We start from the raw sequence: 71736 nt of genomic DNA on the forward strand, positions 1-71736 counted from the left end.
CGGGAAGGGAGTCAACAGGCTTAGTGCATCCGAAGGACGAGATGCTGCGAAAGAGTACACCGGCGGACGAGAAGGACGTGCGCGACATTCGAGGGATGAGAAGTCAGGAAGGAACCCTGCTCAAGGAAAAAGTCAGAGTTGGGTTCGAGTGAGCTTAACTCTGGTTGGACGAAGAATCACCTATGCGAAGAACTACGCGAAGAGATCAACTTTTCAACTGAGTTGTCCTGTGGAAGGCGTCTTCTATGGCTGGAAAGCATTTTCGATGAACAGTGTGAAGGTGTCGTCCAGCTTATTGAAGGTGCCTTCCCTAACTGTTAGCTGAAGATAAAATTTTATCTTCAGTGATAAGATTTGTCGTACTAGAGGCGCCTTCCAGCTTCGAATAGAATTTTTCAGGAGTTATAAAAAGACTCCTAGAGCTAGGAATAATAGAACAACTTGAACTACAACTTTTATACTATTTCTTAAGTTGTCAATGTCTGTAAGAGGTTTCTCCGTTTGCAACGAAAGAGATTTTTTAATATCTTTCACTGTCTTGGATTAATAATCATCTAAATTGTAATCAAATTAATTTTTAGCATTCTTACGTCTTTTTAAATTGTTTATTTTAGTTTTTTTTATTATTGTATTTATTGTGCTACTAATCAAAAGAATGAGGTGTTATTTTTTTTAGGTAATTAATTCACCCCTATCTTATCTAGAAATTGATCCATCTTATAACTGCTTTCATTATCCGAAGAATTAGACTGTATTATAATAAATTTGATTTTTCACAGTACATAATTATTTTATTCATAATGTACTGCAAATTATTAAAAATCATGAGACATAGATAGCACTTACTGTATACTACAATTAAGGACATTCATAGTATATACTATATACTACGATTAAAAGTATTTACAATACACGATACACTACAGTTAAGGAGAGGATTTTTTTCTTAAGAATATACACCTATCGAAAATCTGGCCAACTTGACCTACGGAGAAGCATGGTACACTGTCATGCATCGAGAATTAGAGGGCCAAAACTTAAAGACGTTATAAAAGAATGCTTCCGGCTTCTAGAAAGTAAAAACAAAATAAACAAAAAGATAATATTTTTTATATTAAAAATATTTTTATTTCAATACTATTTTAATCACGAAATAACTATTACAATATATAGAAATAAATCAATTTAATTAAATTTAAATTTTTATATTTAAAAACTCTTTATAAACTTAGTTAAAATTATTTAAAAATAATTAAAATTATCATAAAATTATTATTACAGTCAATAATTAATTGACTACTATAACTATTGTAATATTTAGTTACTAATTGACATCTACTGAATGACTGCTATAACTATTATGATAACCATTTAAAAGGACATATATTTTTAAAGTGATTTTAATATTATTTAAAATAATTTTAATTAAAAATATGTAATATTGATCAAATTGATTTAAAGTTTTTTTGATATTATCAAACTAAACTAAAAAATAATTTAATTTTATATATTGTAATAGTTATTTTGTGGTTAGTGTAACGCTGGAATAAGAGTATTTTTTTAATATTATTTAAAATAATTTTAATTAAAAATATGTAATATTGATCAAATTGATTTAAAGTTTTTTTGATATTATCAAACTAAACTAAAAAATAATTTAATTTTATATATTGTAATAGTTATTTTGTCGTTAGTGTAACGCTGGAATAAGAGTATTTTCAAAATAAAGATTTTTTTAATGATTTTAATAAGTAAGGCACTTGGTTGAAGAGATAACCTAATTGTGTTTAGTGGAAACGAACTAGTGCTAGTTAGAAACTTAGCAGGGGTGATTATCATTAATAAAAAAGTGGAAAATTACGAAAAAGTAATTAATTAGTTGGCACATATCACTGCCACTGCCTTATATTGAATCAGCTTCATTTCATTAATTAAAAAGGAACAAGTTTTTCTGTCTTCTAATTCTGCTTAAGCTTGTTATAAACTTAAGAGTGGGGATTATCATTAATGAAAAAATGTAGGGAAAATTCTTCCTTGGAATAAAAAGTAATTAGTTGGTCATATGTCATTATCACAGTAGTCTTGTATTGAATTATAAGCTTCATTCAGAAGAGAGCTTTTTCTTTCTATGAACTTAAATCTTAAAAATTCTGAATTCAAACCGCTTTAATTAGTTACTCGTTCTAATTCTTACATATGAAATAGAATACATTCGAATTTTCAAATTTGAGCCATCCTTACATGAAACAGTGAGCATCCATTAACGACCTTCAAACAATGTATGTGAAACAGTATTCTTGGAGATGTTCCATCTGTTTGTTGATGATGATTCAGAGTCGAATTGACCTCTTAAATTCACAAATCCAGGCTGAGTAGGCTCCGGCAAAAGAGAAATATCACTGTCCAGCATTTTCAACACTGTATTCATCATCGGTCTGTCCTTTGGTCGCTCTTGAACACATAAAAGGCCAATTTTTATGCAACTCAATACTTCTGTTGCCGGAAACGAATCTCCGATTGATTCATCGACTAGGTTCAATGCTTTACCTTCTTTCCACAAGCTCCAAATCTATGACAATACAATTACAATGAATTAATTAGAACAATAAATGTGAAAGAAAATCTCATAGAATAATTCTCATTCTACTTACATGATCAAGAAGATTCACCGGGAACGAAGAGTGATGAACACGTCTATTCTTTTTACCACTTATAATTTCAAGTATTAATACACCAAAACTAAATATGTCAGATTTAACAGAGAATATTCCGTCCATGAGATATTCGGGTGACATATATCCGCTGTATTAATATGAAATCAACATCATCAATTCAAGTCTAAATTTAGACGTGAATCATTTGTACATGAAACTAATGATTAAGTGAAATTAAAACTTACTAGGTTCCAACAACTCTCATCGTATTAACTTCTGTATCATCGCCTCCAAATATCCTCGCGATTCCAAAGTCTGATATTTTAGGATTCATATCCTTGTCAAGAAGAACATTACTAGCTTTGAGATCTCGATGGATGATTCTTAACCTAGAATCATGGTGCAAATACAAAAGTCCTCGTGCAATCCCAACTATGATATTGTATCGTGTTTTCCAATCCAACGACCTACTCTTTGCTGGGTCTGCTTGAGAAACCAAAGCAAAAACACTCCATTAGCATCATGCAAGCAAAAGAGTATCTTGATTGCAGTTGAAATTCTAACTGACAGTTGAAGTATGGGGAACGATCGACTGAAGTGTATTCAGCTGAACACATACGAAAGAACTAACCGAATAGAATGGCATCCAAGCTTCCGTTAGGCATGAACTCGTAGATCAACATCCTTTCCCTCCCTTGAATGCAACATCCCAGAAGTCGAACCAGGTTTCGATGTTGTAGCTTAGCAATCACCATTACCTCGTTCTTGAACTCATTGGCACCCTGACTCGACGTCTCGGAGAGCCTCTTCACGGCTATCTCTTGCCCGTCATCCTTGAACTTGCCCTGCCAATTGCCATCGTCATATCGGATCTCCAAATTAATGTAGCTGAGCTTGGATTATTTAGGCAGGTAATTTTGATTGGGATATATAGTCAAAAGAATACCTTGTACACTGGCCCGTAGCCTCCCTGTCCGAGTTTGTTGCTGGGCGAGAAGTTTTGGGTGGCTTCTGTAATGGTGTCTAGATCAAAGAGTGGTAGATCCAAATCCGTTTCTTCTGTGCCATCATCCAAGTAATTTCCGTCTGCAAATAGCGACTGTTTCATTAATTATGCTAAATTCAACGCGAAATAGTTAGATGTCGCCATAGATCATTATCACGTACGTTTCTTCTTCCTCTTGCAAAGGCAATAAACAACGAATACCACAAGGAAAATAGCCAGAGCTGAGGCCACAATGATGGCCACTGCAGGACTCCTATGGCCGTGATTTCTCCCCGTGGCTGAGCAAGAAACGACGAGATCATTGGAGGAAATTAAAATTGTGATCGAACAAACTGTACATCGAACTCACTGATCATGAGGTCGGCTGCTGCTACTCTGACGTAGAGATCCTGCCCTCCTCCGCCTTCGTAGAATTTGATATCCGTCAGATCGGTCGACCAGAGCACGCACCCGCTGCCGCTGCCGCTGAGGTTGGCCTGCGCGTAGCCGGTGCAGGAGCAGTTCCCCAGGCACCGGAGTCTGCACTCCTCCAGGCTGATCACCGCGCTCCAGTCCACCGACGCCGTCGCGGTGTCCGGCAGCTTCACGCTGCTCTGCCTCGCGAACCCGTCCGTGCCGTTGACGCAGTCCAACGCCGTGATCCTGACGCAGCCGTCCAGTCCCTCGCTGTTGTTCCGAGGGGCGAACCCCTGCAGGCACTTGCACAGCGTCGACCCTTCGGGGTGGCACACGCCGTTGGGGCCGCACCGGGCCACGCTGTCGCACTCGTCATGGGGCTGGAACCCCACGAACGTCCACAGCTGCCTGGCTTGGATCCAGATGAAGTGCTGCAGTGTGCCGGAGGTGTTGATCACGAGCCGGTCGATGACCGAGGGGTCAATCAAGTACTCGGAGAAGAAGGCATGGTCGGGTCCGGTCACGTAGTCGAAGCCGATGCCGAGGGAGTTGTCGCGTTGCATCACGTCGGCGCCGCTGAACCAAAAGCCGTTCCATGGGCCGCCCCGCCAGTGCAGTAGCTGGCCATCCATTATAACCGCCTGGCCGTGGTAGTCGATGGCGATCGCATAATTGCTCGGTGACGGATCGCTCTCGCTCGTCCACGCCGTAAGGTTGTAGTTGCGCCCGCTCGTCAGATTCCACCCCAGCTTCATGCCCGGGATGCACGTGTCGGTGGGAAACTCAAAGCTCTGCCACGCGCCGTCAGAATCTGCAGCTCTGGCCTCTCGGACGATGAAGTTTCCTGTGTTAAGGAGTTTCGCCACGGGGTTCTCGAGAGCTGTCTGCGAGTCGGAGGACCAAACGACGGTTGAGTTTCCGTCGGTGATCGTGAGTGCTCCGTCGGTGGTTAGAGAGAGACGGCCGGAGCGATCGGTGACCGGATTCTTTCTGTTGGCCACCCATATCACGGTTTGGTTGTCGGAGATGCTGTGGTACCATAGGCCTATGTAACGGTTGTTGGAGCCGACGGGGCTGAAGAATCCAAGCTCGAATCTGCCGCCGTCGGAGATCAAGGTTGTTCTGTTGGCGTCGAGGAGAGGAGTGGAGACGGTCAGGGTGTCGCTAGCAATGGAGGGAGAGAAGAAAATTGTTCCGAGGAAGAAGAGGAAGGAGCAGAGCCAGACAATCCTTGGCTTCATTGCCAAGGATATTGGAAGAACATTAAAAATAACTAATTTAATGAGACATGAAAATCTTACATCGACCATGTTTGTATAACTATGTATGATATACTGTGGGAGGTTTGCCGATGCTACAGTCTGGATAGATCTCCGCGTGTGTTATTGGAAATTTTCGTAAGATTAAATCGGTACCTCAAGATTATTCTAGCGGAATATTTGAATACGTCAAATAAAAAAAAAGAATAAAACAGTATTTAAAATAAAAATAAAAAAATCTCCGAACATAGAACAATTTTTTTTATCAATAATAGTTTTTTTTTTTTTTTACTTCGGAGCCTTAATATATTTTTTAAATAATGTTTTTGTTTTTGACTTTGACTTTGGAGTTTTCTCTTTGATTTGTCTATAGGACAAATTTGAAATGGAATTTATGCTATCATTCACTATCTTGAGGGGATATGCACGATGCATCATTGACTCAGGGCTCAGACATATTCTGAAAAATCTATGAACTATATGTTTTACTCAGTGACAAAATTAAATTCTCCGTGGAGCACTGACCATGGAAATATTCGACATGCTTTGAATTTTTAAAATTACAAATTGACTGTCCATATATACGGATGTTCAAGTATTTTAATGTTTTAAGAAGCCGTTAATGTTTAATAGTGTTAGTGATCTCGTCCGGAGGCTGAGTCGGACGGAGACTGGTCGAGGTGTCCCGATGGTTGATGGAAGGTCGCCGAAGATGACTCGGCTCCCAAGGGTGGCTGACGCTGCTGCAGGACCCTGCGCACACTCAGACGATCTCCCTCTTCACGTTAGAGACCGAAACCCAGGGAAAAAGTCTCCGGATCAGGCCCTCCGACGCTTAAGTTAGGTCCTTTTTCCCCAGAAAAAAGCAGAGAGAAGAAGAAGAAAGAAACAGTTGTGGAAAAAAGTGACGAGGGAGTGTGCGCGCGTACCTGCATACGAGGGATTTCTCGCCTTTTATGCCTCCTCCTTTTGGAACCTGTCATCCTGTCAGAAAAAACGTTAGACACTGGGGTTTTCGCCTCCTTCCCGACACCTGTCGTACTGCCATTTGTTGTGCAAGCATCTTTCCGTTTTGGAAACCTCCTCCTTCGTACATGGATTTTGTCTTGTAGTGGGGGACAGCTGGCAGGCTACTACTGATTATGAGGGCATCTTTTCGTTTTAGGAATCTCCGCTTTCGCCCGCAGTGTTGATATGTAATGACTCTCTTCGGCGGACCGTTGAGATTCTCCGCACCCGTGCTACTTAGCTCTTCCGATCCATTGTGTCCTGCATCGGCCTGCACCCGTGGTTCGCATTTCCGGGCCTCCAACTCGCAGACCTGCAGCCCTAGCTGTCTAGACACAGCTACGCTGATCTTCAACCTGCATCCTGCGCTCTGTATTTCCTGGCCCTCAACCGCAGGTCTGTAGCTCGGGCTGCTTCTGATCAGCTCTGCCGCTTCCGACCCATTGGCCTATACTCCCAGTTCTTTGAGTCGCAGGCCTATAGATCGGACTTCCCCTAAACAGCCCTGCCGATGCCGACTTGTATCCTGCGCTTTGTACTTCACGGCCCTCAACCGCAGGTCTGTAGCTTGGGCTGCTTCTGATCAGCTCTGCCGCTTCCGACCCATTGGCCTATACTTTCTGTTCTTTGAATCACAGGACGGTAGCTCAGCCTCCCTCTGGGCATCCCTGCCGATGCCGACCCGTGACTTGTACCTCCAGTCCTTTTGAATCAAGGGCTTGTAGCTCGGACTCCCTCGGAACAGTCCTGCCGATGTCGACCCGTGAGTTGTGTTCCGCTTGACGTCTTTCCTCGTCTTCCGGCTGCTTTGCCCCCTTGATCGACCAGCCTGCCTGACCTCTGACTATCACACATGCTTGCCTTTAACCGCCCCGTCAGCCTGACCATTGACTGCCACATCACCTTGACTATTGACCATCCCGTCCTCTTGACTTTTGACCGCCACATAATCTTGACTTTTTTAACCCTTTCCTCATGGGCCCCTCCATTACCAACCGTATCAGTTAGTATATTTGAAAATTTCTAATTAATTTGGATAGTTTTCTGTCAATATTGAACTTGATAATTACCTTTCTTTTGAGGTTTTATTACCGTGATCAATTCATGAATAACAAATTATTTTCTTAATCGTTCTTTGGCAAACAATCAGAATTCAGTATACAATGTGGGTAAATAACTACACTTTCCTTATCATTTTCAACCCTCCTTGACTTGGTCAGTAAAAATAAAGTAGTTTTCTTAAAATTAAATATTTGCAGAGTACTCCCATCGATACAGACATTACAAGTAAATTCAGCCGCTATGGGTTTGTTGGTATCTTTGTATTTATTTTAATTAGGCTTGGATTAATTTTAAGTGGGTATAAAATATTTAATTACCTACTTGACCTTTTTCATATAAAGTGTCACTATAATAAGAATAAATTCATTTATATTTTATCACAGGACTAATAATATTGAATTATTTAAGATAATAATATTATTGATGTTGTCTGACAGTTGAAGAGATGGTGCGCTGATTTAAGTAGAAGGTTGGTTGATGAATAGTTGACTTCTCAATCTATGATGAAGCTCTTTAATGATTCTGTACATAATCAGATGATCCAATAAAATATTAGTGACCTAGAACTGGGGTGGAGATCCTTGGCTAGGCCCTCCAACGCTCAAGTCAGTTCGATCTCCAGAAGGTGGATGAAGAACAGTAAGAACAATACTTGTGAGAAGATAGGGTTCAGATGCAAATGCTTACGTGCCTTGTCAACGAAGATGACTCCCCTTTTTATACCATCTCACATAACCTCCGCGATCGTGATGTGGTCCCCGGTACATCAGAGTTTGTTAGAAGATGAAAGAAAGTACAACTTGGGTGTTTTATATAATCCGAGAATTTTTTTTTCCTACGCACATACAGATGTACTTTTTTTGTCGTTTATGTATTGCGTCCTTATTGAGGCATTTAAGAGAATATGCTGCTATAATTAATATGAAAAGTATAATAGCCTTCGAAGAAAGCCCTAAAGGAATATTTCCCAACAAGTTCCGACAGGTTTTCATAATGTTGTCTACTGGTCTACTGAATATATCTCGATCGGCTCACAAGGCTGGTCGTATTACTTGCCATGATATCAATATGTTCTGTCATATATTTAATACTGTAGAGATCTATTCAGAGATTAATATAATGCTCATAGTTTGCCAAAGCTTTATTCGAGAAATCATATGATAGATCATGTATGCTATAACTTTATCCCAAGGACAATGTGACATTAGGTAGCTTAAACCCAATCGACTTGTGTCCGACCGAGCGGACGTGTAGAATTTCTTAAGGATAAGTGTCTTTAATCCTGCCCGGTCTTTACCCGATCTTATACTAAGAGTTTTAAAAGGTCACATGTCTTTAAGTCCGTCCAAGCTTTACCTGACCGGACGTACATGGAGAGTCTTATGTTTGACCGATCTTCATCCGACCGATCTTATACTAAGAGTTTTATAAGGTCACGTGTTTCTAAGTCCGTCCGGGCGTTACCCGGCCAGATGTACATGGAGAGCCTTATGTTCGACCGACCTTTGTTCGACCAATCTTATACTAAGAGTTTTATGAGGCCACGTGTCTCTAAGTCCGTCCAGGCTTATCAGGCCGGACATACATGAAGAGTCTTATGTCCGACCGACCTTCATCTGACCGATCTTATACTAAGAGTTTTATAAGGCCACGTGTCTCTAAGTCTGTCCAGGCTTTACCCGACCGAGCATATAGATAAAGTCTTATGTTCGACCGACTTTCGTCCAACCGATTTTATACTAAGAGTTTTATAAGGCCATGTGTCTCTAAGTTCGTTGGGGTTTTATCCGGCAGGGCGTTCATGAAAAGCCTTATGTTCGACCGACCTTCATCTGGCTGATCTTATACTAAGAGTTTTATAAGGCAACGTGTCCCTAAGTCCGTCTGGGCTTTACCCGGCCAGGCATATAGATAAACCATTATGTTCGACTGACTTTTGTCTGATCGATCTTATACTAAAAGTTTTATAAGGCAATGCGTCTCTAAGTCTGTCCGGGCTTTACCTGCCGGGCATACATGAAGAGGCTTATGTTCGACCGACCTTCGTCCGACCGATCTTATACTAAGAGTTTTATAAGGCCACGTATCTCTAAATCCGTCCAAGCTTTACCCGACTGGGCATACAGATATAGCCTTATGTTCAACCGACTTTCATCCAATCGATCTTATGTTAAGAGTTTTATAAGGCCACGTGTCTCTAAGTCCGTCCGGACTTTACTCGGCCGGGCATACAGATAGAGTCTTATATTCGACCAACCTTCGTCTGATCGATCTTATACTAAGAGTTTTATAAGGTCACGTGCCTCTAAGTTCTTTCGGATTTTACCCGGTCGTGCATACAGATAGAGTCTTATGTTCGACCGACCTTCGTCCGGTCGATCTTATACAGGGGGTTTTAGAAAGTTTAAGTGCCTACAGTACGGTCAGATTTTCACCTGGTCAAACTCCCTTACATTCACTCGGCTACTTGACTAATCAGGTATATTATTTCCTGATTTTCAATGTAAAATACTAGAGTTCTTATATCCGACCGACTTTATAGTCGGTCGACTTTATAGTCGGTCGGCTTTATTCGAACGTCATACTTTATAACCACTCACTCAGTTAGGATCTTAAAATTTTATCATGGAACAATCGACATAATCATATGAGAAACGCTCCCTCATTCTCACTTCAATTCTCACCGTATCCTAACTTTGATCACCACATCGATCTTCGAGGTCCGTTCACTATAAACCGTATTTATCATCTCTACGCCCATACAAATAAATTCAACCATAAAAAAAAAAATACACCGTGGCACCGGAATGGAATTTATGTTTATCTCATGCTTTATTAAATTTTAAGATTTATTCTATTTGAAGCTTGTTCCATTATTTTATTATTGAAACCTTAGAATATAAATAATATATAGTTTTATTTTTGTCAAAGCTGTTGTATACATTTATACTGTAAATCTCACTTTTAAAAACACAGTTAGAGACGAATATTTAAGACAAATAATTTTTATCCTAAATTTATAATAAATTTTATAACAAAAAGAAATATTATTACAAATTAGTAATTAATTTAGGAACGAATTAATTTCTCATAAATCTACAACAAAAAATATTTCGTCACTAAATTTGGTTCCTGACAAAAAATAGATTTGTTGTAAAATCGACGATGAAAAACAAATCATTCGTTGCAGCTTTTGGGACAAAAAAGTATCCGTTGCAAATTTAGCAACGAAAACTATATTCACTGCTAATTTTGCAACGAAAACCATATTCGTTGCAAATTTTACAACGAATCTCGAATTCGTTGCAGAATTTGCAACGAATTTGGGATTCGTTGCAGAATTTGCAACGAATTTGGGATTCGTTGCAGATATTGTTTAAATAAATTTTAACTTGAAATTTGTGAAAAATAGGAGATTCGTTGCAAATTTCGAATGAATTTTTGGATTCGTTGTAAATTTCCAATGATTTCATGAATTTGTTGCAAATATACTTACTAGGTCCAAAAAAATCACACAAAAAAAATCAGCCAGTAACGAACATTTATATACTAACTAGGTCCAACGAATTCCAAAACATCACACAAAAAAATATATTAACTAAAAAAAATATTTAAGGACATTTATATAATCAGGATAAATATACAAACGCACAAGAACTAATGTTATCAAATATATTGTGATGTGGTCCCCAGTACATCAGAATTTGTTAAAAGATGAAAGAAAGTACAATTTGGGTGTTTTATATAATCCGAGAAATCTTTTTCCTATCTAAAGATGTACCTTTCTTTTGTCGTTTATGTATTGTGCCCTTATTGAGACGGTTAAGAGAATATGCTGCTATAATTAATATGAGAAACATAATAGCTTTCAAAGAAAACCCTAAAGGAATATTCCCCGACAAGTTCTGACAGGTTGTCATAATGTTGTCTGTTGGTCTACTGAATATATCTCGATCGGTTCACAAGGTCAGCCGTATTACTTGCCATGATATCAATCTGCTCTGTTATATAGTAAATACTGTAGAGATCTGTTCAGAGATTAATATAATGCTCATAATTTGCCAAAGTTTTATTCAAGAAATCAAATGATTGATCATGTATGTTATAACTTTATCCTAGGGATAATGTGACATTAGGTAGCTTAAATCCAGTCGACCTGTGTCCGACCGAGTGATCGTGTAGAGTTTCTTAAGGATAAGTGTCTTTAAGCCCGCCCGGTCTTTACTCGGCCGGGCATACAAGGGAACTCTTATGTTCGATCAGTTTTTGTCCAACCGATCTTATACTAAGAGTTTTATAAGGTCAAGTGTCTTTAAGTCCGTCCGGACTTTACTTGACCGGGTGTACATGGAGAGTCTTATGTTTGACCGATTTTCATCCGACCGATCTTATACTAAGAGTTTTATAAGGCCACATGTTTCTAAGTCCGTCTGGACTTTACCCGGTAGGATGTACATCGAGAGTCTTATGTTCGACCGACCTTTGCCCGACCAATCTTATACTAAGAGTTTTATAAGTCCATGTGTCTATAAGTCTGTCCAGACTTTACCAGGCCAAGCGTACATAAATAATCTTATGTTCGATCGACCTTCATCTGACCGATCTTTTATATATATATATATATATATATTCATCCCTTGAGAGCCTTAGACATATTATGCAAAAAGAGGTAATCTAGGTATTTGCCTTTTTTAAATCGATTAATTGTAGAGGTGATTTTCCATTGACTACTAAAGTAAATTTCAAAAGTGCTCACGTTGTTGGAGATTAGTAGACAACCTTCAAAGGTAGCTACTCACTAATGAGAGTTATGCTCCATCGGAGTACTCAATCATGAATCGTAACTCGACCACTCGACTAGCGGACTTAGGCTTATGGATAATCGTACTTCGCGCTGCATTCACAACATGATAACACAGGGAGTATGCTGCTAGGCCGAGCGGGTTGGCCGCTCGGTCAGAACATCGCTGCTCCTGTGTCTCGCCTGCTCGGCCGTAACTCCGTTGTTCTTGTGTCCTGTCTGCTTGGCCGTAGCTCCACTGTTCTTGTGTCCCATCCACTCTACCGTAACTCCGCTGTGCTTGTGTCACGTCCGCTTGGCCGAAGTTCCGCTCTGCCAATGTCCAGTCCTATTGCCTGTTCGAGCGGGGTAGCTGCTCGGCCCGGCTTCTGCATATCATTTCCTCCTCCGTCCGGCGTCCAGTACTCCATTGAGCGTCGGTCATTTGACACCTTCCAGTGTCAAAGGCAGGCTCAGACCGGAACCTTTTACTCCCGATCGGGGCATCATCGCCCGACCTACCAATGATACTTGATCGTTGACCGCCTTGACTTTGACCTCCACCGTGACAATTATCCTCTGCGGGGTGGGGCCCCTCCTTATCACCGCATCATATGTCTTCCCCTCAAGTCTAGTCGAAGGAGACAATAAGTTCGACTGATTAGACAAAATGTCTGAAGCTTTTCACCTGCTCAACTTATGACACTCCTTATCTTCTGGTCGGCCAGACATAATCTATCAATCGACTATGGGACTGCTCTTTTGTAACCATCGGTCGACAACTTTTACTGTCGATCGGCACGTTGAAGACTGTCGTTTGGTGACACGTCCACTTCCTAACATCGATCAGCACAATGAACATTCATACTTGAAAAATCTTTTCTTGTGCTGTCTTGGGTGAGCGCGATCCGAGCTTACATCAGCCATATTTCTGGGACACCATGTAAATCCCGACTCATGATGGCTGAGCACAATCCCATGCCTCCTTAATTGCCTTCATTAAATGTTGGTCCGTGGTGAGGCGCCATGTGTCCTGTCCGCTGCTGTCGCACGCTTGAAGTGACAGGCGGATATCCGCTGACGATGTGACGTTTGGCACTTCGAACTCAACAGTCCGATTTATGCCTGGGTTTCCGCGACTTAGATCGGACGGGGTCGGCCGACCCTAAGGCTTATAAGCCTGTGTGCGTCGCCTTCTCCTCCTTCGCATCTCCATCTTCAAGCTCTTCAGCGATAACTCCGTCTCTGTTCTCTGATGATATTCTTCCTTTCCTGCTTCTCCGACGACCTTCCAGTAAGCTTCCGTCCAATCACATATCACCTTCTTCCTCTGCACTTCCCTGTCTTCGAGTTTTTCGGTGTTTCTTCGTATGTCTTCCGATGATATTCTTCCAGTACGCTTCCTTCCCCTCGTATCTTTTCACTCTCCTTTATTTTTGCGATGGTGAGTTCCTCACAGCCTCTCGCCGGCGTCCCTGGGCCTTGGTACACCTCTACCGAGTTCAGGTTTGACGCGGGGGATGATGAGAGCCTGACAGCTGCTTTTGAGTTTATTTCCGAATACAAAGTTGTTCTTCTTTCTCCTTCTGATTGGCCAAATTCTTCGTCGCCCGACTGTCTTTGTTTCTTTAGGGATCAGTTTACCGCTGGTCTGCATTTTCCCATTCACCCCTTCTTTCTTGCCATTTGTAAATACTTTCGCATCCCCCTTCATCAATTAGTGCCAAATTCCTTTTCGCTGCTGTGCGGGGGTAGTGGTTTTGTTCCACCTGCACGACATTCCTCTCACTCCCCGAGTTTTTCATTACTTTTATTATCCTAAATTATCCAAACCGAGGGCTTTCCTTTTCCAAGCCTGAGTGGGCTTAGTTTTCTTTGAGAAAATACTGATCTCCAAAAAGCATTGGAGAGAATACTTTTTTTTTATACGTCTTCCCAAGCAGCCAGACTTTCCGACCCACTGGTAGCTCGAAGTGGCGAGTCAACCTCCCTTGAAACAGTACAAGAGCCGATCAGACTACCTCAACGCAGCTTCAATGTTGGCCGGTCAAAAATATGACATCCACAAGTTACTGCTGGAGGGTGTCCTCTACAATTTTTACCTGAGTCCGATCCGTAATCGGCTTCCATCCAGCCTAGGTATGCAACTTCTTCTTCACTCCTTTCTTTGATTCTAACTGATTTTTCTTCCTCTTTTGCAGCTGAAGTCATGCTACGTGCACACTCGACCGACAAGGCTAAGATTGCGGATGCCGCAATCAATGCGGTGGCTGTGGAGGAGTTGGAGAGCCACGGTCTGTAGCTAGACGACTCTCAAGAAGATCCACAAGATGAGTGCGAAGCGGCTCCAGTCTTGGTGAGCGGAGGGGCAACCAGCCGGACGCTAAGCGGTGGAGCTGCTGGTGGATCACACCCTCCCTCCGAACGGCTTCCTATCATTTAGGTTGAGGGGGCGTCGGGCTCGGCCTCCTCCGGAGAGCCGCTGATCAAACGCAAGAGGCGTCGGGCGGAGCCTTTATCGTGCTCCGCTTCCTTGGTGGTGCGGACCGCCGAGCGGGTTGAAACTTCAACCCCCACCCCCGTTCAAGAGATTGTTGTCCTCATGTCGTCTAATCGGACGCCATCGTTATCCAGTCTGCCACAAGGGACTCTCTGTGCACCGCCAATGGCCTTCATGCCACCACCATTGTAAGTCAAAAAATCTGGCATCCGTCCAACGTCCTCGTCTCGGCCGTCCGACCGAGCGACCTCTGCCCAATCAGCCCCGAGCGGCCAGCGCCATATAACGGTGGTCCTTCATCTGCCGACTGAGGAATGACGCGAGTTGGCTAGCGCTGAATCCTGAGCCCTCGAGCATCAAATAATTATTCAGGGGCTGCTCACCCAGATATGGGCTTACGCCTGAGCCCATGCAGCGATGATGACTTCGGGGGTGCTTGCAGACAGTCACACCTAAATGTCCACTAGGATAAGCATTGTACTCTTCTTAATCTATCTCCGCTCGGCGCTTATATTTTCCTGGTTACTCACAGTATTAGGTAGAGAGTCTGGTCATATGCCAAAGACTCACATTTTTGGAGCAAGAGGTCAAGCAGCTGAATGCGTCGAGCGGCCAATCCTCCGCCTCTCAAGAGCAGATGAATGCTGAGGTGGCTAAGCTGAAGGCCGATCTAGCAAAGAGCACCGAGCTGCTAGAGGCCGAGCGGGGAAAGAGCGCAGAGCAGGCCTCCTTGCTGGCTCGGCTTAACAAGCAAGTCAGCACTTTTGATGCCAAGATCGAATCGGCTAATGCGAGGAAACTTCGGGCCATCGAAGACCTTGACTTGAAGAATAAAGAGGCCCGGACTCTCACTAAGAAACTCAAGGAAGCCGAAGATTTTCTGGTTGCCGAACGGAAAAGCTAGTCGACTGAAGAAACTGCCCTTCGAGGCCAACTATCCGTAAAAAATGACGAGCTGGACACCGTGAAGGACGAGCTAGAGGCCTCCCGAGCGGCTTTGACAACCTATCAAGATGTCGAGCCCAACCATTTTGAGGCTATGAAAAAGAACTACATCCGCTCGGACATTTTCAATGACAAGGTCACCAACTAGACATTTCGTCTGTTCGACCTAGCAATTGAAGGGATGTTTGGCCAACTCCAAACAAGCGACTACATCTCTACTGCTTTATCGAGTAAGGTCATCAGTCGGGACAAGCTGATTGAATCACTTCCCGATGATGCCTTGGATTACCTAGAGTGAGTTTCTCTTGAGTGATGTTGTATCACCCTTTTGCTTGTAACCCTCCTGCCAGATGTTAATAATCATTCTAAGTATTAACAAATGATCTCCCGTTCGACGATCTTTTATTATGCATTCGTACCCTTGCCATACTTCGACCGCTTTGGATTTGACTCGTATTTTAGTTCATACCGCCGCGTAAACCCCCGATCGAGATTACGAGTTGCTTATCGCTACTTTGTGACCTTTCGATCGGTAGGAGAGTAATCCTAAACGGTCACCGTATTTTGAATACTTGGAGCTTTTGAGTAGCTCGTATTCAGGGTCGGTCGTTCATCATTCTTGAATTATAAGATCAACGCTTGTCCGCTCACTGAGCCAAGGGTTTAAGGTCCCTACTTGACTGTTAATGAAGACTAGGGTTTAAGGTCGCCGCTTGACCGTTGATGAAGACGAGGGTTTCAAGTTACCACTCGACCGTTGATGAAGACGAGAGTTTAAGGTCACCACTCGACCGTTGATGTAGACTAGGGTTTAAGGTCGCCACTTGACCGTTGATGTAGACTAGGGTTTGTTGGGACCGAAATGTAGCTAGAGGGGGGGGTGAATAACTCATCGCGATTGTCGTGCTCGTCGTTGCTCGCTTCTTGGGATGATGTGCAGCGGAAATACAAGCAACACGAACAACAACGCTAACTCTAGGGATTTACTTGGTATCCACCTCAAGAAGAGGTGATTAGTCCAAGGATCCACACACTCACGCACCCTCCACTATAAAAACACTCCTTCTCGGTAACTACCGAAGGCGGAGAAGCCTTACAACCTCACAATACAACAATGAGAAAGAAAAAAGCAAAATACAAATGAATCTTACAAGATTATAATGAAAACCCTAGCTTCTTCTTCTTCTGGTTGCAACTCGCCTCTTGACTTGGATGAGCCTCCAAGAACCTTCTAGAACTGGCGGTGAGGAAGAAAAGATTGCTGTGGAGAGCTGCTGTGATCGCCTGTGGAGAAGAGATCGAAGAAGTTGCCGAAGACACGTTCGCCAACGGCTTTATCTGCGCTAACGGTCGAATCTCAATCGATTGGATTGCTCCCAATCGATTAGGAAAGCTTTGGATTGATCGGCCGATCGATCCAGAGTGCCTCTGTGCTCTCGGAAGTCGCCTGTATCGATCGGCTGATCGATCCAGGTCTTATCGCGCAACATTGCAGCTTCCAATCGATCGATTGGAGGCTCTGAATCGATCGACCGATCGATCCAGAGCTGTTCTATGCGATCGTAAGCTTCTCCCAATCAATCCACTGATCGATTGGGAGGAGGCTTGTCGCGGAGACTCACTCAATCGATCAGCTGATCGATTGGGCATGAGCCAATCGATCGGCTGATCGATCCAGCTCATGGTTTTTGCCCAAAATCAAGTCCAAAGTCCCCTAACCCAACATCCGGTCAATCCATGACTTGTTGGGAAATAATACTTAGCATCCTGTCACCCTCGACCTGCTAGGACTCCCTTACTAAGTGTATGGTCAATCCCTTTGACCCACTTGAATTTTTCTCTCATCGTGTCAAGTGTCCGGTCAACCTTGACCCAATTGAACTTACCCATACCAGGTGTCCGATCAGTTTTGATCCACCTAAATTTCCCGTGCCTGACTTCACTCACCAGGACTTCCCTTCTGCCTAGCTTCACTCACTAGGTCTTTCACATGGCTTCACTTACCAGGATTTTCCTTCTGCCTAGCTTCACTCACTAGGTCTTTCATTCTGCCTAGCTGCACTCACTAGGTCTTTCACCTGACTTCACTCACCAAGATTTTCCTTCTGCCTAGATTCACTTACTAGGTCTTTCACCTGACTTCACTCACCAAGATTTTCCTTCTGCCTAGCTTCACTCACTAGGTCTTTCATTATGCCTTACTGCACTCACTAGGTCTTTCACCTGACTTCACTCACTAGGATTTCCTTCTGCCTAGCTTCACTTATTAGGTCTTTCCAGTCAAGTATCCAGTCAACCTTGACATACTTGACTCTCCATCACATCTAAACTGGTCAACCTTGACCAAAAAGAGAATTGTACCAACAATCTCCCCACATGAACAATTGCACCTGCAATCTCCATGTCTTGTCTTTCTCCATGTATTGTCAAACATCGAAACCCAAACATCAAAACTCAAGCTTGAACCAACTCAAGCTTAGTCAACTAGGTCAACCTTGACCTAGAGCAATATTGCACCAACAGGGTTTAAGGTCGCCGCTCGACCGTTGATGTAAACCAGGGTTTAAGGTTGTCGCTCGACCATTGGGGAACACAAGGGTTTAAGGTCGCCGCTCGACCGTTGATGAAGACGAGGGTTTAAGGTCGTCGCTCGACCGTTGATGTAGACCAGAGTTTAAGGTCACCGCTCGACCGTTGATGTAGACCAGAGTTCAAGGACGCTGCTCGACTGCTGGGGAAGACGAGGGTTTAAGGTCACCGCTCGACCATTGGGGAAGACGAGGGCTTAAGGTCGTCGCTCGACTGTTGGGAAAGATGAGGGTTTAAGGTCGCCGCTCGGCCGTTGATGAAGACTAGGTTTTAAGATCGCCACTCGACCGTTGATGAAAACGAGAGTTTAAGGTCGCCGCTCAACCATTGGAGAAGACAAGGGTTTAAGGCCGCTGCTCAACTATTGATGAACACTAGAGTTTAAGGTCGCCGCTCGACCATTGATGAAGACGAGGGTTTAAGGTCGCTGTTTGACCGTTGGGGAAGATGAGAGTTTAAGGTCGCCACTCGACCGTTGATGTATACTAGGGTTTAAGGTCGCCGCCAGGGCTCAGTCGACGTCTCCTTCTTCCTCGCTACCTAGGCTTTTCCATATTTATGTATTCGTTGGCCTTCCTGAGTAGGTGGTCGAAGTCCCTGGGCGGCTTCCTGATGAGCGATCGGAATAACTCTCCTTTAACTAGCCCTTGAGTGAAGGCATTCATCATCGTCTTGGATGAGACCGAGGGGATATCCATGGCTACTTGATTGAAACGCCTGATGTACGCTCGGAGCGTTTCCTAGGCCCCTGCTTCAGGGCAAAGAGGTTGACGCTCATCTTCTGATAGCGTCGATTGCTAGCAAAATTGTGTTGGAACGCAGCTTGAAAGTTCTTGAAGCTACGTATTGATCTGTTCGGCAGTCTTCGAAACTAGCGATGTGCCGAGCTAGAGAGAGTAGTGAGAAAGACTCGGTACTTCACCCCATCCGTGTACTGGTGCAGTGTAGCCGCATTATCAAACTTATCCACATGATCATCTGGATCGGTCTTTCCATTGTATTCCCCAATTGCCAGTGGGGTATAGTGCATGGGTAGAGGGTCACACAAGATCGCCTGAGAGAACTACAGATTGATCCGCTCGGGCGAAGCGTGACTTCTAGGCGCATTTCCTTTTCGCATCCCGAACGGGAGCATCGTCTGAAGATGACCCCCTTTCTTGGTTCGTCTAAGCTATTTCTAAGGGGGTTTGGAACAAGGCGCGACGAAATGGGATGGACATGGGCGGTGCATCCTGCGTGCCGGTCGGACCTCTATTCTACCCCCATATGGAAACTGGTTCCGGTCGGTCTTCCAATCCCGCTCGCCCTCCTGCTGTCGACGTCGCCGGCTATTGTACTAGTCGATCACTAGTGTCTGTTGTTGCTGCTGCTCGAACATCTTCGCCGCTTGGGCTTGCACGAGTATGTTGAGCTCCTCTTTGGTGAGCGTCACGATGATGAGTTGTCCAGCGTCCACCATCTTTTCAACTCGGATGCAAGTTAAGTTCCCACAGACGACGCCAAATATGATCCTGTCCGAAAGTCAATGAGATGGAAAGCTGGGGATGTGGCGCTCCCGCTGACCGCCTATAGACTCCGCTCTGACCTGCAACACATATTATGTTAGTGCCGAGCCAAGGAAGGGGTCCCCGGCGTTGACCCTTCGACGCTCAAGTCAGTCACCGACAATGATGTAGAAGGCGGAGTAACAACAAGAATGAACAGTGGCACGAATAATGTCTATTGCATACCTCCGGTGATGCTCGGCCCCCTTTATATAGAGCTCCTATAGCGCGCGTGCACGCTTCCCAAGGTGTGCACACTTCTCCAAGTTTTCCCTATAAATACTTGTCAATAAAGTATCCCTGACATAGTATCTTAACAGGCCGAACATATCTCTGATGTGACAGTGGAAGCCTCCGCCGTACGATCTTTTGGTTGGCTATGCCCGGTGTCAGCGGTACTAACTCCCAAAAGGATATCAAGGGATAACACAGGGAGTATGCTGCTAGGCTGAGCGGGTTGGCCGCTCGGCCAGAACTTCGCTGCTCTTGTGTCTCGTCCGCTCGGCAGTAACTCCACTGTTCTTGTGTCCCGTCCACTCGGTCGTAGCTCCGCTGTTCTTGTGTCCCATCCACTCGGCCGTAACTCCGCTATGCTTGTGTCACGTCCGCTCGGCCGAAGTTTCGCTCTGCCAATGTCGAGTCCTGCTGCCTGGTCGAGCGGGGTAGCTGCTCGGCTCGACTTTTGCATATCGTTTCCTCCTCCGTCCGACGTCCAGTACTCCATTGAGCATCGATCATTTGACACCTCTTGGTGTCAAAGGCGGACTCGAATCAGAATCTTCTCCTCCTGGTCGGGGCATCATCGTCCAACTGGCTGATGATACCTGAGCGTTGATCGTCTTGATTTTGACCTCTACTGTGATAATTATTATCTGCGGGATGGGGCCCCTCCTTATTACCGTATCGGTATTTTTAAGTTAAAATTAAATAATATTGATCAAATTGGTTAAACAAATTTTGCTATAAAAAAAATTCGTATAATTGTTTGACCAAACTAAATTAAAAAATAGTTTAATTTTACATGTTGAATAGTTGTTCCGTGGTGAATCTAACAATGTAGTTACTTCGCGATTAACAAGGTTAGATTATGAGTATTTTTAAAATAGAGGGTCTCTTATGACATTTAAAGTAGGAGAGATTTTTATTTTTATGATTCTGATGACTAAGACACTTTTTTTTCCCCCAAGATTACGTGAAGCGATTGAATAAGTGGGGAAAGGAACTAGTTTTTTCTTTGTCTTCTCCAATCCTATAGCTTGTTAGAAACTTAACAGGGAAGCGATTTGAATAAGCTTCATTTCATTCACAGAAGACTAGACAGCTCTTTCTTTCTACTTCTAAAACACACTGTTAAATAGACTTAAATTTTTAATCTTTCATCCAAAAACTCTAGACTCAACGCAGGTGGAGAAGAATTCAAACCGCTTCCATCACTCTTGCTAATCCTTTGAATAGTCAACGCAGATGACTATTGAAAGATCCAATATGCTAAAAAGATCGCCGCGACGAAAGGGAAGCACAGAAGAAGAGAAGGTCCACAGAATTCATATTACGCAGTTGACAAGGAATTCGAATGCACAGAATCGAAGGAAAGAGATAAGAATTAAGTGTGGAAAGGAACAAGTTTTTCTCTGTCTCGTCCAATTCCCCTTAAGCTTGTTATAAACTTAACAGTGGGGATAATCATTAATTAAAACATGTAGGGAAAATTCTTCCTTGGAATAAAAAGTAGTAATTAGTTGGTCATATATCACTCTCACTGTTTTGTATTGAATAAGCTTCGTTCAGAGAAGAGAGCTTTTTCTTTCTACATGAACTTAAATCTTTAAAATTCTGAATTCAAATCGCTTCAGTTACTCTTTCTAATTCTTGCATGTGAAACAGAAACAGTGTGCATCCATTAACGGCCTTCAAATAATGTATGTGAAACAGTGTTCTTGGAGATGTTCGATCTGCTTGTCGATGAGGATTCGGTCTCGAATAGACCTCTTAAATTCACAAATCCAGGCTGAGTAGGCTCCGGTAAAAGAGAAATATCACTGTCCAGCATTTTCAACAGGGTATTCATCGTCGGTCTATCCTTCGGTAGCTCTTGAACACATAAAAGGCCAATTTTTATGCAACTCAATACCTCTGTTGTTGGAAATGAATCTCCAATTGATTTATCCACTAGGTTCAATGCTTTACCTTCCTTCCACAAGTTCCAAACCTAAGATGAGGCAATTACATTGAATTAGAAGAATAAATTAATGTGAAACAAAATCTCATAGAATGATTCTCCTTTTACTCACATGATCAAGAAGATTCACAGGGGATGAAGAGTCGAAAACACCTCTATTCTTTTTACCGCTTATAATCTCGAGTGTCAATATTCCAAAACTAAATACGTCAGATTTAACTGAGAATATTCCATTCATGGCATACTCAGGTGACATATATCCACTGTATTAGTACGAAATCAACTTCATCAATTCAAGTCCAAATTTAGAAGTCAATCATTTGTACAGAAAACTAAAACTTACTAGGTTCCGACAACTCTCATTGTATTAACTTCTGTATCATCGCCTCCAAATATCCTCGCGATTCCAAAATCTGATATTTTAGGATTCATATCCTTGTCAAGAAGAACGTTGCTAGCTTTGAGGTCCCGATGGATGATTCTTAACCTAGAATCATGGTGCAAATACAAAAGTCCTCGTGCAACCCCAACTATGATATTGGATCGTGTTTTCCAGTCCAACGACCCACTCTTTGTTGGATCTGATTGTGAAAACAAAGCAAAAGACAGTTAAATACGGAACGATCAACTGAAGTGATCGAGTTCACCTGAAGACACACGCGTACAAAAGAACTAACCGAATAGAAGGGCATCCAAGCTTCCGTTAGGCATGAACTCGTAGATCAACATCCTTTCCCTCCCTTGAATGCAACATCCCAGAAGTCGAACGAGGTTTCGATGTTGTAGCTTAGCAATCACCATTACCTCATTCTTGAACTCATTGGCACCCTGACTCGACGTCTCGGAGAGCCTCTTCACAGCTATCTCTTGCCCGTCATCCTTGAACTTGCCCTGCCAATTGCCATCGTCATGTCGGATCTCCAAATTAATGTAGCTCAGCTTGGATTATTTAGGCAGGTAGTTTTGATTGGGATATATATATAGTCAAAAGAATACCTTGTACACTGGTCCGTAGCCTCCCTGTCCGAGTTTGTTGCTGGGCGAGAAGTTTTGGGTGGCTTCTGTAATGGTGTCTAGATCAAAGAGTGGTAGATCCAAATCCGTTTCTTCTGTGCCATCATCCAAGTAATTTCCGTCTGCAAATCACGACTGTTTCATTAATTATTCTAAATTCAATGCGAAGTAGTTAGATGTCGCCATAGATCATTATCACGTACGTTTCTTCTTCCTCTTGCAAAGGCAATAAACAACGAATACCACAAGGAAAATAGCCAGAGCTGAGGCCACAATGATGGCCACTGCAGGACTCCTATGGCCGTGATTTCTCCCCGTGGCTGAGCAAGAAACGGCGAGATCATTGGAGGAAAAATTGTGATCGAACAAACTGTACATCGAACTCACTGATGATGAGGTCGGCTGCTGCTACTCTGACGAAGAGATCCTGCCCTGTTCCGCCTTCGTAGAATTTGATATCCGTCAGATCGGTCGACCAGAACACGCACCCGCTGCCGCTGCCGCTGACGTTGGCCTGCGCGTAGCCGGTGCAGGAGCAGTTCCGCAGGCACCGGAGTCTGCACTCCTCCAGGCTCACCCCGCTCCAGTCCACCGACGCCGTCGAGGTGTCCGGCAGCTTCACGCTGCTCTGCCTCGCGAACCCGTCCGTGCCGTTGACGCAGTCCAACGCCGTGATCCTGACGCAGCCGTCCAGGCCGTCGCTGTTGTTCCGACGGCTGAACCCCTGCAGGCACATGCACAGCGTCGAGCCGTCGGGGTGGCACACGCCGTTGGGGCCGCACCTGGCCAAGCTGTCGCACTCGTCACGGGGCGCGAACCCCACGAACGTCCACTGCTGCCTGTCTTGGATCCAGATGAAGTGCTGCAGTGTGCCGGAGGTGTTGATCACGAGCCGGTCGATGATCGAGGAGTCGATCAAGTACTCGGAGAAGAAGACATGGTCGGGTCCGGTCACGTAGCCGAAGCCGATGCCGAGGGAGTTGTCGCGTTGCATCCCCTCGGCGCCGCTGAACCGGAAGCCGTTCCATGGGCCTCCCCGCCAGTGCAGTCGCTGGCCATCCATTATAACCAGCTGGGGGTCGCCGTGGTAGTCGACGCCGATCGCGTAGTTGCTGGGTGACGGATCGCTCTCGCTCGTCCACGCCGTAATGTTGTAGCTGCGCCCGCTCGTCAGATTCCACCCCAGCCTCATGCCCGGGATGTACGTGTCGGCGGGAAACTCAAAGCTCTGCCACGCGCCGTCGGAATCTGCAGCGCTGGCCTCTCGGACGATGAAGTTTCCTGTATTAAGGAGTTTCGCAACGGGGTTGTTGAGACTTGTCGACGACTCGGAGGACCAAACGACGGTTGAGTTTCCGTCGGTGATCGTGAGTGCTCCGTCGGTGGTTAGAGAGAGACGGCCGGAGCGATCGGTGACCGGATTCTTTCTGTTGGCGACCCATATCACGGTTTGGTTGTCGGCGATGCTGTGGTACCATAGGCCTATGTAGCGGTTGTTGGAGCCGGCGGGGCTGAAGAATCCAAGCTCGAATCTGCCGCCGTCGGAGATCAAGGTTGTTCTGTTGGCGTCGAGGAGAGGAGTAGAGACGGTCAGGGTGTCGCTAGCAATGGAGGGAGAGAAGAAAATTGTGCCGAGGAAGAAGAGGAAGGAGCAGAACCAGACAATCGTTGGCTGCTTCATGGTCAATTCCAGTGATTGAGAGGCAAGAATGAAGCCATTTAATAACATCCAGCTGTCTAGGTGATATGTAATAATTGCTGGAATGGAAGAACATGAAATTTCATTAATAGTGAATTGATTTCAACTGAGAATCATTCCAACCAGCGCAATGAAAATTAATCCGTCTGAAACGGAGAACATAATTTATTGGGTAGATAGTTCTGGTGTTGACTAGATGAGGGGCACTACTAGATGAAGATAAGTGCTTTTACTTGTCAAAATAAGTGTTAGTAATAGGATGAGGAAAGGAATCCTCGACGTAGATATTTCGATGTTCAAGTCAGTGATCGATAGAAGATAATAAACAGTAGAATGAACAGTGGATGCATATGTAAAATTATATAGCCTTGCGTAATGTGAGCATTCCGACTCTTTTTATAGTGTAATTGTTTCTCTATACACAAATCTCAAAGTATTTTAAGAAAAGACCGACCATAAAGATGCTCTGATATCTTTTTCAAAATGGACTCATAATCTCTGCGTTTAGTAAAAAGGAACTTTTTAATGTACAGCTTGCATATAAAATATTCTCTGTTCTCCGTGGTACAAAATATCAAAAAATTAAGAATATGAGGTCGTTGAGTTGAGGACCTACAATATGCTTATATGGCAAGCAACCGAGTTTTTCCCATGAGCCGATCGACCGTTGTTTATAAGGACAAGTTGATCGGACATATAGAATGTTGTTGGGTATTCGTCCCTCACTCGACCTATCTGCTTTAATCAAAGAGTTCAATCAGACTGAGTCCATTCTGTCCGATCAGATCATAGTTTCAATCGGCTAGACTACTTTATCAAGCTAGTCAATCGTGCTATCTTCCAGTGGCAAAGAAGTGTTGGCTTTGTAGAGTGTTGACACGTCTTGAGCTATTCCTCAATAAAGAAAGACTCGACATCCAATCTGTCCACTAGTCCGGCCGGATAACCTCTCGGCTAGACAACTTATTGCACTAGTTTTCTTAATTTTGACCGTTATATCAGCCGGCCTCCTAAACTTTGACCTAACTTAGGAGAGGTGGGATCCTCTGGACCATGTATTGGTGGGGATAGATGATCCCCACCTATTTTACAAGTGGAGACCATCCATCCCTATCAATACATGTAAAGGGAGTATTCTCTGGATCGTAAAAAACAGTCCAAAGGATCTCCTCTCAACTTGGGAGGTCATCTCAATTATCGTATTATAAGTCTCCCTTTAAATTTAATAGAATGAAACTACAATAAGGACCAGACATTTATATTATTTATGATAGGAAAAAAATAAAATCTACCATTACAACGGCTCACACGACCAACCTCATGATCATCTACGAGTAAGTTATTTATGATCTTTATCATCCGATTCCGATTGCCATTCCCATTCCAATTGAGCGTTCATTCTCTCAGGACAGTATGATTCAAACTGACGTCACACTTAGCTACTAGTATTTTTGAAATATTCTATTTCCTTGATGGAACTCTCCTTTAATTTGTTATACGCCACTGGCACTAAACTACTTCATCTTTAATTATTTTTCCTTCTACCTGCAAGTCTGCCACACAGCTTTTGTAGCCGAGGAGAAGAAGCTTCGCAGTGACTCCTAATTTGGATTGTTATTACGGGGACAATAAATTATTTATTTTTTATATCAAATAATCAATAATACATAATAATGTCAAATCTTAGTCATATAATAGTCATTGTTTAAAAAAATTGATTGGTTATATAATTAGAGAAGGTATTTAATTTATCTCAGAATTGAATATATTAATATTCGATGCACTATAGTATTGTAGCCTTAAAATAATTAACTTTTTTTTTAATCTATTTTGACTTTAGGTTTTTCGAAAGCTCACCGCTAATGATTAGCCCCAAGTTGCGAAAAGAATAAAAGGAATAAAATTTTGAAAGGACGAAATAGAATATTTTAATATCAAAATAACTAATAAATTACGTGCCTTAATTCTCTCATACCCGAGTACGTAATCAACTTAAAAAAAAATACAAACCCATATATAGATACATATATATTTTTAAGTACTATAACTTTTGATTTCAAACCGTTCGTAATTATCTTCTTGAAAGATAAAATTGACATTCCTAAACTATTGAACTGACCATTTTGAATCATCGAATCATTGACTGTGATTGGATCTAAATGAACCATCTTTCTTTTTAATTCGCCTATCAAATAAATTTAAAATACATTTAATATTATATTTTACTATTACATAGGACTGTAGATAAATCGAGCCGAGTTGAACTTTAGAATATTTAAACTTATTTGATAAGATAACTGAGCCAAACTTATTTGATAAGGTAACTGAGCCAAGTCGAACCGAGCTTAAAATGAATCAAGTTTTTAAAATGATTTGTCAAGATTAGCTTAGTTTATTTTTTATAAACTTGAACTTATTGAAGTTTGGCTTGAGTTTGGTTTGTTAAGATGTTATCGAGCACTCAATTCAATGATTACTTGAGCTTGGTTCGAACTTAGTTCATTAAGATGTTATCAAGCTCTCAATTCAAGTTTATTTAATTGTTTGAAATTTTTATCTGTTTGATTTGTTATTGAGCTTGATAAATCAAATTTATTTATTTATTTAATTTTATTATATTATATTATTTATTTAGTATATTGATAAGAGTTTTATTAATGAGCATGGTTCATGAACATTATTCATGAATGTTGTTCATAAACATTGTTAACGAGTTGAACACATATGTTCAAGTGTGTTTGTTTATTTTAACGAGTTTTTCAAGTTTGTTTGTTTAATTAATCTTGTGTATATTGAATGAATATAAATAAATTTTTACCAAGCCAAACACCAAACTTATTTACGAATATTTGATTCATTTATAGCCCTACTATCTCGAGGATTATGCATCATTAACTCAGCGTCACCAGACATATTTGAAAACAATTATGAGGTTTTATCTCTCTCGAGATATGCATGTTGGATGTGTATATATATATAGTTTGTACATCCGTTTGATGTACACTTCTGGGTGATCTTCACATGTCCGAGTATCCTGATTCGAGCGCTCAGACCTAGGGATGATAACAGGTTTGGGTTGGTGTGGGTTTGGTCAAACCCGGAACCCGCCCTGCTTCCCTTTGGGCCTGCCCCACCCTGTGAACCCGGTGGGATGGGTCCGGGTTAGACCCATTATATTTAAAATATATTTATTTCAATATTAAAATATTAAACCCGTCTCGTTGGGGCGGGTTTATTAAGTATCCGTCTTTTTTTTCTTTTATTATATTAGTTCATTACACTGTCAATAGCATATCTCGAGCCGGAACAGTGTCCGCTCGACCCACTCTCCTGCTAATCGGGCTAGTTAGATGTTGTTTCATCTAGAAGACCGACCGGACAGCGATTTCTCCTATCAACCTATATATGTAGCCCCCTCTCACTCGGGCGACGCAATTGAACCTATAAGTCCGGACATTGACCATTTTGATTTCGACTTCCATAGTAACTGTTGACCCGTGCAAATGGGTTCTTTCCTACCACCGCATCAGTAATTTTGACCAAATTAAATTTAAAATATTTTAATTTTATATATCCAAAACTCTGTGGTTAGTATAACAATGGTAGAATAAAAGTACTTTTTAAATAGAAAAAAAAAATGAACATTTTAAAAAGGAGAGTTTTTTTCTGGAGAGGAAAAGGTATTTATAAATATCTCAGAAGAGTACAATAAAAAAACGGTACAGTCAAGATCATACTTCTAAGCTCATACACTCATCGAAAGTCCACCAACATGATACACGTGTATCTGTATTTTACGAAATATGAAATATCCTATCAACATCAAACACAAAGTCCTCAAGCCGACACTATTACAAGTCTTTCACAAAATATAAATCATAGAAAAAAATAAGCAAGTGTCGAGCCTTCATGAAGTGGCTGTCTCCTTTGTAGTGCGGTCGCAAAATCTGGAATAGCTTCTCCCATATTCGGATCTCATGTATAATGTCCACACATTGTTTTACCTTTCTCCTCAATTTCATTTCCTCGTCAATTTATAAGATAATCTCTATATTATCCGGCCGGCGTCAAAAGAAACTAATTTTTTCTATTTCGTCCAATCGTACAGCTGGTTAGAAACTTAACAGCGGAGATTATCTTTAATAAAAAAGTGGGAAAATCCGAAACTTGGACTTAAATCAGCCATATATTTAGTTGGTCACCTATCAGCCTTATATTCAGTAAGCTTCACTTAGGGAAGACAGCTCTTTCTTTTCACTTCTCAAAAATATTGTTACATGGACTTAAATCTTTAATCTTTCACCCAAAAACTCTGAATTCGAACCGCTTCCATGTTGGAGATAGAAGAAAAGAAAGAGAAATTTTTGAGGTCTTTTGTTTCCTCAATAACAACTGTATGCTCAAATTTCATAGGAAGCTCTCTTAAGATTTTCTCGACAATTTTTATTTTCAAGAATGACATCTTCACAACTCTTGATTTGATTGATGATCTCAATCATTCTAAAGAAAAAAAATCTTTAACAAGTTCTTTTTTCATTGACAAATTATCAAATTCACTCCGTAAGCTTTGTAACTTGATGAAGATCACTTTTTTTTTTTTTGACCATTTAACTGTATTTTTAGAGTTTCCCAAGCATCTTTGGCCTTTTTGATGCCAAAAATTTTGAGATAAATAGTTTTGCTTAGCCCGTGTTGAATGATCATCAATGTTGTAGCATTTTTTTTTCACATTCACCTTGTATTCCTGCTCTTTTTCTTTTGTTCGAGAAGTGGAACTTTGTTGATCTTGTCTCTCCTTGTAAGCTTCTTCAACCATGTTTCATAAATCTTGTGAAAGAAAGATGCTCTCCATTAAAAATTGAAATTAATCTGATTTGTTATGTATGAAAAAATAAAGTTTGGATTTGATAGAATCTATCTTTTCTTATAATAGCTTTGATAGATAAAAGAAAAGAGAAAGAAAATTCTGAGAAGATTCAAATAGGTTTTTCTAACTTTTGATCTTTTTCATAATATCCAGTATATGTGGTACTTTAATTTATGGAGGAATGCTTCATAATTATATCGATTACATGAAAAATAGTTAAATTGTAATTAGCTTAGGAATAAACTTTGACGACCTAGGAAAAGATAAAACACCTAATACTCAAGCTGAACTGGCTCTAGTAAACATAAACACAATTAATACTCCATGCTAATCAATTACAAATTACCATTTAAGATTCCATTACTCTTTCTAATCCTTTCATGGAATAGTGTACATTCAAACTTCCAAACGTGAGCCACCCTAACATGACACTCTGTGCATCCACTAACGACCTTCAAACAATGTATTTGAAATAGTGTTCTTCGATGAGGGTTCAGAGTCAAATGGACCCCTCAAATTCACAAATCCAGGCTGAGTAGGCTCCGGCAAATGAGAAATATCACTGTCCAGCCATTTCAGTAGTGTATTCATCGTCGGTCTATCTTCCGGTTGCTCTTGAACACATAAGAGACCAATTTTTATGCAACTTAATACCTCCGTTGTCGGAAATGAATTTCCAATCGATTCATCGACTAGGTTCAATGCTTTACCTTCTTTCCACAATCTCCAAATCTAATACGAGGCAATTACAATGAATTAATTAGAAGAATATATGTGGAAAAAAAAAATCTCAATCTACTTACATGGTCAAGAAGATTCTCAGGGATTGAAGAGTCATAAACATCTCTATTCTTTCTACCACTTACAATCTCAAGTATTAATTTACCAAAACTAAACACGTCGGATTTTATTGAGAATATTCCATGCATAGCATATTCAGGTGACATATATCCGCTGTATTAACACAAAATCAACATCATCAATTCAAATCCTATAATTTCAAAGTAATGATTAAGTGAAACTAAAACTTACTAAGTTCCAACCACTCTCTTTGTATTAACTACAACTTCTGTATCATCGCCTCCAAATATCCTCGCAAGTCCAAAGTCGGATATTTTAGGATTCATATCCATGTCAAGAAGAACATTACTAGGTTTGAGATCTCGATGGATGATTCTTAACCTAGAATCATGGTGCAAATATAAAAGTCCTCGCGCAATCCCAACTATGATATTGTATCGTGTTCTCCAATCCAACGACCCACTCTTTGCCGGATCTGCTTGCGAAACAAAAGCAAAAACAGTTAAACGCGGGGAACAATCAACTGAAGTGTGTCCATGTTCACCTGAACATGCGCGCGCGCGAAAGAACTAACCGAATAGAAGGGCATCCAAGCTTCCGTTAGGCATGAACTCGTAGATCAACATCCTTTCCCTCCCTTGAATGCAACATCCCAGAAGTCGAACCAGGTTTCGATGTTGTAGCTTAGCAATCACCATTACCTCGTTCTTGAACTCATTGGCACCCTGACTCGACGTCTCGGAGAGCCTCTTCACGGCTATCTCTTGCCCGTCATCCTTGAACTTGCCCTGCCATCGTCATATTGGATTATTTAGGCAGGTAATTTTGATTGGGATATATAGTCAAAAGAATACCTTGTACACTGGTCCGTAGCCTCCCTGTCCGAGTTTGTTGCTGGGCGAGAAGTTTTGGGTGGCTTCTAAAATAGTGTCTAGATCAAAGAGCGGTAGATCCAAATCCGTTTCTTCTGTGTCATCATCAAAGTACTTGCCGTCTGCAAATCGCAACTGTTTCAGTAATTATGATAAATTCAATGCCAAGTAGTTAGATCATTATCACGTACGTTCCTTCTTCCTCCTGCAAAGGCAATAAACAACGAATACCATAACCAGAAGGATAATAGCCAGAGCCGGGACCACAATGTCAATGACGACGACCGCAGGGCTCCAATGGCCGTGCTTCCTCCCCGTGCCTGAGCATGAAACGGCGAGATCATTGGATGAAAAATTGTGATAGAACAAACTGCATGTATCGAACTCACTGATGATGAGGTCGGCTGCTGCTACTCTGACGAAGAGATCCTGCCCTGTTCCGCCTTCGTAGAATTTGATATCCGTCAGATCGGTCGACCAGAGCACGCATCCGCTGCCGCTGCCGCTGACGTTGGCCTGCGCGTAGCCGGTGCAGGAGCAGTTCCGCAGGCACCGGAGTCCGCACTCCTCCAGGCTCACCGCGCTCCAGTCCACCGACGCCGTCGAGGTGTCCGGAAGCTTCACGCTGCTCTGCCTCGCGAACCCATCCGTGCCGTTGGCGCAGTCCAACGCCGTGATCCTGACGCAGCCGTTCAGTTCGTCGCTGTTGTTCCGACGGGTGAACCCCTGCAGGCACTTGCACAGCGTCGAGCCGTCGGGGTGGCACACGCCGTTGGGACCGCACCGGGCCACGCTGTCGCACTCGTCACGGGGCACGAACCCCACGTACGTCCACTGCTGCTTGTCTTGGATCCAGATGAAGTGCTGCAGTGTGCCCGAGGTGTTCATCACGATCCGGTCGATGATCGAGGAGTCGATCAAGTACTCGGAGCAGAAGACATGGTGGGGTCCGGTCACGTAGTCGAAGCCGATGCCGATGCGCTTGTCGCGTTGCATCCCCTCGGAGCCGCTGAACCGTAATCCGTTCCATGGGCCGCCCCGCCAGTGCAGTCGCTGGCCGTCCATTATAACTATCTGGCCGTGGTAGTCGATGCCGATCGCGTAGTTGCTGGGTGACGGATCGCTCTCGCTCGTCCACGCCGTAAGGTTGTAGTTGCGCCCGCTCGTCAGATTCCACCCCAGCTTCATGCCCGGGATGCTCGTGTCGGTGGGAAACTCGAAGCTCTGCCACGCGCCGTCGGAATCTGCAGCGCTGGCCTCTCGGACGATGAAGTTTCCTGTATTAAGGAGTTTCGCAACGGGGTTGTTGAGACTTGTTGGCGACTCGGAGGACCAAACGACGGTTGAATTTCCGTCGGTGATCGTGAGTGCTCCGTCGGTGGTCAGAGAGAGACGGCCGGAGCGATCGGTGACCGGACTCTTTCGGTTGGCTACCCATATAACGGTTTGGTTGTCGGAGATGCTGTGGTACCATATGCCTATGTAGCGGTTGTTGGAGCCGGCGGGGCTGAAGAATCCAAGCTCGAAGCTGCCGCCGTCGGAGATCAAGGTTTTTGTGTTGGCGTCGAGGAGAGGAGTGGAGACGGTAAGGGTGTCGCTTGCAATGGAGGCAGAGAAGGAAATTGTACAGAGGAAGGAGCAGAACCAGATCATCGTTGGCTTCATGGTCAACTCCAAGTATTTTGATTGTCAGCAAGAAAAAAGCCGTTTAATAATATCCAGCTGCCTTATCCAGAGTCAGAGTGTGGTTGAGGTATTGCCCCGGAGCAATCGTACGGCAAATTGCGTTCTCAATTTTCAGCCTATAAGAATTCAGTCTCAGTTGTGACGAAGAATTAACGAATGAATTTTTTAAAAAAAATGATAAGTCGTCCACTATTGCTCCGGAGCAATAATCATTTTAGAATTAATAATCTAGCTGTCTCTGAAAATTTCTTCGCCGGAATCTAAAGTTTAAAGTTTAAAGATGGAAAAGTCTCAATAGGATTTGAAAATGCTGATTAACGCTCGAGCATAAAAATTATTACAATAGTAATAATAAGTAGTTACTGATGGTACTCTGTCACTTAATCTGGTCATGTCGACAACAGTACATCAAAGAAAAAGAGAAGCTTTGGAGGGAGGCTTGGTAGAACGTCAGCTCATTGCCCTGCCGACTGGCTTCAATCATCCTTATGTTTCGCTCGCCCATCTATCTTCTATGTTTCACTCACCAATTTCATGCCACCAAGTGTTCTTCCGTAAGCCATCTGAGTACATGGATCAAGAAGGACTTGTTGGTACATAGAACCGACATGAGGGAAAGGATGAATTATCTGAAATAAAAAAAGATATCCTCCTTGTTCTTTCAACTCTTCTTAAAGTACAACAACAATAATAAAATAAAAATGACAAAATTGAGGAAGAGACTCGGGATTGACTTGGTCATAACTTAGGTGGTTGTTAATCCAAGATGGTTGCAAAGCTCACTAAGAATCTCCTTTCTCTGAAGACGGAGAAGCATTTTAAACATAATGAAAGCTCGAGTAGTTGCTAGGAATTTAAAACAAGAGTTGATGTCTTATTCCCTAACTCTAGGACTCTTTTTATAGCTCCTGGAAACTCTATCCGCAGCTTGAGGGTGCCTCCCGAGGGCATAGAGGCGCCCCTCCAGCATGACAGCAGCGGATAAGATTTTATCCAGTGTAACGACTAAAAAACTGGGTCGAGGGCGCCCTCCATAAGCATGGAGGGCGCCCTCTATACCTCATGGAGGGCGCCCTCTATACCTCATGGAGGGTGCCCTCCACCTGCAGGGTATAAATTGCTCCAGCCTTCCTTTGGTTCTTCCACTGCTCCATTCGCTTGGGTGATTGCGGCCAACCGAAATAGGACTCACCCGAACCCAATTTTCGGCCTTCTCCTCGAGCAGGCTTCCACTCCGGCTTCTCGTCCCTCGAACGTCGCGTACGTTCTTCTCGTTCACCGGTGTACTCTTCCGCAGCTCTTTCGTCCCTCGGACGCACCGAGCCTGTCGGCTCCCTTCCCGTGTCGTCCTTCTCACCAGCTGCGTCTTCCGCTCGACTTCCTGTGCTCCTGAGCTCCTGCACACTTAGACACAGGGATCAAAACCAAACAAAACATAATATAACTTGGTTGATCACATCAAAACCACCACGAGGTCCAATAGGACTACCCTAAGAATCTTCCAAGGAAGCACCTGTCCGAGACGAGCGCAAGGGAAAAGCCCCAGTAACTTGCAGCTCTCCCGAGCATATTAGCATCCCGTTCTCTTAGTGGGTTCTAGAAGACAAGCTGCCAAAATATTATCAGCCCCTTACAATAGAAGAATACTCAGGGTCAATTGACTCTGAGGATCACCTCCTCAAATTTGAGAATGCCGCCCTCCTATATCAATATATGGATGGTGTAAAGTGTTAAGTGTTCCACACCACACTCATCGGCTCAGTACAAAGATGGTTCAAGCAATTGTCGGCCGAATCTATTTACAGTTTTAAGGATTTCCACAAGGTTTTCTTTCATCATTTCACTAGCAGTCATTGTTACCAGAAGACCCCCCCCCCAAGCCTTTTCTTGCTCAAATAGGGACCCATGGAGACCCTCAAAGCCTACATCAAAAAATTCAATCAAGTGGCAATGGATGTCCCTATAGCCACCACCAAAATTCTGGTAAGTGTCTTTTCCCAAGGCCTCGCCGATAATGACTTCTTTCGCTCTTTAATCAAAAGACCTCCAAAAAACTCTGACCATCTACTCAACCGGGTGACCGAGTTCATTAATATCGAAGAGGCACAGTCTGCCCAAAGGAAGGAGGTCGCCACACCTGCTCCAGCTCTAGCTCTCGAGCGTCAAGCATTACTAGCTCCTCCATAAAAAGGACCTCGGACAAGTCCTCAACTTCATCGTCAAGAGCCACGGCCCCAAGCCATATAGTATGTGGAGGCTGAGTGAGAGAGATATCTCGAGCCCCCTCTAGAATCCCGTGATGGTGCACTTACCTCCGATCAACCACGCACGATACCCAGGAATGTTACAATCTGGCAAATCACCAGAACAGGAATCAGAGATTCCACCGACACACCCCGTCACCCAATTGTCGCCCTTATCAATGGCCAAATGGCTCGCCCAGAAGAGACTAACGAGAGGACGAACGAAGCCAAAGGACGCCCCAACCGCCAACAGATCGAGCACAGGCTCCTGCCCGGGTCCAATGAGAGCCCCCCGACATGACAAGATGAAAATCGCAATAATACTATCCAGAGGGATATCAACATGATAGCCGGGGGTCCAACTGATGGAGACTCCAACTAAGCAAGAAAATCACAAGCTCGCCAATGGAGGATCCACACGGTCGGTTATAGTATCGAGTAAGCGACCGGGCCCGAAATTAGCTTCAGATCTAAAGATTTGGAAGGGGTTGAGGTGTCCCATGATGATGCACTGATAATAAAGGTTGTCATAACTAATTACAATATCCATCTGACTTTTGTTGACATGAGCAATTCAGTCAATATCATTTTCAAGTAAGAATTCGAATAGCTGCAGATATAGCCGAGCGATCTCCAACCCATGATGACATCTCTTTATGGTTTCACGGGTAATAAAGTTCAGCCGCTAGGCCAAATCAAGTTGGTCATATCATTAGGGGAAGATCCCCTGATGAGGACGCGCCGATCAACTTTTGCAGTTGTAGATGCGCCCTCCGCATACAGCGTTATTCTGGGTCGACCGACCCTAAATGAATTTCGAGCAGCCGTCTCAACTTTCTACAAAAAAATAAAATTCTCCGTTGATGATCAAGTTGGGGAAGTTAAAGGAAATCCACTAGTAGCGCGTAAGTGCTATGTCGACATAATCAAAACTGAAGCCAACTCCGCTTGAAAGATGCACCGGATGGAGGTTAACACTATTCGGGAAGCACCCTCATCTTAGTTTATGAAGAAAAAAAAGAGGTAAAGATTCAACCCGGTCGACCAGAGGCCACCACCTAGATAGCTGCCGACCTGGCTCCTGAACTTAAAACTGAGCTAGTGAAGTGTCTAGCACATAACAGTGATATTTTTGCCTGGACACCCAAAGAAGTGACAGGTATATTGCCTTCGGTCATGGACCATGTACTCCATGTTTACCCAGACGCTCATCCGGTCAACGAAAGAAAGCGATATTTTGAGGCGAATCATAATAAGATCATCCAAAAAGAAGTAGACAAATTACTGGAGGTTGACTATATTCCTGAGGTTCAGTTCCCATGCTGGTTAACTAATGTTGTCCTAGTGTCTAAGTCAGGAAACAAGTGGAGGGTCTGCATCGACTTCAGAGATTTTAACAAGGCATGCCCCAAAGATTATTATCCATTGCCTCACATCGATCAAGTGGTAGACTCCGCTTCCGGTTGCGAGTTTATCTGTATGTTGGACATATATCAAGGGTATCATCAAGTTTCTCTTACCAAGGATAACCAGGAAAAGGTTAACTTCATAACCGTTGAAGACACTTACTGTTATAATGTTGTGTCGTTCAAACTAAATAATGCAGGAGCTACTTACCAACGACTCATGAACAAAGACTTTCAAAAGCAAATCAAGAGAAATATGAAAGTTTACGTGGGTGATATCCTCATCAAGACTCTTCAAGTTACGGATCTGTACACAGATATAGAAGAAACCTATACAACTTTAAGGTAGTATGAACTTAAATTCAATCCCAGCAAATGCCTGTTCAGAGCTAGGAGTGGACACTTTCTTGGTTACATAGTCACATAAGGGGGAATTGAGGCTAATCCCAATAAGGTACAAGCTCTACAAAATTTGGCACCCCCACACAATTTAAGGGAAGCACAGAGGCTCATCGGCCGGATAATTGCATTATCATGTTTTATTTCAAGATCGGCCAATTGGAGCTTGCCTTTCTTCAAGATCCTTCGCTGGGTGACTAAATTTCAATGGGACGCTGACTGCGACAAGACCTTCGAGGAGATAAAGAGTTATTTATCCACCTTGCTAATATTAGTTAAGCCAATAGTAGGTGAATCTTTGTGGGTTTACTTGTTTACTAGTGAGCACACTATTGGGGTAGTATTGGTGAGGCGAGGGAAAAAAGTAACAACCTGTGCATTTCTTTAGTCTTTTATTAAAAGGAGTCGAGTGTCGCTGCATCACACTCAAGAAATTGGCATACAGACTGATTTTAACCACCCGAATATTGTCCTTATTTTATATCTCATCTGATCATCATGCTAACCAATAGCACCCTAGGTTGGGTGTTTGTCAATCCTAAAGCTTCCGGGAGGTTGATCAAGTGAACCACGGAGCTCAGTGAGTATGACACACAATATCAATTCCGAGCGGCCATCAAAGCTCAAGACTTAGTTGATTTTATAATAGAAGTATAAAATCTTGAACCTAAAGAAACTTGGAAGATATACGTGGATGGATCATCCACTCGACGGGATAATAGAATAGGTATTCTTATGATATCACTCAATAAAGATAGAATGCAACTATCCATTTGGCTCAATTATTAGGCTACCAACAATGAAATAGAATATGAAGCATTGATAATCAACCTGCAAGCCGCAAGACATGTGGGAGTCACTCGGGTCTTAATTTATTTAGATTCTCAGTTGGCTACGCAACAATTATCAAAAAAATTTGAAATCAATAATGAGTGGCTCAAGCTCTATGTAGAGGCATTCAAGAAGCTTAAAGCCAAATTCCAAGAAGTAATCATATAAAAGGTTCTTCAGACAGAAAATCAAACAGTCAATGACTTGGCCAAGTTAGCTTCCTCCATAGTTCCATGGACCCTGAATAAGTCTGTACAACAAACACTATTAGTGGCTTGCATTGAACGACAGGCTGACCTTGAATTACAGAGTGATTGAAAAACACCCATCATTGTATTTGTACAGCAGGGCATCTTACCAGTAGAGAGAGAGAGAGAGCAAGCACACATGATCAAGAAAAGAGTCGATTGGAGATCATCTTTATAAATGTATTTTATTATGCCCTTTACTCAAATGCATTGGACCGGACGACATGCAATATATTTTATAGGAAATACATCAAGGTTCCTGTAGAAGTCATATGGGCAGTTGGTCTCTCACTCGAAAAATATTATTGGCCGGGTATTTTTGGCCCATACTGCAGGCTGATGCAGTTCAATTAGTAAAAACCTACTTATCCTGTCAAGAGCATCAGAATATCTCATACCACCCCCATGGAGTTGCTAAAAACCTCCATTATTTCTTGCCCATTTGATCAGTGGGGTATGGATGTAGTGGGGTCTTTTCCCATAACATCCGCCCCAAAAAAATTCTTGTTCGTGGCAGTAGATTATTTTTCGAAATGGGTGGAGGCAAAGCCATTGACCAAGATAATAGAGTAGATGGTTATTAAGTTCTTATGACAGCATATTATTTGCAGGTTCGGAATTCTATACAAATTGATGTCAGATAATGGAAGACAATTCCAAGGTAGAAAAATTTAAGAGTAGTGTTCGACCTATGGTATCACACAGGCCTTCACATCTATGGCTTACTCACAGAGTAACGGCCAGGAAGACGTAACGAATAGATAAATCATCAGAGGACTTAAAACCAAGTTAGACCACGTTAGAGGAAGTTGGGTCGATGAAATACCTAGCGTACTGTGGGCATATCGTACAACCCCCGAGAAGCAATGGGCATAACCCCTTTTCATCTAGTTTATGGTGGTGAAGCAGTGGTCTCGGTAGAGATTGACGTGAAATCCAATTGAAGGCAAACAAGAAGCAATGGGTATAACACCTTTTCATCTAGTTTATGGTGGTGAAGCAGTGGTCTCGATCGAGATTGGCGTGAAATCCAATCGAAGGCAATTGTATGACGAGGACAATGTCGGCCAGCGTCTCATGGAGCTTGATCTAATAGAAGAAGTCAGAAACAATGTAGCAATTCAACTAATGGCATACTGCCAAAGGATGAGGCAAAATTATTGATCCTGTCCGAGAGCGTGAACTTGGAAAGCCGGGAAGGTGGCGATTCCAATGACTGGATGAAGACCTCACTCCTATCTGCAAAACAAATCAAACCAGGGAAGGGTCCCTGGCGTTGGTCCTCCGACGCTTAAGTTAGAAACAGAATGAGAGGAATTGAAAATAATAGAGGATGAGATCTCAATTACCTTTCTTTATACCTATCACACTCTTTTATAGCTATTTTAGTGACACTTCATATGCCCCTGTTTAATGATATTGATTGCAGACAGAAGACATTTTTGTCTTGGCTTCTCCGCATTCAATGATAGATGGAGTGCTCTCTTTTATTTTCTCTTCCCCTTATAAAGTATCCGGTTTTTCCTCTTTTATTATACCAGTTCATTTTTCACTATCAATGGCATACTTCTAGCCGGACAAGTGGCCCTCTTGGCCCTTTCTTCTGTCGATCGGACTGACCAAATGTTGTTTCTTCCAATCGATCTACCAAACAGTGATTCCCCTGATCGGCCTATGTAGCCCCGTCTCGCTCAGGCAACGTGGTTGAGCCTCTTAGCTATAATGTTGACCATTTTGACTTTGACCTCCACCGTGACTGTTGACCCATGTCAGGTGGGCTCCTCCTCATTGCCGCATCAATTATAATAGAAGAGTTATCCCTAGATTTTTTTTTTAAGTTGGTGATCTAGTCTGGAAACAAGTCAAGTCGATCGGGGGCATTAACATACTGGAGCCACAATGGGAAAGATCATATAAGGTGGTGTAAAAGCTCGCCTCAGGCTCCTACTATCTCCAGGTGGCAGATGGGAAAAATTTAGAGCGACTTTGGAGTGTCAACAACCTATAACCTAATAGGACTTAAAAGTACGCTTGTAATGCATTAATATAGTACTTTAAATATTTTTTACTAAATGAAAATATTGGAGATTTTATCTCGCACCTTCAAATTCTAGACTCCTGAGCTTCCGGTCGGGGTATAAACGAGCATGATCTCACCCTTCAAATTCCAAACTCCCAAGCCTCCAGTCGAGTTATAAACGAGCATGCTCTCGTACCTTTGTATTTCAGACTCCCAGGCCTTCGTGTTAGGATGTATACTAAAAACCTAGCTTTTGGTATAAACATTTATCTAGAAATAAGAATCACATTGGTTAAATGTCTACATTTACGATAAATGTAGTTGGTAAATTAATTTATATTGTAGATAACATGGTGTGTGGTGTCACACACAGAAGATTATATTATCGGTTCCTTATAAATTATAAACAGTAGCTCACGACCAAGATGGAAAGGAACAAATCATTGGAAGGTCATAGTGTAATTAGGTATTAGTTTATCTTAGCTATATAATTACACTAGTACACTTAGAGTGTATTGAGTAGGACCATTTGAGGTCGTTCCTTTTATACTGACTTTATGAAGGAACAAAGACCTCAGTTATTATGGAAGTGTGTGCTCTTAATCCTAATATAATAACAAGCACATATATTTGATATTTATTTCTTTAATTTATCAATGGGTGAGATTTAGTTCGATAAATCAATAAGTCCGATAAGTTGGGAAATGATATCACTTATAGTGTGTGTTGTTGATTATAGAAGGAAACTGTGTCCTAGTGATCTAGGTTGAGAATGTTCCCAAGAGGAGCTCATAAGGATTGTCATGTTAAACCCTGCAGGTGGACTTAGTCCGACATGACGATGAAGTTGAGTGGTACTACTCTTGGATCTAGATATTAATTAAGTGAGTTGTCAGTAACTTAATTAATTAGTGGACATTTGTTATCTTAAACACAGGGAGACTAACACACTCATAATAAGAAGGAGCCCAAAATGTAATTTGGGATTGGTGCAGTAGTTCAATAATAGTTCTCTAGTGGAATGAATTATTATTGATAAAATTAAATTGTGTGTTCGGGGCGAACACGAGATGCTTAATTTTATCGGGAGACCAAAACCAATTCCTCCTTTCGGTCCCTATCGTAGCATCTTAATTCTAGAGTACTATACCCACCTTCTTACCCATCCCATAGGGGCCAGCCAAGCTAGCTTGGAGACCAAGCAAGGGCCGGCCAAAGTTTGGTTCATGGGTGCTTCAAAGTGGCCGGCCCTAGCTTGGGTTCAAGCTTGGTGTGGCCGGCCCAAATTAAAATAAAAGGATTTTTATTTTTTAAAATTTTCTTATGTGGATAACATGATTTAAAAGAGAGTTTAAAATTTTAAATCTGTCCTTTTATAAGATTCTACAAAAGATTAAGAGAAGAGCTAAATCTCTTTCCTTATTTGTAGATTAAAAAGGTTGATTTTAATTTTGGTAAAAACTTTCCTTTTAACCATGTTCATAATTTAAAAGTTTAAAAAATTAATAATTCTCTTTTATTAGTTTCTACAAAAGATTAAGAAAAGATTTGATATCTTTCCTTATTTGTAGATTGAAAGGAGATTTTAATTTTTAGAGATAACTTTCCGAAAATTATCCACATGTTTAAAGAAAGATTTAATTTATAAAATTTCCTTTTAACTAATCATGAAGGGATAAAAATTATTGGAGAAATTTTTTATAAAATTTTCGGAAGCAAATAAGGAAGTTTTAATTTGTGTTTAAAATTTTTATTTGCTTGGAGATTTGGTTTGGCCGGCCATTATAATAATGAGAAGAAAAATTATTTTTAATTAAATAAATTTTTCCTTTTCATGGCAAAAGAATTAAGGAAGTTTTTATTAAAATTTCCTTATTTGCCAAGACCAAGGATTATAAAAGAGGAGGTGGAGGAGCCTTCATGGGTGAACAACCTTTATTCTTTTCCTCCCTCTCTTCCTTGGTTTTGGTGGCCGACCCTATTTCTCTCCTCTCCTCTTGTTGGCCGAAACCTATCTTCTTGGTGGAGCTCTTGTTTGTGGCCGGATCAAGGAAGGAGAAGAAGAAGAGAAAGCAAGCCTCGGCTCTAGCATCCCTTGGAGCATTGGTGGTGGCCGAAATTCTTCATCCTTGAAGAAATTTATTGTGGATGAAATCTAGAAGAAAGAAGAAAGGTGGAAAGGTGGTTCTCATCTCGGAAGATCGTTGCCCACACAACGTCCGAGGTTAGAAGAGGAATATGGTAGAAGATCAAGAGGTCTTTGTCTTCAAAAGAAAGGTATAACTAGTAATATTTTTCCGCATCATGCTAGTTTTATTTCTTTGTAAAAATACCAAATACAAGAGGCATGCGATTCTAGTATTTCGAATTAGTTTTCGATGTTGTGTTCTTTTGTTTTCTTTTCGAACTTGTGCTTCGATTGCTCTTTTTGGTTGACCTAGAGTTATTTAAGGAAATTAAATATTAGCTTTCCTTAAAAGGCTTTGTCTAGTCGGTGGTGGTTGTTCCCATATCCAAGAAGGTCATGTGTCTCGCCACGTCAGTACTGGAAGCCAATTTTGGAAATAGATATTTAATTATTTTCGTAACCTAGGTGATTTGGATCAAACGTGTTAAGTTCCACAGGAGATCCAAGTCTAAACCTAAAAGAACAAATAAGTTAAACTTAGGATCAAACGTGTTAAGTTCCGCAGGCGATCCAAGTTTAATTTAAAAGAATACATGGTAGCTAGGAAAAGGTTCAGACCTTTGTACAAAATTTTTGTACAGTGGAACCGTTAGGCTTTCCGAGTAGCAACCAACAATTGGTATCAGAGCTAGGGTTTTGCCTCTGTGTATTTGGTATTAGTTTAATTATGCACATGTCATACATAATTTAGGCAGGTTAATAGTAGGATGTGCTAACTTTGTGGATGCAGGATCCAACTATTATGGCTTATAGTTATTATGTGTGTGATTGGACCCTTGGACATGTCAAGGGCATTTATTGTGTGTGCATGATTGTATTATAAAATACTGCAGGAGATGTATTTAGTTTTATTAGGATTTTATTTTTGATCTAGTTACATGTACATTCCTTTTATGGAATATAGGATCGATGGATGTAAATTTTATTTTATGTTCGATCTAGTTTACATGTACATTCCTTCGAGGAATATAGGATTGAAAATGTAAAATTCTATTTATGTCGCGGATCGAATCTTGCAAGGCGTGGAACCTTTTGAGGACCAGAGGCGCAACGGAACAAGGAGCAAGATGGATGCGACAACTAAACCCGGTGACGGTGGCCAAAGATGGCAGCAGCTAGGGTTGGCGACACATGAAGGACAGCAATACATAAAAGCCATAATAGTTGAAAATTAGTTTTTCTATTTATTGCTTTTTATGCTGTGTTGTGTGTGCTTGTTAGTATGCATGCTAAGTAGGCTAGCATAGTCAAAATTCCTCACTTTAAATAACTAAGTGGGAGAGGGGTTTGTTTTTTAAATAAATTTCACGGTCTCCATTACTGGTTTATAAGTGATGCAACAAGCTTGCGCGTTGGCTCTGAGTGTCTTCCTCCATATCGGATGAGCTTGTTTGTGGATCACTAGATTAAACTTCCATTATGGATGACTATAGGAAGTTAATTAAGAGCGTGTGATCTTCCCCATCGGAAGGGGCACAATCTTATTAATGGACTTAGTGTCAAGTAATGGTATACACTTAGGCACGTATAATAGTATCCTCCACATCGGAGTCACTGCTATTATTTGTGTGACCGAAGAAAACCAACTATTAATTTGTCAAATAAATAGGTTGACAAGATAATAAAATTAAAAACTCCTCTTACAAATGTTTGATTTTGTATACGTCCACACTATCGTGGCATACAAAATTCACGGTGTTAGAGGTAATTTTATTTTGTCATAAAGATTTATTGACAAGATAATTAATGGGTAAACCCCTCCTCTTACAAATGTTTAAATTTTGTATACGTTCACACTATCGTGGCATGCAAAATTCACGGTGTTTGAGGTGTTGGTGAATTTAAATAATATTGTTTGAGGAATCAATGTTATTTTAAATTCAAAAGTTTGACCAAATATTTGATCAAAGACAGATCAACTATTAATTTTATTCGTCATAAAGTAAAGTTGAAGAGATAATAAAATTAATGGATAAAATCTCTTCTTTGTTTTTGTATACATCCACATTATCGTGACATACAAAATTCATGGGGATTTTAAGGAATTGATCTTGATTAAATATTTTTGTGATTCTTAGGATTTAAAATGTTTGTCAATTCCCTAGATGTTATACTATAGAAAAGACTTAGTAGTCCCAATTGTAATAATTAGAAATAGGACTTGGACATTAAGGTAGTCTGTCTTCTTAGAACTAAGAACAATATAGGTGTATTTAATTCATTAGTTGAAACATGTTTAGTGGTGTTATCTACCAGAACCTGGAGTGTAGATACAGATGCCATTAATCATGTCCGCAATTGATTGCAGGGTTCCAGGAAACCCGACAACTAAATGAAAATAAAAACACCGTCCACATTGGCACTGCTATAAAAATGGCAGCTGTTGCAGTGGGAGATGTTTATCTTTTGATAAGAATAAAATATAGATTTTAAGTAATTGTCTTTACGTATCAAGTTTAGAAAGAACTAGTTTTCAGTTTCTAAACTATTCAAAGAACTTGATATTCTACCTCTTTTAATAACAAAGTTGTTATTAAGAAAAAGAGGGAAGTTATCTGTTCTGGTACGTTGGTTGGCAATTTATAAATCCAATAACTCCCACGATGCAACAAATGTAAATTATTAACACGTCTTCTAACTTTAAAAGAAAGCAACCTTCGGAAATGAACCAATTATATCTTTGACATCTAAGGCTAGGTTATATTAACTTGAGTAGGATTCATTGGTAGCTGATGAACTTTTGGGTTCATTGGTAGTGGAAATCTTTCCAACCTGCGAGTCTTACTTGGAAGGAAAAATAACCGAGAAGCTTTTAAGTATAAGGGGTATGGAGCCAAAGATACATTGGAATAAATTCATTCTGATTTGTGTGATCCTATGACAAGAGTTAGTATCGAATATTTCATCTATTTTATAGACAACTATTCAAGATACAAATACATTTACTTGATGTGCCGCAAGACTAAGTGCTTTGATTAGTTCAAAGAGTACAAGGCTGATGCGGAGAAATGTTAAAGTAAAAGTATTAAGTCACTATGGTAAGATCGTAGTGGCAAGTACCTCTTGGGATAATTTAGGAGTCACTTATCAGAAGTCGGGACTCAATCCCAACTAGCTGCACCTAGTACACCCCAACAGAATGGTGTAATAGAAAGAAGGTATAGGACTCTTATGGAAATAAGTAGATTGATGATAAATTAATTATCAAATTCGTTTTAAGGATATACACTAGAAACATAAGTGAACATAATACCTTCTAAAGTCAGAACTCTCTACTCCCATAGAATTGCAGAATAGGCGTAAGCCTAGTCTGAAGCATATTCGGATTTGGGTGGTCTAGCACATGAGAGACACTGATAAGTTGGGCAGGAGTTTACTTTTTTGTGAGTTATCCTAAAGAAACGAAAGTAGGTTTATAGTCTTAAAAAATCAGAAGGTCATTGTTAGAATCAATGACCGATTTTTAGAAAAGGACTATGTAATAAATCACAAGCCCATAAGTAAATTTGTTCTTAAAGAAATTATAAAGGACATGTCTAATCTAATACCAACTATACAAGATGAAATATCACAAGAAACTGCAACACGTGTCATAAATGATACACAGACAGTGGCTCATCGTAGTGGGAGGGTTGTCAAGCAAACCTAAAAAATTCATGTTTTGGGAGAGTTTTTGGACTTGATCCCAAATGAACATGAGTCTGATCCCGAACATATGATGAAACACTCCAAGATAAAGATGTAGCATCTTGGCAAAGAGCAATGAATACAGAATTAGAATATATGTATTCTAATAAAATCTGGAAGCTTGTAGAATCACCAGATGGTGTAAAAGTCATTGGGTAAAAATAGGTCTACAATAGGAAAAGATGGATAGATAGGAAGGTGGAAACTTTCAAAGCAAGGCTTGATGAAAAAGGAAACTTTTCACTGGTAGCCATGCTTAAGTCTATCTGGATTCTTTTATCTATTTGGCAAGTGGATGTCAAGACAGCATTCCTTAATGGAAGTCTTGAAGAAAGCATCCATATAAAGTAACCAGAAGAGTTCATTGCAAAGGGCAAAGAGCATCTTGTGTGCAAGCTCAATCAGTTTATGGACTGAAGCAAAGCTTCAAGGTCTTGGAACATCCGGTTTATCAAAATAATCCAGACCTATGGATTTATTTAGTAACCGGATAAGTCTTGTGTATACAAAAAGTGTGTTTGAAACGTGGTGTTATTTCTTGTACTATACGTAGATAACATTTTTGGTAGTTGGAAACAATATCAAAATGTTGTCAGAAGTAAGGGTATGGTTGTCCAAGCAATTCGATATGAAGGACTTGGGAGAATGTATATATTCTTGAGATCAAAGTAATAAGGGATCGCAAGAAAGGAATATTTTACTTATCCCAAGCTTCATATATCGAAAAAATCCTTGCTCGTTTTAAGCATGCAAAACTTCAAGAAAGGTTTCTTACCTTTTTAGCATGGAGTAACTTTATCTAAAGAAATGTCTCCGTAGACATCAAAGGAGATAGAGGAAATGAAGGCAGTTCTTTATGCTTCGGCTGTCGGAAGCCTAATGTATGCTATGCACGAGATCAGAAATCTGTTTTGCCAAGGGCATAGTTAGCAGATATCAAAGTAATCCTAGACAAGGATATTGGATTGCAGTAAAGCATATATTGAAGTATCTTAGAGGCACTAGAGATTATACGCTAGCTTACAAGGCAGTTAATTTAGTCTCTGTGAGTTGCACGGATTTTGACTTCCAATCGGATAGGGGCAATAGTAAGTCAACCTCGGGGTTTTGTGTTTATTTTAGGAGGTAAAGTCATAACTATGGAAGAGTGATAAGCATATGTGCTTTTCAGACTCCACCATAGAAGCAGAGTATATGGCAAACATTTGAGGTAGTCATAAAAGCTGAATGACTCAATAACCTCAAGATAGACTTAGATATGATTTCTGGTTTGTCCAAAGATTATTACAATTTATTGTAATAATAGTGGTGCAGTAGCAAACTCGAAGAAACCATGAGTCTATAAGGCAAGTAAACACAATAGAGCGCAAGTACCACCCAATACGAGAAATCGTATAAAAGAGGACAAGTTGTTGCCGCCTAGATTGCATCAGGAGATGACCTATAAATCCTTTCACTAAGGTCCGTAAGGCAAGAGCTTTTGATGGGCATGATGAAGGGTTGGGAATCAGATGTATGGTAGCAGATGTGACAGCTTAGTCTTTTAGTATAAGTGGGAGATTGTTAGGATGTATACTAAAAGCCTAGCTTTTGGTATAAACATTTATCTAGAAATAAGAATCACATTGGTCAAATGTCTACATTTACGATAAATGTAGTTGGTCAATTAATTTATATTATAGATAACATGGTGTGTGGTGTCACACACAGAAGATTATGTTATTGATTCCTTATAAATTATAAACAGTAGCTCACGACCAAGATGGAAAGGAACAAACCATTGGAAGGTCGTAGTGTAATTAGGTATTAGTTTATCTTAACTATATAATTACACTAGTACACTTAGAGTGTATTGAGTAGGACCATTTGAGGTCGTTCCTTTTATACTGACTTTATGAAGGAACAAAGACCTCAGTTATTATGGAAGTGTGTGCTCTTAATCCTAATATAATAACAAGCACATATATTTGATATTTATTTTTTTAATTTATCAATGGGTGAGATTTAGTTCGATAAATCAATAAGCCCGATAAGTTGGGAAATGATATCACTTATAGTGTGTGTTGTTGATTATAGAAGGAAACTGTGTCCTAGTGATCTCGGTTGAGAATGTTCCCAAGAGGAGCTCATAAGGATTGTTATGTTAAACCCTGCAGGTGAACTTAGTCCGACATGACGATGAAGTTGAGTGGTACTACTCTTGGAGCTAGATATTAATTAAGTGAGTTGTCAGTAACTTACTTAATTAGTGGACATTTGTTATCTTAAACACAGGGAGACTAACACACTCATAATAAGAAGGAGCCCAAAATGTAATTTGGGATTGGTGCGGTAGTTCAATAATAGTTCTCTAGTGGAATGAATTATTATTGATAAAATTATGTTGTGTGTTCGGGGCGAACACGGGATGCTTAATTTTATCGGAAGACCAAAACCAATTCCTCCTCCCGGTCCCTATCGTAGCCTCTTAATTATAGAGTACTATACCCACATATACCCACCTTCTTACCCATCCCATAGAGGCCGGCCAAGCTAGCTTAGAGACCAAGCAAGGGCCGGCCAAAGTTTGGTTCAAGGGTGCTTGAAGGTGGCTGGCCCTAGCTTGGGTTCAAGCTTGGTGTGGCCGGCCCAAATTAAAATAAAAGAATTTTTATTTTTTAAAATTTTCTTTTGTGGATAACATGATTTAAAAGAGAGTTTAAATTTTTCCTTTTATAAGATTCTACAAAAGATTAAGAGAAGAGCTAAATCTCTTTCCTTATTTGTAGATTAAAAAGGTTGATTTTAATTTTGGTAAAAACTTTCCTTTTAACCATGTTCATAATTTAAAAGTTTAAAAAATTAATAATTCTCTTTTATTAGTTTCTACAAAAGATTAAGAAAAGATTTGATATCTTTCCTTATTTGTAGATTGAAAGGAGATTTTAATTTTTAGAGATAACTTTTCGGAAATTATCCACATGTTTAAAGAAAGATTTAATTTATAAAATTTCCTTTTAACCAATCATGAAGGGATAAAAATTATTAGAGAAATTTTTTATAAAATTTCCGGAAGCAAATAAGGAAGTTTTAATTTATGTTTAAAATTTTTATTTGCTTAGAGATTTGGTTTGGCCGGCCATTATAATAATGAGAAGAAAAATTATTTTTAATTAAATAAATTTTTCCTTTTCATGGCAAAAGAATTAAGGAAGTTTTTATTAAAATTTCCTTATTTGCCAAGACCAAGGATTATAAAAGAGGAGGTGGAGGAGCCTTCATGGGTGAACAACCTTTATTCTTTTTCTCCCTCTCTTCCTTGGTTTTGGTGGCCGGCCCTATTTCTCTCCTCTCCTCTTGTTGGCCGAAAGCTATCTTCTTGGTGGAGCTCTTGTTTGTGGCCGGATCAAGGAAGGAGAAGAAGAAGATAAAGCAAGCCTTGGCTCTAGCATCCCTTGGAGAATTGGTGGTGGCCGAAATTCTTCATCCTTGAAGAAATTTATTGTGGCCGAAATCTAGAAGAAAGAAGTAAGGTGGAAAGGTGGTTCTCATCTCGGAAGATCGTTGCCCACACAACGTCCGAGGTTAGAAGAGGAATATGGTAGAAGATCAAGAGGTCTTTGTCTTCAAAAGAAAGGTATAACTAGTAATGTTTTTCCGCATTATGCTAGTTTTATTTCTTTGTAAAAATACCAAATACAAGAGGCATGCGATTCTAGTATTTCGAATTAGTTTTCGATGTTGTGTTCTTTTGTTTTCTTTTCAAACTTGTGCTTCGATTGCTCTTTTTGGTTGACCTAGAGTTATTTAAGGAAATTAAATATTAGCTTTCCTTAAAAGGCTTTGTCTAGTCGGTGGTGGTTGTTCCCATATCCAAGAAGGTCATGTGTCTCGCCACGTCAGTACTGGAAGCCAATTTTGGAAATAGATATTTAATTGTTTTCGTAACCTAGGTGATTTGGATCAAACGTGTTAAGTTTCGCAGGAGATCCAAGTCTAAACCTAAAAGAACAAATAAGTTAAACTTAGGATCAAACGTGTTAAGTTCCGCATGCGATCCAAGTTTAATTTAAAAGAACACATGGTAGCTAGGAAAAGGTTCAGACCTTTGTACAAAATTTTTGTACAATGGAACAGTTAGGCTTTCCGAGTAGCAACCAACACTTCGATGGGGTTATAAGCGAGCATGCTCTCAGGTCTTTATATTCTAGACTTCCGAGCCTCCGGTCGGATTATAAGTGAGCATGCTCTTGCGCCTTTAAATTTCAGACTCCTGAGCCTCTGATCAAGTTATAAGCGAGCATGCTCTCGCGTCTTTATATTCCTGACTCCTGAACCTCTGGCCGGGTTATAAGCGAGCATGCTCTCACGTCTTTAAATTCTAAACTCCCGAGTATCCAGTCAGGTTACAAGAGAGGATGCTCTCATGCCTTTATATTCTAGACTCCCGAGCCTCCGACCAGATTATAAGTGAGCATGCTCTCTAACCTTTAAATTTTAGACTCTCGAGCCTTCGATCGAGTTATAAGCGAGCATGTTCTCATGCCTTTAAATTCCAGACTCTTGAGCCTTCGGCCAAGTTATAAGCAAGCATGCTCTTGTGCCTTCAAATTCCAGACTTCCGAGCCTTCGGCTGAGTTATAAGCAAACATGCTCTCGCACCTTCAAATTCCAAACTCCTGAGCATTCGGCAGGGTTATAAGTGTTGGAATCATGTGAGAGGGGGTGAATCACATGTTAGAATAACGACAGTCTGCTCAAAGGCCAATCGGTAAATGATAGTTGAAATCCCAAAAGTCTAAATTCCAAGCAAATACACATGAACCAATTGGCAACTCTTGGCCAATCAATCGAAAACATGTTAAAATACCAAGTGCCTACTCCAATTATAATGCTTCGAATGGCCATCCAATGGGTAAATTCAGATTGGTAAAATAAAATTGCATCCGATCGACAAAACAAATCTAGGTAATTCAAAAATCTAGCCGATCGGCAAATCACCAAGCTTCCAAGCAACAACCCCCTCCACCAACCACTCTCCAAATTAATAGAAAAAATTGATTGGAAAAAATCAATTAATTTCAATCTACAAAAGTCAGTTCAGTTCCGGCCATAGTTAATCCAGCTAGTAGGAAGTGATCCGGTTGCACAACTGTCAAGTTAGTCAGATTCACGCCTCCTTCAATTAGACTTGAAGGAGGCTTGTGATACAGAGAATAGGAAGAGTGACCACGAGGTAAAGAAGGTCAAATTGGTAGGTGGAGTTGTGATAAAGTCAAGAGAGGTCAATGACCATCTTTCCTAATTCTCCCGGCTAGTCGATCCATCACTCGGGCTGATCCGCCACTCTTCCTGACCGATCTGTCACTCTTCTTGGCTGATCAACCGATTGACCGACCTACTGGCCGAGCACTCTTGTCGGCCAAGCCGCCACTCTTACTGGTCGATCTGTCACTCTTCCTAGCCAATCCGCTACTCTGTCTGGTCGATCCGCTAGTCTTCCTGACCAAGCTAAGCCAACCAGTCTGCCTAACCAATCTACCACTCTTCCTGGTTGATCCACCACTCTTCCTGGCCGATCTACCACTCTAGCTGATCTGCCACTGTTCTTGGTCGATTCGCCACTCTTCCAAGGTATACCAATTGACCGATCAACCACTTTTCCAGGGCCAACCGGCCGACTAACCGATTAGCCACTCTTCTAAGGCCAATCGATCAATCGACCAACCGACCACTCTTCCAAGGCTGACCGACCGACCGACCAACGACTCTTCTAATGTTGACCGACTGACCACTCTTCCAAGGTCGACCTAGCTACCAACCAACCTGGCCACTCTTTCAAGGTCGATCAACTGACCCTGCCACTCTTTCTAACTGAGTCGAGCCAACCTATCTTCCTGCTAAGCCGAGCCAACCAGTATTCCTGGCCGATCCTAGCCAACTAGTCTTCCTGGCCAAATCGAGTCCTCAGAATGGTCAACATTCCTTAGCCAAGCTAACCCCAACCAAGAGCGAGGTCTCTGACCCAATGTTGGATGGGACTCGATCGGCTTATCCTTATAGTGCATTAATGGTCCATCAGCTCAACATTCCTTTTGGCGTTTTATGCCATGGAGCACAGAAAATATTCTATATACAAGTTGCACATTCAAAGCTTCCACCCTGTTAATCACAGAGATTACATGTCCATTTTGGGAAAGGTGTCAAAACATCTTTATGGTTTGTCCTTTTTTAGAATCATTTTGAGATTCATGCATAAAAGGAATCTCCATATACAGGCGCAAGTACGCGACACTACATAATTGGACACACCCATTGCTACTATTGTTTCTATTAGATTATATATATTTATTTGTTTATAGGTTTTAGGGCAATTTAATCTTTTTCCCTTTTATATTTAGAGTTTAGATTTTCTTAACCGAACTATATAAGATCTTATACTATGTATTTCTATGTATCAATTCTAGATTCAATAATATGGTTAGTTTTTTCCTTTTCTTAAATTCTTTATGGCATCAAAGTGGTTCTCCTTCTCTGACATAATTTTTTTTCTACCGCCCCTATTATTGCTTCCTATTATCGCTGTTGTCTCCTACTGCTACTATCGATTTCAACACGACATCTTTTTCTGCTGATTTCGGCGCCTACGCTTTTTTCTGCCAATTTCGACTCTAATGCCCTATCTGTCGATTTTGGCACCGACACTTTTATCTGTCGATTTTAGCACCGATGCTTTTTCCTACTGATTTTGGCACTGACGTTCTATGTTGTCGATTTTGGCGTCGACGCTCTTTTCTGTCAATTTCGATGCCGACATCCTGTGTTACTGATTTTGGCATTAACGTCCTTTTCTACTGATTTCGAAACTGATGCCCTATATTGTTGATTTCTACATTTGGCATCCTTTTCTGCCTTGAATTTTTTTGTGTGATCACGGGTCGTCTTGACACCAGTTTTTACGGATTGTACAGATATATATCCTTACAGTTTAGTTATTCTGAACATTATTCATTATGTCATCATGTCTGGTCTTGCAGATACTTTATGGAAATATGATCCATATATGTTAGAGCGGTTTCAACAATTCCTTGCTTCACAGCCCTCTGTCATGTCAGCTTCTTCTTATATAGGTTTAATTTGTCATTGTCTGGTATTTCAAGTATATCTTCATCCTTATGGATTTAGGACTCTGGTTCCTCCCATTATATGTCATTTAATTTATCATCTTTTATTTCTTTTTCTCTCCGTTCATCTATATCTATTGTGACTGTTGATGGTACTCCTATATCACTAGTAGGTGTCAGTTCAATTGTTACATCTTTTTTATCTCTTACTGATGTTTATTATATTTTGAGTCTTACTTTAAATCTTGTTTCTATTAGTCAATTATGTGAGTATGAATATCTAGTCTTTTTTTCTTTGTCCAATTATTATGTTCAGGACCCGCAGTATCTGAGACTGATTGAGACAGGTCATAGGCAAGGAGGACTCTATGTTTTAGATCAACTCAAAGTACCATAATTTGTAGCTTCGAGTGTAGATTTATCATCTTTTCATCTGAGTCGTTCATCTTCTGATTTTTATTTGTGGCATTCTCGTTTAGGTTATGTTTCAATATCTTGTTTGTAGTTTTTAGCTTCTACAGGAGTATTAGGACTTTTAAAAAGTTCTAATATTTCTGATTGTAGTGGTTGTAAACTGGCCAAATTTTCTGCCTTATAATTTTCTAAAAGTTTTTCTTTTTCTTCTATTCCATTTAATCTTATCTATTCTGATGTAATAGGACTCTATCTTATTCGTACAAAAGGGGGTCAAGGTATTATGTTTCATTTATTGATGATTGCACTCATTACACTTGGGTTTATCTTATGAAACACAGACTTGATTATCTTACCATTTTCAACAACTTCAAAACTCTTGTGAAAACTCAACATTCTAGAGTCATAAAATGTTTTCATTATGATTTGGGGGGTGAATACACTTCGAATTATTTTTCACAATTACTTGCTTCTGATTATACTATTCATCAAACCTCTTGTACAGATACTCCTGAACAAAATAGTGAGACTGAACGAAAACATAGGCATCTTGTTGAAACAGCCCGTTCATTTTTATTATCTACCCGTGTTTCTAGTACCTTTTAAGGGGAAGCAATTCATACCGCTGCTCATGTGATTAATTGAATTCCAACCTCACACAATTTAGGCTTGTCACCTTTTGAAAAATTGTATGGGCATGCTCCTCTCTATTTCTCTTTGCGTATTTTTGGTTGTACTTACTTTGTCCTTTGTCCACATGTCAAGTGTAATAAATTAGCCTCTCGGTCTGTTCTTTGTGTCTTTTTGGGTTATGGTGTTACTCAAAAAGGATAGCGTTGTTTTGATCCCGTTAGTAAAAAATTGAATGTTTCTCGTCATGTTGTATTTCTTGAGCATATTTCATTCTTTTCTATTCCAGCTAGTTCGCATAATATGGCAAAGTTAGATCTGTTTTGTATTGATCCTTTCAATACTGACACTGAGGAAGTTTCACTCATAGCTCCTACTGGTAGCTCAGCTGAATCTGGTATTTTGGTTCCTAAGATATCTACTCCACATGCTCCTCCTTTTGCCATTACCCAATCATCTCCTGAGGTTGCGAATGATCCTTATCTCCACCATTGCCAATCCACTCGTGTTCGTAAGTCTACTAAACTACCATATTTTGTTTACTCCTATTATTCTCATTCTTTTGCTTCATTTGTTACATCTATTCATTGTCTTTCTAAGCTTGTATCCTCTAGAGAAGCTGTCTGTAACCCACTTTGGCATAGTGCTATGGCTAAGGAACTAACTGTTTTGCATCAGACTCATACATGAGTTTGGTTCCGTTACCACCAGATAAACACACTATTCGTTCTCGTTGGGTATATAAGATCAAAACTAAATTTGATAGATCTATCGAATGATACAAAGCTCATCTTATTGCTAAAGGTTATTCTCAAGAGTATGACATGGATTATGAGGAAACATTTGCTCCTATTGTAAAAATGATGACTGTTCGTACTCTGATTGGTGTTGCTTCTATTTGTCGATGGAGAATATCTCAGATGGATGTCAAGAATGCATTTTTAAATGATGATCTTTATGAAGAAATTTATATGACACATCCTCTTGGTATTTCACACCAACCTGATGAAGTTTGTAGGCTTTGTAAAGCGCTCTATGGTCTCAAACAAACACCTCATGCTTGGTTTGAGAAGTTTTCTATAGTGATTACTTTGCTTGGTTCTCATCCTAGTAATCATGATTCGGCATTGTTTGTTAGATGTATAAGTGCAGGTCATATTCTTTTATCATTATATGTTGATGACATGATTATTACTGGTGATGATTCTGATGGAATTGCTTACCTGAAGTTTGAGTTGACTAGTTATTTTGCTATGAAAGACTTGGATATACTATGCTACTTTCTATATATTGAGGTTACTTATTCCCCGAAAGGTTATCTTTTATCACAGTCAAAGTATATATCTGATTTGTTTGAGCTTGCTCATCTTACTGATAAGCCTATTGAGACTAATGCTCGATATTCTCCATCTGATGGCTCATCTTTGTGAGATCTTAGTTTGTACAAAACTATTATTGGAAGCTTTGTTTATCTCACCATGACTCGACCAGATATTGCGTATGCGGTTCATGTGGTTAGTCAATTTATCATTGTACCAACTATAATTCATTGGGCTGTTGTTCCTCATATTCTCAGGTATCTTCGGGGCACTCAATTTTAAAGCCTTTTATTTCCTCTTACTTCATCTCTTGAACTGCATGCATACACTGATGCGGATGTTGGTGCAGGGAAAACCAGACGATCGAACCTATGTTTTGATAATGACAAAGGGGTTCAAAGTTAAGATTATTTTGTTATCTAACAAGTATGAATAAATTTGCAGGAATGTCCTAAGTTGTCTTAGGTAAAAGTCCTAGTGGATTTTAGGTAGGTGGAATAGTCCTAGCTACGGTTAGGCAATGAAGGCCTAGTCTGGGGGACTGGGCAAAGTCTTGGCAGATCGAGGACGTCAGGTGAAATCCTAGAGTCGAGGACTCTAAGTGAAAATCTGAAGGGTTGCGGACCAGGTGGAAGTTTGGACGGGTCATGGAGCGAACGTTCAGCATGAAGTCCTGAAGTCTCGGATGTTAAGCAAAAGTCCAAATGGTTTGATGGACCGGTCTAGCGAAAGATAATTTCTCTTGAGAGTATGTGAGGACGTGTTTCCTGAAGAGAGAATAGTAGGCGTCGGTTCGACTTAGGTTTTTGTGAAATCTGAAAGTCAGAATTGGATAGTTCGGAGACTGTCAAAGTTATATTTTATACTATTTATCTATTTCTCTAACTCTGTTTTACAGGAAACTAACACTTTATAGGTAGAAGTTTGAGGCCTTGATCGGTTGACAGAACCTCCAGATCGGTCGACCGAACCCCGGAGATCATATCATCTTGCGGCTAAGTTTCGACCAAGGAATCGGTCGACCGAACCTCAGGTTCAGTCGACTGAACGATGGATATGCGTTGACTCGATCAGACCGGGTTGATCGGACCAAATAAGCCAGCGAGGAAAGCGAGATCGGTCGACTGAATGGCGGGATCAGTCGACCAAATTAAGGCTCTATCCGAAGCGACAGAATCTGGACGGGAAGCTGGGAAGGTTCAGAAGGTTCAATCTATCAAACACCTAGATTGGTCGACCAATCAACGTCGAGTCAAAAATTGATCCCGAGATCAGGTCTAGCTTAACCATAAAATGGGGTTTGACCAGAAGCTTTTGTTAGAGTGTATACTAAAAGTCTAGCTTTTTATATAAACATATAAGAATCACACTGGTCAAATGTCTATATTTATATGTTAAGTATAGTTGTTCAATTAATTTATATTGTAGATAACATGGTGTGTGGTGTCACACACAGAAGATCATGTTATCGGTTCTTTATAAATTATAAACAATAGCTCACGACTAAGATGGATAGGAACAAACCATTGAAATAGTCGTAGTGTAATTTGGTATTAGTTTATCTTAACTATAAAATTACACTAGTACACTCTGAGTGTATTGAGCAGGACCATTTAAGGTAAGTTTTTTTTATACTGACTTAATAAAAGAACAAGACCTTAGTTATTATGGAAGTGTGTGCTTTTAATCCTAATATAATAACAAGCACATATAATTAGTATTTATTTCTTTAACTTATCAAAGGGTGAGATTTAGCTCGATAAATCAATAGGCCCGATAAGTTGGGAAATGATATTACTTATAGTGTGTGTTGTTGATTATAGAAGGAAACTGTGTCCTAGTAATCTAGGTTGATAATGCCCCCAAGAGGAGTTCATAAGGATTGTCATGTTAAACCCTGCAGGTGAACTTAGTCCGACACGACAATAAGGTTGAGTGGTACTACTCTTGGACTAAGATATTAATTAAAGTGAGTTGTCAGTAACTCAATTAATTAGTGAGCATCCGACATCTTAAACACAAGGAGATTAACACACTCATAATAAGAAGGAGCCCAAAATATAATTTGGGATTAGTGTGGTAGTTCAATAATAATTCTTTAGTGGTATGAATTATTATTGATGAAATTAAGTTGGGTGTTCGGGGCGAACACGGGAAGCTTAATTTCATCAGGAGACCAAAACAAATTCCTCCTCTCGGTCCCTCTCGTAGCCTCTTATTTATAAAGTGTTGTACCCACATTCTTACCCAACTATTAGGTGACCGGCCAAGCAAGCTTGGAGTCCAAGCTTGGCCCGGCCAAGCAAAAGGTTGAGCCAAGTAGAGGTGGTCGGCCCTAACTTGGAACCCAAGCTTGGTTTGGTCGGCCATGTAAAATTAAAAAGGATTTTATTTTTGAAAATATTTTCTTATGTGGATACCATGGTTTTAAAAGAGAGCTTAAAATTTAAATATTTCCTTTTATAGCTTTCTACAAACGATTAAGTGAAAGGTTTGATATCTTTCCTTATTTGTAGTTAAAAGGAAGATTTTAATTTTTGATAAAACTTTCCTTTTTTGTACCATCTTGATGATGTAAAAGAGAGTTTTAAAATTAAATCTTTCCTATTATAGTTTCTACAAAAGATTAAGAAAAGATTTGATATCTTTCCTTTTTTGTAGATTGAGAGAAAGATTTTAATTTTAAAGATAACTTTCCTTTTTGAAAATCATCCACATGTTTTAATAGAGAGGTTTTAATTTATAAAATATCCTTTTATAACCAACCATGAAGGGAAAAATTATTAGAGAAATTTTTATTTTAAAAATTTCCAGAAACAAATAAGGAAGTTTTAATTTTTTGTTTAAAACTTGCCTTATTTGGAGCATATGATGTGGTTGGCCATGTAAAGGGTTAAAAGGAATTTTTAATTAAATGTTCCTTATTAACCAATGGCAAGGAGAATAAGGGAATTTTAATTATAATTAAATTTCTTTATATGCCAAGACCAAGGAATATAAAAGAGGGGGTAGAGGTGCCTCACCTCACAACATATCTTCTATAGTTTCTCCTCTCTTCCTTGGTGTGTGGTCGGCCCTATTCTTCTCCTCTTCTCTTCTTCTTTAGTGTCCGGTGCATCCCCTTCTTGGAGTTCTTGTGGTGGCCGGTTCTTGCTAGGAGAAGAAGGAGAGAAAGGAGGCTTTGCTCTTGCATCCCTTGGAGCTTGGTTGGTGGCCGAGACTTACTATCTCTTGGAGAAAGGTGCTTGGCCGAAACTTGGAAAAAGGAAGAAGGAGGGTTGGTGGATTCTCATCTCCACTACAAGAAAACAGTAAAATAGCGACGAAATATTAGCGACGAAATAGTCATTTGTAGCAAAAATAGACTATTAGCTGCGGAATACAATATCGTCGCAAATAATAATATTTAAAAATTAATTTTTTTACAAGGTCATTATATTTGCGACGAAGTTAGCATGGTCGTCGCTAAAAGTTTAGTATTAATGACGAATTATGTTAATCGCCGTTAATATGTAATTATTTCGAGTGGTTAATAAATAGGGATTAGCGGCGAATTATTTGATTCGTCGCTAATTTTATTTATTAGCGACGACATTATACAAATTCATCGCTAATACTAATTATTATTATGTAATTATTTCGACTTGTTAATAAATAAGGATTAGCGACGAATCAGATAATTTGCCGCTAATATTATTAATTAGCGACGAAATTATAACAATTCGCCGCTAACCCTTATTATTTGCGACAAAATCAGAAATCACAATATCGTCGCTAATAAATGCCCTTATCCCCCGAATCGGCATTTCCCCAAATCTGCCGCGATATCTTCTTCTCCTCCGTGCTCTCTTCTTCTCCGCCCGCTCGCTGCTCTCCATGTGCGCTCTCTTCTTCTCCTCCGACGCTGCCGCGGTAAGGTTTTAGGGTTTGGATTTGGGTGCGCGATCTCTTCTTCTCCTCCGACGCCACCGTGAATCTTCTTTTTTTGACAAATCCTCCTTCTTTCCTGCTCCGGCTCCGGTGACTTCTGCTCCTGCTCCGGCTCTGGTGACGTCTCGGTCGCCTTCTTGTTGGTTTGTTTGCAGATATTGTTTTTTTTAGTCTCCACTTGATAATAGACATTTTAGTCTTCCATTTACCCATTTCCATTCTAACTCCTTGGAACACTTACCGATCGAGGAGTATTTCTCATGTACAGGGACTTTTCTGAAAACCCTGCGCACAGGGACCGACGGGAAAATGAACGAGAGCAACGTACGTTGAAGCAGGGGTAATCCTCTCTTCCTCAAAACTCTCGCTTTGTTATTTTACCCCCAGTATGTTAACTGTGTGTGCTTTTATGATTCTGCTATATCAGACAGTTTCTTCTTCTCTAGTATTTACTTGGTTTTGCTTACTCGTTTTTCAAAATGTTGGAAATTATTATTGTGTAGTTAGTTCTAAGCTTGAGTAGGAAGAAAACATGGGATACATAAGAGAGGCAGACTTGTCTGTTTCCATTAGGAACCCGTGAACATGATAATGAATTTAATTCTTCAACCGCTCATGTTGTTGCTCTTGTCTGTCTTTCAACTAAGCAACTTCTTGAACTCTGATTATGAGATTCTATTGGTCCTTTCCAGCAGCCTAATTTGTGATTTCATTTGAGCTTTTTGATTTTTGAATTTCTAGTTTTCTGGACAATGAACTTGAGTCGCTAAGTAGTCTGAGAAAAATAGATCGTAGTATTAATGAACTTTCTGGACTTATTCTCTCCGAGTTAGGCAAGTGCACTATTATTATTTTTTTTAGGTTTATCTCTTGTGCCCACATATAGAAAAATGAGGTGATTATTTGGAAACAGTCCTAATAATTAAGTTGACTTTGGTGTTTTTACATTTGTAGACATCTTTTGCTTACCACAGGAAGAATTTTGCTTAGTGCTATGTCTCCATTTGATTGTACTTGTCTTGTTTTTCATTTTATCGAAATTATCTTGCTCTTAAATTTTGAATCAAAGATAATGAATATCTCTTAAGTACTTATAGTAAGAGTACATATCAAGCATCAAAATAACTTCAACATGCTATAACCAAATTCATGTTTCTAGTTGAGATATGTATTTATTTTGAAGAACAAGAGATATGTACTTATTTTGCCTCGATGGATCATATTTAACCAAATTACTCTTGAACTTCTCTTGGAAGCTATGTAGTTGATAATTTGCAATGTTTGATCGACTTTCATACTTAATAATTGATACGAAAGAATGTTGCAGACACGAACTTGCTAATTGTAGTTAGTATAATGATGGTGATATCAAGGATGCTTGCTACAATTTTACTCTCTTATCCTATCACATTTTTTGGTAAAGTTGGATACCAGTAGCACAGATATTGCTCAGAGATTACTGTTAAATATTGTTGCTTTTTAACAAATGTCAGCTTATAATATTCAGTTAGTTGGTGTGGAAATGTAGTGCCATGACATATGAGCTTCTAATTTACAAAACAGTGAGACGCCTAGTCTTTAAACATCTCAGAATAAATTTCACATTCTGTAATTGTGTAATCTATAAATACATAATTAATATTTAATGCTAATCCTTAATAGGATGTGATTCAGCTTAATTGTTTCAGTGGAAAAAAACAAACATTCCCAGTTACCTTCATAGCATGTCAATTTACAAAGATGGCACAATAATGTATTGATACAGTACTACATGGTCAATGTAATATGCCGTTGAGAAAAACATACGTAGTGTGTCGATTTACAGCATCAAAGATGCACAAACAGAAGCCTATGCCATTGGTGACTCCTAAGAAGAAACCCAATTCCAAATTTCATACCTCTCCGACTGTGATTAATTTGACATGTAGCATAGTAATTCATTGTTTCAGTGAAAAAGAGATCTTTCACTTGACCTTCGTAGCATTTTAACTTAGACACAAAAAGTGACATAATAATGAATTGTTGCAGTATTCCTACATGGTCAAAGTAGTATGCTGCTAAGGCAAAAAAAAATGGTAATATTGTCATTTCCAGCAATAACTACACTTCGGAGTAAACTCCGAGAAGAAACCACATTCCAAGACAACAAAGGAGTAGGTCAAATTTGGAGAAGGAATTTAGTGCATGAGTACTGCATTAGTTTATTTCAGTAATATTATGTATTTGCTGATGTGGACTTTTTGGATGCTATTCATAGAAGTGTTGATTTTCTGACCTGCTCTAGATACACTTAAGTTTTTATCTTTCAAGACAACAAAAGCCTAATATGTTGAAACTTGTATTAGGTCCTCGGTACTCGTTCGGGATACATTAGAGGACTTGGAAGTGGGCCAAAGCCAGTTAGGTCCACTTCTTCAGATGCCACCTCCTCAATCAGATCAACTAACAATGCATTACGTGAAAAGCTTGAATCTACTCAAGAAGAGTTAGCAAACACCAAAGTTCAATTAGCAAGCACCCAAGATGAGTTAGCATCAATGAAATCAAGACAAGATAAGTTTGAACAAATTCTTAACCGATTGGCACCTGGAGCATTAGATTCCTTGATCCATGATTCATCTTCGGTTCCACCTCCTCCTCCTCATTCTTAGACTTTGATGTTGTGGATTTTTGGATATGAACATGATGTTGCGAAGTTTATTTCTTGTAGATTATGATGTTGTGGATTTCTGGATGTGAACTTAATGTTTTGAACTTGTTACTTGTTTTTACTTTATTTGGATTGTTACTTGTGTACTTAATTTGTTGTGTTACTTGATGTTAGACATTGTTGTTGAGTACTTGGATCATGAATGTTACTAGATTTGTGAACTTATACTTTGATGAAGTATGAGTTGTTTGTGAGTTTATTTGTGAATTTGTTGTTAGAGTTAGTATTTGTATAAGTTTGTGAATATTGTTCTTAGAGTTATGATTATTGTGAATATTGTTGTTAGAGTTGTGATGATTGTATGAGTTTGTAAATGAGTATAATTTTTTTTTAAAATATTTTTTTTTAAAAAAAAGTGAAGGTTAGCGACGATTTTTTTGAACTTTGTCGCTAACAACCCGAACATATCGAACCTTATCGTAACCATTTGCGACGAAATGAAATGGGGTTAGCGACGAAACAGATTGTTAGCGACGAAGTTAAGAAAATCGTTGCTAATGTTTTAGCGACGAAAAAGATTCGAATTCGTCGCTAACAACTAAACATATTGATGTTTGCCGTAGCCGTTTGCGGCGAAATGAAATGTGTTAGCGACGCATTACTATGACATTAGCGACGAAATAAGGAAAATCGTAGCTAACATGTTTGCGACGATAAATTGTAATTCGTTGCAAATAAATTTCTTAGCGACGAATAATATTCATTCGCCGCAATAAGATTAGCGTCGATTAAAATTCTTTAGCGACGATTTAATGATGTCGTTAAGATATTGGCAACGAAACATAAAAATATCGTCGCTAATAATTGTTTACGACAAGCTTATAACGACGATCCTAGCGACGAAAACTTATCGTCGTAAATATCGGTTAGCGACGAATATTAATATATTAGCGACGAAATAATTCGTAGCTAATTATCAGTTTTCTTGTAGTGCTCGGTAGATCGTTGCCCACATAACGTCCGAGATAAGAAGAGAAATACGATAGAAGATCAAGAGGTTGTTGCTTACAAAGAGATGTATAACTAGTAATTGTTTTCCGCATCATACTAGTTTTCTTTGTATGAATTCCAAACACAAGAGGCTAGTGATTCTAGGTTTCGGATTTGTTTCAAATTTGTGTTTTTTTGTTTTTCGATCTTGTGATTTGATTGTTCCTTTTGATTAAACCTAGGGTTACTATAAGGAAATTAAATATTAAATTTCGTTGAAAGGCTTTGTCTAGGAAGTGGTGGTTGCTCTCATATCCAAGAAGGTCTAGTGCCTCGCCATATTTAACCTGGAAGTCAATCTCCGAAATTAATATTTATTTGAATTTGTAACATGGGTGGATTTGGATCAATAATGTTAAGTTCCATTTACGATCCAAGTCTAAACCTAAAAGAATAGATAAGTTAAATTTGGAATCAATAATGTTAAGTTTCGTTTGCGATTCCGAATTTAATTTCTAAAGAACACAATAGGTTGTTAGGAAAGGTTCGACACTTGTATAAAAATTTTGTACAGTGAAACCGGTACGATCTTCCTAGTAGCAGCCAACAGCTTTAACACAATCATCCAGAACAATCTTTTGTTCTTACGCGCTGCTCCAAAGACAAGTCTACGAAGTCGTAACGCTATTTTGACGACCGAAAAGCTCGCATCCCCATTATTCTAAGTCGTCAGTATAGATTTCATTTATTACACTTAATCTTCTCAATTGTAATTACTCTTGTCCTTGTAATTTATTGAAGCTGAGCAACTTCTACTCTCTTGTACGTTGCTCCAAGATGATTCGACAACATCCAAACGCTGCTCCGACAATCGACAACAACTGCTAATCCTTTGTTGTTGATAAACTTTGTTGTTAATTTCAATGCTTGTAATTGCTATCTATGTAAAGATTTCTCGAGCTTATAGTGATTGCCTAACAAAAACGATCAACGATTATAGACCTTGGAGTATGAGTCATCACAGGATCCGAACCAAGTAAAATCCTTAGTGTCCTTGTGTTTTCGATTGTGTTTTTATTTTCCGCTATGTCTTACTCTGTGATTTATGAAAAATAAATGAAATAGTCATGCGTGCTATTCACCCCCCTAGCACGCATCAATCCTACAGTGGATTAGGCTAGTGATCCTACGAATCGTAAATCTACCACTAGCTTTTGTATTTTTCTTAGTGATTCCCTCATTTCTTGGAAGAGTAAGAAGCAAGATATTATTTCTAGATCTTCCACAGAAGTTGAGTATCGTGTCATGACCTCAATTACTTGTGAGATAGTTTGGTTGCATTGGTTGCTTGCGGATGTGAGTATCTCTCTTCATCAACCTACTACATTATATTATGATAATCAAAATGCTATATAAATTATACGTAATTCAGTTTTTCATTAGCGGATGAAACATATTGAAATTAATTATCACATTACTCGTCAACATCTTCAGATTGACATCATCACATTGTCTTTTGTTCTTTCAAACTTATAGATTGCTGATATGTTTATCAAATCAAATTCGGCTTCACGTTTTCATTTCTTGACAAACTCTCAATGCTTCTAGCTGTAGCATCGTGAGTTTGAGAGGGATATGAGATTATATATATTTATTTGTTTATAGCTTTTAGGGTAATTTGATTTTTTTTCTTTTTATATTTAGAGTTTAGGATTTCTTAACTGAACTATATAATGTTAGGATCGTCGTACTCGGCTAGAGAGGGGGGGTGTGAATAGCCGACCTCAAATTCTTCGCGTTTCTTCCTACGATTAGGGTTAGCGCAGCGGAAATAACTAAATAGAAACGCAAAAAGGAAAGATCAAACCTCAAACTCGAACTCGACAATGTAACGAGGTTCGGAGATGAAACTCCTACTCCTCGGCGTGTCCGTAAGGTGGACGAAGCCTATCAATCTGTCGGTGGATGAGTCCCCGGAAAATCGGCTAATAAGAACTCCTTCTGGGTGGAGAAACCTCACCACAAACTCTTGCAACAGCAAGATCAGAGTACAAGTACAAGAAGCACAGCAAGATACAAATATAAAGATGAATGTAACAACTCTTGCTTGCCTTCTCGTCGACTGAAATCAGGATGAAGCACCAACTTGAAGAAGTCGAGGAAGCTCACGCGAAGCTTCGGAAGCGAGCTTAACAAAGCTCTAGAACAGCAGAAGCAATAACTTGCAGAAGCAAGAAGAAGATCAAGAAGAAGCAGAAGCTTCGGAGAAGAAGAAGATGACTGTAGCAGCCCTCGATCTCCTTTTATAACCTCTGATATCCTGAGCAACCTGCGAACCTACAAGCAAAAAGGTCAGAACACAGAAGCCCGAAATAACCTAGCCGTTGAGTCACAACGGCTAGTCCTGGACCGATCAGGCTCCACCCTGATCGGTCCAGGGTTCTTCTGATCGGTCATGGAGATCGATCAGGCTCTATGCTGATCGGTCCCCAGACCGATCATAATGCTTTCACAGAGAGTTGCCCAACTCTCTGTGCGTACCCTGATCGGTCCCGGAGACCGATCAGGCTTCCTGCTGATCGGTCCCCAGACCGATCAGTAAGCTCATAGAGGCACACTGATCGCTTTCTGATCGGTCTCCAGACCGATCAGGAAACCACAGTATCAGTGGATCGGTCACCAGACAGATCCAGGTCTTGGTTTTTACCCAAACCAAGTCCAAACCAATATCCGGTCAACCTTGACCTCTTGCTACATCATGCTTAGCATCCGGTCACTCCCTTGACCTGCTAAGACTCCCCACCAAGTGTCCGGTCAATCCCTTTGACCCACTTGGACTTTTCTCTTCGTGTCAAGTATCCGGTCACTCCCTTGACCTACTTGACCTTCTCAACACCAGATGTCCGATCACCCTTGATCCATCTGGATTTTTCCTTGCCCGGCTTCACTCACCAGGACTTTCACCTAGCTTCACTCACTAGGATTTTCACCTGGCTTCACTCACCAGGATTTCCAATCTGCCCGGCTTCACTCACCAGGACTTTCCAACTGCCTGGCTTCACTCACCAGGACTTTCCCACTGCCTGGCTTCACTCACCAGGACTTTCACCTAGCTTCACTCACTAGGGTTTTCACAACTGCCTGGCTTCACTCACCAGGACTTTCCCACTGCCTGGCTTCACTTACCAGGACTTTCCACATCCGGTCCAGAGAACGAGCTACCGAGCCCTCTCTGACCACAGTTCGGGGAACGAGCTACCGAGCCCTCTCCGACTTCCATCCGGTCCAGAGAACGAGCTCCCGAGCCCTCTCTGACCACAGTCCGGAAAACGAGCTACCGAGCCCTCTCCGACTTCCCATGTGCCAAGCTTCCATACTTGGACTTCTCCGTGCCAAGTCTCCATACTTGGACTTTTCCCGTGCCAAGCTCCCTGCTTGGACTTTTCACCGTGCCAAACTCCCTGCTGTTGGTTGCTACTCGGAAAACCTAGAGGTTCCACTGTACAAAAATTTCGTACAAAGGTTTGAACCTTTTCCTAGCTACCATGTGTTCTTTTAAATTAAATTTTGGATCGCCTGCGGAACTTAACACGTTTGATCCAAAACTTAATCTATTCGTTCTTTTAGGTTTTGACTTGGGTCTCCTGCGGAACTTAACACGTTCGACCCAAATCACCTTAAGTTATTAATTCCATTAAATATTAATTTCCATAATTGGTTCCCAGTACTGACGTGGCGAGGCACATGGCCTTCTTGGATATGGGAGCAACCACCACCGACTAGACAAAACCTTTTATGGAAAGCTAATATTTAATTTCCTAAAATAACTTTAGGTTAACCGAAAAGAACAATCAAATCACAAGGGAAAGAAAAACAAAAGAACACTATATCGAAAACAAATTGGAAACTCTAGAATCGTATGCCTCTTGTATTTAGTATTATTTCCAAAAATAACTAGTATGATGCGGAAACAAAAATTACTAGTTATACCTTTTAGAAAGACCTCTTGATCTTCTACCGTATTCCTCTTCTAACCTCGGACGTTGTGTGGGCAACGATCTTCCGAGATGAGAACCACCAAGCACCTTCTTTTTCCTTACAAGTTTCGACCATCAAAACTTCTCCTAGGATGAAGAGGTTCGGCCACCACCACCATGCTCCAAGGGATGCTAGAAAAGAGGCTTCTTTTCTCTCCTTCTTCTCCTTCTTAGATCCGGCCACCAAAGCTATCTCCACCATGAGAAGGTTTCGGCCACACAAAGGAGAGGAGAGGAAAGAAAGGGCCGGCCACACCCAAAGAGAAAAGAGGAAAAATAGAATAGAGTTGTTAGCCTTGAAGCCTCCTCTACCCCTCTTTTATAATCCTTGGTCTTGGCAAATAAGGAAAATTTAATAAAACTTCCTTAATTCTTTTGCCATTGAAAAGGAAAATTTATTTAATTAAAATAATTTTCTCTTTTCAAATTATAATGGCGACCACTCTTCTCCCCAAAACAAGGAGAGTTTTAATTAAAACAAAATTAAAACTTCCTAATTTGTTTCTAGAAATTTATAAAAATTTCTCAAATAATTTTAATCCTTCATGATTGGTTAATAAAAGAAATTTTATAAATTAAAATCTTTCTTTTAAACATGTGGATAATTTCCAAAAAGGAAAGTTATCTCTAAAAATTAAAATCTCCTTTCAATCTACAAATAAGGAAAGATATTAAATCTTTTCTTAATCTTTTGTAGAAACTAATAAAAGAGAATTTTTAATTTTTAAACTTTCTTTTAAATCATGAATATAATTAAAAGGAAAGTTTTTACCAAAATTAAAATCAACCTTTTAATCTACAAATAAGGAAAGAGATTTTAACTCTTCTCTTAATCTTTTGTAGAATCTTATAAAAGGAAGGATTTAAATTTTTAAACTTTCTTTTAAATTATATTATCCACATAAGAAAAATTTTAAAATTAAAATTCCTTTTTATTTTAATAGGGACGGCCACATGAATTCACCCATGAACATACCCATGGCCGGCCCTAGCTTGGCAGGCCCCTATAGGATGGGTAAGAAGGTGGGTATAGGTGGGTATAGTACTCTATAATTAAGAGGCTACGATAGGGACCGAGAGGAGGAATTGGTTTTGGTCTCCTGATAAAATTAAGCATCCCGTGCTCGCCCCGAACACACAACTTAATTTTATCAATAATAATTCATTCCACTAGAGAACTATTATTGAACTACCGCATCAATCCCAAATTACATTTTGGGCTCCTTCTTATTATGAGTGTGTTAATCTCCCTGTATTTAAGATAACAAATGTCCACTAATTAAGTAAGTTACTGACAACTCACTTAATTAATATCTAGCTCCAAGAGTAGTACCACTCAACTTCATCGTCATGTCGGACTAAGTCCACCTGCAGGGTTTAACATGACAATCCTTATGAGCTCCTCTTGGGGACATTCTCAACCTAGATTACTAGGACACAGTTTCCTTCAATAATCAACAACACACACTATAAGTGATATCATTTCCCAACTTATCGAGCTTATTGATTCATCGAACTAAATCTCACCCATTGATAAATTAAAGAAATAAATATCAAATATATGTGCTTGTTATTATATTAGGATTAAGAGCACACACTTCCATAATAACCGAGGTCTTTGTTTCTTTATAAAGTCAGTATAAAAGAAACGACCTCAAATGGTCATACTCAATACACTCTAAGTGTACTAGTGTAATTATATAGTTAAGATAAACTAACACCTAATTACACTACGACCTTCCAATGGTTTGTTCCTTTCCATCATGGTCGTGAGCCACTGTTTATAATTTATAAGGAACCGATAACATGATCTTCTATGTGTGACACCACACACCATGTTATCTACAATATAAATTAATTGAGCAACTACATTTATCATAAATGTAGACATTTGACCAATGTGATTCTTATTTCTAGATAAATGTTCATACCAAAAGCTAGGTTTTTAGTATACACGCTAACAATCTCCCACTTATACTAAAAGACTAAGCTGTCATATCTGCTGCCATACATCTGATTCCCAAGCCTTTCAAAAAGCTCTTGCCTTAAGGACCTTAGGTTATCATCTGATGCAATCTAGGCGGCAACAACTTCTCCTCGTTATACAATTTCTTGTATTGGGTAGTACTTGCGCTCTATTGTGTTTTCTTGCCTTATAGACTCATGGTTTCTTCGAGTTTGTTACTGCACCATTATTATTACAATAAATTGTAATAATCTTTGGACAAACTAGAAATCATATCTAAGTCTATCTTGAGGTAATTAAGTCATTCAGCTTTTATGGCTACCTCAGAGGCTTGCCATATACTCAGCTTCTATGGTGGAGTCCAGAAAAAACACCTATGCTTATCACTCTTCCATAGTTATGACTTTTCCTCCTAAAGTAAACACAAAACCCCGAGGTCGACTTATTATTGTCCCTATCCGATTGGAAGTTAAAATCCGTGTAACCCACAGGGACCAAATTAACTGCCTTGTAAGCTAGCATGTAATCTCTAGCGCCTCTAAGGTACTTTAATATATGCTTTACTGCAGTCCAATGTCCTTGTCTAGGGTTATTTTGATATCTGCTAACTATGCCCTTGGTAAAACAGATTTCTGATCTCGTGCATAGCATACATTAGGCTTCCGATAGCCGAAGCATAAAGAACTACCTTTATTTCCTTTATCTCCTTTGATGTCTACAGAGACATATCTTTAGATAAAGTTACTCCATCCTAAAAAGTAAGAAACCTTTCTTGGAGTTTTGCATGCTTAAAACGAGCAAGGATTTTTCCGATGTATGAAGCTTGGAATAAGTAAAATATTCTTTTCTTGCGATCCCTTATTACTTTGATCTCAAGAATATATACATTCTTCCAAGTCCTTTATATCGAATTGTTTGGACAACCATACCCTTACTTCTGACAACATTTTGATATTGTTTCCAACTACCAAAAATGTTATCTACGTATAGTACAAGAAATACCACCACGCTTCCATCACACCTTTTGTATACATAAGACTTATCCAGTTACTAAATGAATCCAAAGGTCTGGATTACTTTGATAAACTGGATGTTCCAAGACCTTGAAGCTTTGTATCAGTCCATAGACTGATTGAGCTTGCACACAAGATGCTCTTAGCCCTTTGCAATGAACCCTTCTGGTTGCTTTATATGGATGCTTTCTTCAAGACTTCCATTAAGGAATGCTGTCTTGACATCCACTTACCAATTAGATAAAAGAATCCGGGTAGACTTAAGCATGACTATCAGTGAAAAAATTTCCTTTTTCATCTAGCCTTGCTTTGAAAGTTTCTACCTTCCTGTCTATCCCTTTTTTCCTATTATAGACCTTTTTATACCCAAAGGCTTTTACACCATTTGGTGGTTCTACAAGCTTCCAGATTTTATTAGAATACATATATTCTAATTCTGTTATTCATTACTCTTTGCCAAGATATTGCATCTTTATCTTGGAGTGTTTCATCATATGTCCGGAGATCAGGTTCATGTCCTCCAGGGATCGAGTCCAAAAACTCTCCCAAAACATGAATCTTTTTAGGTTGCTTAACAACCCTCCCACTACTACAAGGCACTTTCTGTAATTGTGTATCATTTGTGATACATGTTGCAGTTTCCTTGTGATATCTCATCTTGTACAGTTGGTACTAGATTAGACATGCCTTTTAATATTTCCTTAAGAACAAATTTTCTTATGAGCACATGGTTTATTACATAGTCCTTTTCTAAAAATCGGTCATTGATGCTAACAATGACCTTCTGATTTTTAAGACTATAAACTTACTTTCATTTCACTAGGATAACCCACAAACAAGTGAATTCCTGTCCAACTTATCATTGTCTCTCTTCTGCATATGTGCTGGATTACCCAAATCCGAATATGCTTCGAAATAGGCTTACGCCTATTCAGCAATTCTATATGAGTAGAGAGTTCTGACTTTGGAAGGTACTATATTCACTTCCGTTTCCAGAGTATATCCTAAAAATGATTTTGGTAATATTCTAAATAACTCATCAATCTACTTATTTCCATAAGAGTCCTATACCTTCCTTTTTCTTCACCATTCTGTTGGGGTGTACCAGGTGCAGTTAGTTGGGATTGAATCCCTACTTCTGATAAGTGACTCCTAAATTCTCCCAAGAGGTACTTGCCACTATGTTTTTACCATAGTGACTTTTACTTTGTCGTTTCTCCACATCAGCCTCGTACTCTTTGAACTAATCAAAGCACTTAGACTTGCGGCACATCAAGTAAATATATCCGTATCTCAAATAGTTGTCTATAAAATAGATGAAATATTTGAAACAACCTCTTGCCTGGATGCTCATAGGATCACACAAATCAGAATGAACTAATTCCAATATATCTTTGACTCCATACCCCTTAGACTTAAAAGCTTCTTGGTTATTTTTTCTTCCAAGTAAGACTCGTAGGTTGGAAAGATTTCCACTACTAATGAACCCAAAAGTTCATCAGCTACCAATGAATCCTACTCAAGTTAATATAACCTAGCCTTAGAAGCTAAAGATATAATTAGTTCATTTTCGAAGGTTACTTTCTCTTAAAGTTTAGAAGATGTGTTACTAATTTCCATTTGTTGCATAGTGAGAGTTATTGGATTTATAAATCGCCAACCAACGTACCAAAACAGATAACTTCCCTCTTTTTCTTAATAACAACTTTGTTATTAAAAGAGGCAGAATATCAAGTTCTTTGAATAGTTTAGAAACTGAAAACTAGTTCTTTCTAAACTTGGTGCGTAAAGATAATTACTC

The 71736-nt window shown here is 40.1% G+C and overlaps 3 protein-coding genes and 1 long non-coding RNA gene across 5 annotated transcripts; 1 reads left to right on the top strand and 3 right to left on the bottom strand.

Moving 5' to 3' along the window:
* Positions 1–2141: 2141 nt before the first annotated feature.
* On the bottom strand, positions 2142–5399 carry LOC121989610 (G-type lectin S-receptor-like serine/threonine-protein kinase At4g27290). The gene is made up of 7 exons (XM_042543751.1): positions 4010–5399; positions 3822–3938; positions 3601–3740; positions 3286–3499; positions 2900–3137; positions 2652–2802; positions 2142–2569 (listed from the first exon to the last, which is right to left on the bottom strand). The coding sequence occupies exons 1-7, from the start codon at positions 5364–5366 to the stop codon at positions 2261–2263; spliced, it is 2526 nt and encodes an 841-aa protein (XP_042399685.1). The 5' UTR covers positions 5367–5399; the 3' UTR covers positions 2142–2260.
* A 16156-nt stretch (positions 5400–21555) lies between these two features.
* Positions 21556–24753, bottom strand: LOC121989611 (G-type lectin S-receptor-like serine/threonine-protein kinase At4g27290). Its single transcript, XM_042543752.1, has 7 exons — positions 23324–24753; positions 23140–23256; positions 22919–23058; positions 22600–22813; positions 22266–22503; positions 22035–22185; positions 21556–21952 (listed from the first exon to the last, which is right to left on the bottom strand). Exons 1-7 carry the CDS (start codon positions 24663–24665, stop codon positions 21644–21646), a joined length of 2511 nt encoding a protein of 836 aa, XP_042399686.1. The 5' UTR covers positions 24666–24753; the 3' UTR covers positions 21556–21643.
* A 5052-nt stretch (positions 24754–29805) lies between these two features.
* LOC121989613 (G-type lectin S-receptor-like serine/threonine-protein kinase At4g27290) lies at positions 29806–32872 on the bottom strand. 2 transcript variants are annotated; one of them, XM_042543754.1, is made up of 7 exons: positions 31565–32871; positions 31367–31495; positions 31158–31297; positions 30878–31091; positions 30535–30778; positions 30306–30456; positions 29807–30234 (listed from the first exon to the last, which is right to left on the bottom strand). In XM_042543754.1, the coding sequence occupies exons 1-7, from the start codon at positions 32838–32840 to the stop codon at positions 29947–29949; spliced, it is 2442 nt and encodes an 813-aa protein (XP_042399688.1). In that variant the 5' UTR covers positions 32841–32871; the 3' UTR covers positions 29807–29946. The 2 variants fall into 2 exon arrangements, with proteins under 2 accessions (XP_042399687.1, XP_042399688.1); XM_042543753.1 differs by having other exon boundaries at positions 29806–30234; positions 31367–32872.
* A 26195-nt stretch (positions 32873–59067) lies between these two features.
* On the top strand, positions 59068–62152 carry LOC121990689. The gene is made up of 3 exons (XR_006114664.1): positions 59068–59396; positions 59548–59619; positions 61625–62152. It is a non-coding gene; the product is annotated as an uncharacterized LOC121990689 (long non-coding RNA).
* The last annotated feature ends 9584 nt before the right edge of the window (positions 62153–71736 follow it).

This window comes from Zingiber officinale, chromosome 6B (assembly GCF_018446385.1).
Source record: "Zingiber officinale cultivar Zhangliang chromosome 6B, Zo_v1.1, whole genome shotgun sequence".
Taxonomy (NCBI): domain Eukaryota; kingdom Viridiplantae; phylum Streptophyta; class Magnoliopsida; order Zingiberales; family Zingiberaceae; genus Zingiber; species Zingiber officinale.

Excerpts from the sequence above, each read along its gene's own strand:
- LOC121989610 (XM_042543751.1), bottom strand. The coding sequence starts at position 5,366 with ATGGTCGATGTAAGATTTTCATGTCTCATTAAATTAGTTATTTTTAAT. Across the intron at positions 3,741-3,821 it reads TTGCAAGAGGAAGAAGAAAC|ACGGAAATTACTTGGATGAT; the intron begins GTACGTGATAAT and ends CGCTATTTGCAG. Across the intron at positions 2,570-2,651 it reads CGGTGAATCTTCTTGATCAT|ATTTGGAGCTTGTGGAAAGA; the intron begins GTAAGTAGAATG and ends GTATTGTCATAG.
- LOC121989611 (XM_042543752.1), bottom strand. The coding sequence starts at position 24,665 with ATGTTATTAAATGGCTTCATTCTTGCCTCTCAATCACTGGAATTGACC. Across the intron at positions 23,059-23,139 it reads TTGCAAGAGGAAGAAGAAAC|ACGGAAATTACTTGGATGAT; the intron begins GTACGTGATAAT and ends CGTGATTTGCAG. Across the intron at positions 22,504-22,599 it reads CTTGGATGCCCTTCTATTCG|ATCCAACAAAGAGTGGGTCG; the intron begins GTTAGTTCTTTT and ends TTTCACAATCAG.
- LOC121989613 (XM_042543753.1), bottom strand. The coding sequence starts at position 32,840 with ATGAAGCCAACGATGATCTGGTTCTGCTCCTTCCTCTGTACAATTTCC. Across the intron at positions 31,298-31,366 it reads TTGCAGGAGGAAGAAGGAAC|ACGGCAAGTACTTTGATGAT; the intron begins GTACGTGATAAT and ends TGCGATTTGCAG. Across the intron at positions 31,092-31,157 it reads GCTACGGACCAGTGTACAAG|GGCAAGTTCAAGGATGACGG; the intron begins GTATTCTTTTGA and ends TGACGATGGCAG.